Raw genomic sequence first — 72089 nt, 5'->3', positions numbered from 1 at the left:
GCGCACCAACACATGGTGACCTCTCAGGTCTGGGAGGAAATGTTTCAATGCTCGATAGACTGCTAGCATATCTAGGCAATTGATGTGCCATGTCAGATGGCGACCACTCCACAGACCGCGGGCAGGGTGGCCACTCATGACCGCACCCCAACCGGTGAGGGACGCGTCGTGCCTGCATCGTGGTCAAATTCCACACTACGCCTAGATAGGTGGTTCTCTGAACTGGAGAAAGTACACTCTTCTTGGCATTTAGTCTCAAACCCAGCTCCCCCATATGTGCGAGAACGACATCTTGATGTTGAACCGCCATCTACTCTGATTAAGCTAGAATCAACCAATCGTTGATATAATTTAGAATGCGGATGTCCTGCATACGGAGGGATACCAGAGCCGCATCTACACATTTCGTGAACGTGCGGGGTGAGAGTGCAAGGCCAAAGGGAAGTACTCGATATTGATAAGCTGTGCCCCCGAAAGCGAACCTCAGAAACGTCCTGTGTTGTGGAAGGATGGATATGTGGAAGTATGCATCTTTGGGATCTATTGTGACAAACCAGTCCTCGGATCTGATTTGAGCTACAACCTGCTTGACAGTGAGCATTTTGAACTTCAGTGGCATAACTGAGCGGTTCGAACGCAACCCCCCATCCTTCTTTGGAACTATGAAATACCGTCTGTAAAACCCGGATTCCCTGTCTAGAGGAGGGACCACCTCGATGGCCTCCTTCCTTAATAGGGTATTCACTTCTTGTTCCATAACCATAGCCTTCCGGGGGCGGACTACTGTCGGTGTAACCCCGTTGAACTTCGGTGGTGGATGACCGAACTGAATGCAGTAGCCTTTTTCTATTGTACGCAGGACCCAATGAGATACATTTGGCAGTAGTTTCCACGCTGCTAAATAATCTACTAAGGGAATCAGTCTCTCGAGACTTACCTCTGGTATAAGAGGCCCCCAAAGGGGCGGCGAGCATCCCAGCTCCACTACGCTCGCGGGTGGAAATAACTGGCAGCAGCGCTCGCTGGAGGCCGCCGCGCCCTGAAACTCTGGCAGGATTGGCAGACTGACCTCCTGAGGGTACTGAGGTGAGGCGGGCACCGTATAATGAGGTGGACCGCGCTCTACCCCAGTAGGGGCTATTCTCTGGATCCTGGCGTCAGGATCTTTTCGTCGAGGACTTCCGGGCTTCGATAACAGATCTTAAATAGGGCTTAGCCCTGGAAGCCCCCGACTCAGAGCGTCGCTGAGGCCCTCGGTCCCATCGTGGGGGAGCACTCTGTCTCTGCGCTTCCCGGTATGAGGAGCCGGTATGTGGCGTGGTCATCTCCCGCCCAGATGCACCACGAGAGCGACGAGGGAGGAAATTCTGGAACGCCGCCGCCTGTTTACGTGCCTCCTGGAACCTGTCGACGACAGTATTGACTGTGGCGCCAAACAGGCCAGAAGGCTGAAGCGGGGCGTCCAGGAGGCAGACCCTGTCTCGTTCTTTTATCTCTGAAAAGGTCAGCCACAAATGCCTCTCCGCGGCCACTAAGGCTGCCATAGACCGCCCAATTGTGCGAGCGGTCTCTTTAGTGGCGTGGAAGGAGAGATCAGCGGTCTTTCTAAGTTCTTCGACATCTTCAGACTTAATCCCCTCTCCCTCATCGATATCTCCCAGCAGGTCAGATTAATAAGCTTGAAGGACTGCCATAGTATGAAGGCAAGCCCCAGCCTGACCTGCTGCCACATAACCTTTGCCCACCAGCGATGATGTAACTCTAAGAGACTTGGTGGGCAATGACGGAGCCTTTAGAGACGATGCCGATCCGGGTGACAGATAGCCCGCGAGCGTCTGTTCAACCCGTGGCATCTCTCTATAACCCCGCTCTCCCAGCCCCATCACGTTGCCATAATATAGTGAATCAGGGCCAAAGAGGCGGGTCGAATATAGGTGATTCCACGATCTCGATATCTCATCGTGGAGATCGGGAAAATAAGGTAGGCTCCGACATGGAGGTGGTTGCCTCGGCCGCAGAAAGCGTTCATCTAGTTTGCTTCTCTGCGGCTCAGAATGTTTTTCAGCAGGCTATTCGATTTTTAATTTATCTACTGCACGTGTAACCACCTCCAAAAGCTCCTCATACTGGCGCGACAGGGGTGGTGAATCCCCAGCAATGTCTCCACATCGACCTCCTCAGAGGAAGAGAGGTGAAGAGTTGATCCCTCACCCTGGGGGGAAGAAACCGACGAGCGTGCTTCCGAACCCAGGGTTTGGGCGCCGGATCTGGCAGATGAGGAAGGAGATAAGGACTGGCCCGTCTCCATTCCCTCTGACAGAACCACCTGCGAACCCCACGAGTGCAGCAGCCGTTCTGCCTCGGCAGAAGCGGGGCCAGCACCTCCGGGAACGCTGGTGAAGGCTCCCCCCTCGAAGAGATCCCTGCGGGTTCGAGGCGTCCGCATTGGCAATCGTTCACAATGCGGGCAGTCGGCCCCCTCGAGAGCCGACTCAGCGTGCTTCGATCCCAGGCAAGCCACGCATAAACTGTGTTTATCCCCACTCGTAATGTAGCGAGGGCAGGGAGGAACACACAATCTATAACGTGGCTTGGAATCGCCCTTAATATGTTTGGTCTTTGCTTTTTATTTTGGCATATTGAGCTGTTTTAGCTATCTTTTCATGGCCAAGGGACAGACAACAATAAATAGGACCAACGTGACAGACTTTTGACATGCACACACAGAGCGCTTGCTGACAGACGCGAAGCTGAAGCCAGCTGCACGGCACGTGCTTTTATAGCTTCCTGGTCGCTACGTCACCCCGCCCATGACGTCACGCCCTTCCGATGGACAGATTGCACACGATATTCAGAGTCGGTCTCATCAGGGACGTTCCCCAAAGCGCTTGACGCAGCTCGAGTTCCTGAAAAGGAACCAATGTTAAATTTATGCAACAGACTTTCCTACAATAAAAATATTTTTGAGTAGACGATTTATGTTGATTATGAGTTTTCAGTTATGTAACCTTATAAGTTGTCTTAACTTGGAGAAACAAGTTGAAACAACATTTGACAATGTAAAAGCAAGTTGTTTAAACTCAGAGAATCAAGTTGAAACAACGAATGTTCATTAGCTAGATAACTTGTAAAACACAACGTTTTGAGTTAAAACAAAGAGTATATTTAAGTTGAGTTAACTCGTGTTTTTAATGGCAGCAGGTGAACTTTCGTTTCTAAGTTTAACCGACTTGAAATGTATTACAGTGCACAAAAAAAGTAAACATTGATCTTCATATGAATATTTATCTGCATTGCATTCTGGAAGTTTGAGTCCAGTGTGTGCACCAACATCTCAATGTTGAATTTCTAAAAGATGGCGAGTGAGAAGAGAAGCACTTTTGTTTTTGGAGCTGACAGCCAAAAATCTGTTGGATTGAATTGGATTTTATAATTTAAAATGTGTCAAAGCCTTTTTAACTGTGCTATAGATGTCCTCTATGAGACCAGGGGCCCATTCTTCGTACGTAGCTAACTCAGTTAGCTGGATTTGATTGTTGACGATTTGGCATGATCTTTCGAAGCTCATCCAAGACTTGCTGTCATAGCAACAGAACGGTAAACTCAAACCTGCTTGGGAGCAGGCTTATTTCATGTAAACAGGATTAGATTGAGGCTTTATAAGCGGAGGGGATAGGGAAGTCTGTTGCAGCCATGTCTTGTCCGTTTTTACGCGAGCAACCTGTTGCGGAAGGTGCGAGAATAATTCGCAGAGCTTTTCAAATTAATCGGGTATTGCGGGATAGACAGGATCCTTTAGCCCCGCGCGAAAGTGTAATTGTTGAGAGATACTGTTTTTCTCGTGAGGGTGCCATTTACATCATTAATTTGTTGGAACCACACATTAAGTGTTCAACACGGAGGAGTCGGGCTTTGACAACTGCACAGACTGTGTGCATTGCCCTGAGATTCTTTGCGAGTGGCACTTTCCTTTATACTATTGGAGACGCAGAGAACTTAGTGAAAAGTGCTGTCTGTCGTGCCATTCGCAAAGTTTACCTGGCACTCCAGCAGTTTTTAGGGGTTTTTGTGGCAGTCCCAAGCCACTTAAGACCCCAGGTTGTAAAGCAGAATTTTTTTGCTATTGCAGGTACATTTTATAATTGTTAATGACATGCAATCATGACCATGCCAAAAAGTATGACTAACAGTATGTGTCATTCAGGCTTCCCTAACGTGATTGGTGCCATAGACTGCACACACATCCCCATCAAGGCCCCACCTGGCCCAAATGAAGGAGATTTTGTGAACCGAAACGGGGTTCACAGTGTAAATGTGCAGGTAAATTATGATTACAATTTATTATATTCCAGATTAGTAATTTATTACATTAAAAAAAAGGAATGAAATCAAAAAGTATGCAGTTGACTGACTAAAATCTCACAGATGGTGTGTGACTCTATGTTCCATATTACAAATGTGGAAGCAAAATGGCCAGGATCAGTGCATAACTAAAGAATTTTCAGAGTCACATTTATGCACATTATTTGAACGTGGTAAGGGAACATAAATGTCAAGCTCTCAGTATTACACACACACTTATGCTGAGCCTAACAAAACTGTATTTTTCCATTATACAGGGGATTTTGATGGGATCCTGCTTGGAGACAGGGGCTATGCCTGCAGGCAGTATTTTATGATGCCTTTTCCCTGACCCAAACCCTGGACTACAAACCCGTTACAATGCAGCTCTAGCCAGGACAAGGGCACGCATTGAAATGGCCTTTGGGCAACTAAAGGAAAGATTTCAGTGTCTGAAAAGTCTGAGGGTTGCACCTCACAGGGCCTGTGACATAATTGTTGCATGTGACATATTGCATAACACCTCCACTATCAGAAAGGAGAGGATCCGCAATTATCTCAGATAACTCAATCCAGCGATACTAATCATACACAACAGGTGTGTTCGAAGAACCCAATTAGCCAGATCATGATTAGCACGATGATATCATCTTGGATGTGTCATTTGATCTCGGATGTAATAAGCGACGTACGAAGAACGGGCCCCAGAGCAGCACAAAGCAACAAAAAAACAAACAAACAAACGAAAAAAAAAAAAAACAGAGGTTAAAGGAGTCATGCAGGCACACTGCGCCCCCTGGAGACTCACCCTGGAACTTTCACAATTGTTATGAATTAATTGTTAGATGCTAGTCTTTAAAAGATAATGTATTTTGACAGAAATAAATTGTGATCTCTTGAGGAGTATTGTCAATAGATAGATTGCTGCAAAAAAAAATTGAAATGGAAATTTTGATCCTTGAGAGCTTTAGCCACAATTAATACTACATTAAAATATTTCGTAACTCCCATTATTCACTAGGAAAAACACCTACTAGTAATTTCTACTCAGGACTGGTTCCTCAACCCTGAGTGCAGCAAGCTACATCAAATCAACACAAAAACATAGTATTTCTCATTTTAGTAAAACGTTATTCCTCTCATTCTACAGCAATTTGCCAACAATTATAATTAATTTTTTTTATTAAAGATCACATCCTTTTTTTATCCCTTTACAGTTACATTTAATGTTGTAGAACATCCACAAACCCAAGTTCAGATTCTGATCAGACTCAACCTTTTTTCAACACTACTGCACAAACAGTTGTTGCATTGCAGCATATTTTTATCATAAACTCTTGATTGAATGTCCTCACTGCATTTTGTTAATTCTCTGTCCAAAAAAGGCTTTCTTGTTCTCTTCATGCACTGATGATCAACCATATGCAAATCAGATCTCATGTGACAAGAAAACTGAAAACTGAAAATGAAACTTTTATTTAAAATTAGAAAAAAAGGGAACAAACGCTACAGAACATTTAGACTCTATAGTTTTCATTTGAAACATTTAAATGCTTTATTTACTAGAGTAAGCAACAAAGTAGAGCTCCACGAGACTCTTTTCACAATAACAGAAGAACTTGTTTAAATGGACAACACACTCATTATTAAAGACAAGTTGTGTTCACTGAGATGCATTATATATATTTCTCTCTTTATGTAACTCAGCTGTGTGTGATCGGTCTACACACACTGGTTGAGGCTGGTGCTCTGGCTCAGCGGTGTGGAAAGCGCCGGGTGACTCAGGCTGCACATGTAGGTTCTCCCAGAGCTCCAGCGCTGCTTACTGAGCTTCAGGACACTGGTCTGGGAGAAGGTGCCATCGGCCTGACGCTGATACGGAGCCGTCTGCACCTCGTCCCCCGTCACACCGCTGCTGTCCTCAGACCAGGACACGGTGACACCGTCAGGGTAAAAGCCCTGAGCCACACACACCACACTGACGTCTCCCTCAGAGAGCAGAGGAGCAGCAGGAGCCAGCAGGAGCAGGGACGGAGGAGACGACGGACGAGCTGATATCACTGCAGGGACAACACTTTGATTAAACGAGGCACCATCGTCAAGGAACACTGTTGCTATTCTTCACACACTTCTAAGTTTATTCAGTATTAAACACTACTAAGGCTTATGTCTGTTAAGGATAACATTGGTTAGGATCAAACTTGGATTAAAAAGTAGATTCAGTGGATTTTATTTTTCTATTAATTAGTATGCCAAATTATTACTTACAATTTATTAAAGTGCTTTATTATTTACTTGCTCGTTATTTTACAAAGATTCATTTTAAATGTTTTTTTATTGTTTCTAATCCTTCGGTTTGCTTTTTTTTTTGTCATGTTATTTTTTTTTAATATATTTAGGTACATTCAACAGATTTTGGGCATCAACCTGATATCCACTTCTTTGCAAAAAGGCACAGACTTCATTTTTTTTATATATATATATTCATTAATTTTTCTGTTTAATAATAATAAATAATTGCATATATTAAAATGTATATTACCAATAGTGTTTAAAATGCCATGAAGGCTTTTTGTAAAAACAAACAAACAACAACAACAAAAAAACTAACAAAACATGGTATTGTAAATATTGGAGTGTATTTTAAAAATTAATATATTATTATTAATAATACTGCTATAGATATTGTACCTCAAAGCGATGATGTTACAGACCATTTCCTTGTATCGTGCATGCTGCATATCACTGATATTAACTATATGTCTCAGCGTTACCGTCTGGGCAGAACTATTGTTCCAGCCACCAAAGACAGATTCTCAAATAACCTGCCTGATCTATCTCAACTGCTATTTGTACCCAAAAATACACATGAATTAGATGAAATTACTGGCAACATGGGCACTATTTTCTCTAATACATAAGAAGCTGTTGCCCCCATCAAATTGAAAAAGGTTAGAGAAAAATGTACTGTGCCAACAGTAATACTCACTCTCTCAAGAAAAAAGTAACTCGTAGTCTTGAACGCAAATGGAGAAAAACTAACTTGGAAGTTTTTAGAATTGCATGGAAAAACAGTTTGTCCAGCTATAGACAGGCTCTAAAAACTGCTAGGGCAGAGCATATACACAAACTCATAGAAAATAACCAAAACAATCCAAGGTTTTTGTTTAGCACAGTGGCTAAATTAACAAATTACCAGACGCCACCTGATTCAAATATTCCACCAACGTTAAATAGTAATGACTTTATGAATTTCTCCACTGATAAAATAGATAACATTAGAAATACAATAGCGAATGTAGATTCTACAGCGTCTAACACTTCAGTTTCATCCATCGCACCCAAAGATAAACTGCAGTGCTTTACAACTATAGGACAGGAAGAGCTAAATAAACTTATCACTGTATCTAAACCAACAACATGTTTATTAGATCCTGTACCCACTAAATTACTAAAAGAGCTGTTACCTGTAGCCGAAGAACCGCTTCTCAATATCATTAACTCGTCGTTATCTTTAGGTCACGTCCCAAAACCATTCAAGCTGGCGGTTATCAAGCCTCTTATTAAGAAACCAAAACTAGATCCTAGTGTACTGGCAAATTATAGGCCTATTTCAAATCTTCCATTTATGTCTAAAATTTTAGAAAAAGTTGTGTCTGCTCAATTGAGCACCTTCCTGCATAAAAATGATCTGTATGAAGAATTTCAGTCAGGTTTTAGGCCCCACCATAGCACAGAAGCTGCACTTGTTAAAATTACAAATGCTTCTTGCGTCAGAACAAGGCTGCATCTCATTTCTAGTCTTACTTGATCTTAGTGCTGCGTTCGACACCATAGATCATGACATACTCATAGATCGATTACAAAACTATACAGGTATTCAAGGGCAGGCTCTAAGATGGTTTAGATCCTACCTGTCCGATCGCTACCATTTTGTTTACTTAAATGGGGTGTCATCTCATTTATCATCAGTAAAATATGGAGTGCCACAAGGATCCGTCCTAGGTCCCCTTCTACTTTCAATATACATGTTGCCCCTTGGTAATATTATTAGAAAATACGGAGTTAGCTTCCACTGTTATGCTGATGATACTCAGCTATATATCTCAACGAGACCAGATGAAACTTCCCAATTATCTAAGCTAACAGAGTGTGTTAAAAATGTAAAAGATTGGATGACAAATAATTTTCTCCAATTAAATTTGGATAAGACAGAGATATTAATTTTTGGACCAAAAAACACTACACAGAATCTTGTAGATTACAATCTGCAACTAGACGGATGTACTGTTACTTCCTCTACAGTCAGAAATCTGGGTGTTATATTGGACAGCAATTTGTCTTTTGAAAATCATATTTCCAATGTTACAAAAACTGCATTCTTCCATCTTAGAAACATTGCCAAGCTACGAAACATGTTATCTGTTTCTGATGCAGAAAAGCTAGTTCATGCTTTCATGACCTCTAGACTGGACTATTGTAATGGACTTCTAGGTGGTTGTCCTGCTTCGTCAATAAACAAGTTACAGGTAGTCCAAAATGCAGCAGCTAGAGTCCTTACCAGGTCAAGAAAATATGATCATATTACCCCAATTTTACAGTCTCTGCACTGGCTACCTATTAAGTTCCGTATCAGTTACTAATTATCATTACTTACCTATAAGGCCCTAAATGGTTTAGCTCCTGCGTACCTGACTAGCCTTCTACCACGCTACAATCCATCACGCTCCCTAAGGTCACAAAACGCTGGACTTTTGGTAGTTCCTAGGATAGCAAAGTCCACTAAAGGAGGTAGAGCTTTCTAACATTTGGCTCCCAAACTCTGGAATAGCCTTCCTGAAAATGTTCAGGGTTCAGACACACTCTCTCTGTTTAAATCTAGATTAAAAACGCATCTCTTTCGCCAAGCATACGAATAATGCATCTTTTAAATTGTGAGTGTAGTTGCATCTGCATTTTTATTCTTTAGCTTGGGTTAAACTAATTTTACTTTGTTGGATCAGCAGCTTTGCTAATGATGTCTCTATTTTGTTTCTATGTTTTTCCACGGGATTTACACAAGCTCCAGTCTGGATCCAGAACACCTGAGAAGAGATGATGCCGACCCTCAGAGGACCCCAGATGATGCTAACCTTGAATCAACAAACAGAACTAACAATTATTGCTACATGTGTGACTGCATCATATAATTACTATTAATTAATAATATTGCTAGTTCATCGTCTAGCTGACAACGTCTTGTATTATTATTATTTTTTTTTTTTTTCTAAAATCCTGTCAAACGTGCACAAACTACTAGCTACTTCTAAATATTGTAGAAAAATAATTTTCTGTAAAGTTGCTTTGTAACGATTTGTATTGTAAAAAGCGCTATACAAATAAACTTGAATTGAATTGAATTGAATTATAAAACATAATTAAAATTGTATATTTTTGCCAGCTGTAAAATTATAAAAACAGATTAACTTCTGTCAATAATGTTCTTATTCACCCATATTGACCTAAACATTGAAATAAGGATTGAATCAATAAAACAAATGTTTTCTTACCAAGGTTGGTGCCTTGAGCAAACACAGAGGCTCACGGTGTTCAAGCTCAGCACAGAAACCTCAGCGCTGTAATCTGAACACTTCACCACCTCTGAACATGGACGAAAGAGCAGAAACATTAGTGGATTTAGTACAGAGCCCACTTCCAAGGCTTGATAACACTCTCTATAAAGCCTGTAGTCATCATCTCTGATCAGTGTGATCTAATGAATCATGTGTAAAATTCAGTGTGAGAAATGATTTGTGTGAAAATGAATGGATCACATGAATCAAATATATTAATCATACACGACTCAATGTGTGTTAATGTGTTAATAATGTGTAGCATTCCACTCACTTTACATTCATGGAGATTTCTGAGCATACGCTTTAGAGGAGGTCATGCAGGAGGTTTTTGTACGATGGCTCTGTTGGACTGAAGCACTGTGCCTCCGTCACAGTTAATACAAGCACAGTAATAAACTGCTTCATCTTCAGCTCTCACTCCATCAATGGTCAGATAATCCTGATTGCCCGAGTCAGTGTAAGTGAACCTGGCTGGTAAACCGCTTGCTCTTATGTCATTACGAAGCACAAACTGAGGAGCAGCACCAGCTTTTTGTTGGTACCATGAAATGACATACGAATCATCTTCTGCAGTGCAGAGTATCGACACCTTGTCACCCAGTTTCACTGACTTGGACTTCTCCTGACTCAAATTATATGCCACTAAACCTAAAAGATACAAGAAGGACATGAACGCTAAATAACTGCACTGATTTGGACATGTATACTAAAAAAGACATATCAGCTTCATCTCATCATTGCATCGTTTATTACTCTGCTCTGACCGAATGTCCACAAGTGGTTTACTACTCTGCACACCTGCACAGATCAACCCCAAAACACACACACACAAGTAACCATGCATGAGAGCTGCCTTGCATATTTATTTTGCATAATTACCTGAATCTTACCATTACAAATTTATATTATCATTTATATGTTGCTATGAATTAAATATATTATGAGTTATATTATTTGACCGTGATGCTGTGGCTATTAGAGGACCACGAACACACACTGTGCATTGAAAAAAAATGAGCGTTTGTGCTCACCTACAAGGTTACAGAGAAGGAGTGTGTGTTGCAAGTATTCACCTCCTCTTGAACTTCTACACTTTGCTCTTTGTTTTCCAAGATGCTTGTGGTTCAGGTATGTTCTCTAACAAAATCTGGGTTCTTCCAGGAGCAGGTTACACTTTAAACAGCAGATGTGAATACTTATGCAATCATTTATAATGATTATGATGATGATGATGATAAAACAGCTTTTCATGTTACAAAGAACCACACACTCATGTCCTAAAGAGCTTTTAAGAAAACTTAAAATATTCTGCTTTTCCTGCTTTGACAGCCACAAAGACTCATTACAAATGTTTCAAACCAAAGGATAAATAATATAAAGTCATTTTGGCTTTGTTTAGCATTAATATATTAAATTAATAGGTTTTATAATCAATGCATTGCCATGTACAAGTCATGTATACATGTATATAAAACATTTGTCAATATCAGTGGTCGCCAACCAGTGTTGCCAAGTCTGTGGTTTTCCCTACTTTAACACTGTTGCTGCGGGTTGTTCTTCATGTCCACGGGTTTAAGCGACCCCAATAACGTGATATTTTGCTCCAAAAAGCGATTTTTACCTGGGGAAGCCCCTTTAAAAACGTGATTGGGGTAGTTTTGTTTTGAATACCTGGCAACCCTGTCGCCAACCCACTGATCGTTATCGACTGGTAGATCTTTATAACTGTACCAGTAAATCCTGAAAATAAGTAATAGTAAAATAAGTACAAAAATGCATTACATTTCTCCATTCTTTGCACTTAATTTCTTGTACTTGTTTTTCTGTTAATTTTGTGGAGCTACTAGGACAATGAACAGAGGACAGAGACGCTGAAGACGAACGCAAAGAGGAGAAAATACTGTAGCAGGCAGAGAAAAACAGCTTACAGTGTTCACGATGGTCAAAATATATGAAGAAAATATTGAATTGGGGGTATGCGGTTATTTTAATATAACACTGAATGTGAGAAACGTTTTGATGGCAATATTCTTCTTTTCGTATAAAGCACAGCTCTGCTTTGTTTACAGCAGTAACCAAGGAAATGCTATATTACAGCTGGTTCATAAGTGCCACCTGCTGTCAGAGAGTGAATTTGCATCTCATTCAGAGATGCTGTTTTGGTTTCATGCAAATGTGTTTCATGTAGCAAATAATAATAAAAATAATAATTGTTTTTTGTCAGGGTTTGGGTAGAGGGATGAGGCGAGGACTCGATGCAGAGAGAAGGGTTCTTTAATAGTTGTAATAATAAAATAAACCAACAAAAACTACCCCGTAGGGGAAAACAGACTAAACTTGACTGGCAAGGCAAGGCAAGGCAAGGCAAGACACGACACGATGTACACAGACAAATGTTTGACGACGAACTAGCAACCAGACTGCAAACACAAGGACAATAAATGGGGAGCTAATGAGGAGGATAACGAGGGAACACATGTGGGGAAACTTACATCAATAATCAGGTAACAAGATGGGTGGGGTCAAGACAATTGACGAGAGCACATGGCACATAGGAACTAAGACAAAAGCCATGTGCTCACACAAAACAAAAAAAACACAAGCACATGGCCAGCAAACCAATCACTAGCCATGTGCTTAAATAGACACAAACACGCAGCTAATGAGCAAGCTCATAAATCGCGTGTTCACACGAGACGGCACGCAGCCAGTAAAAACTAAGCCGCGCACTCACATGAAAACAATGACATGAGGGGAGTATCAGGGCTCTGTCACAAAACCATGAATAACACTAGACTGGAGTGACAGAACCCTGACACTAGCCCCCCTCAAAAGGGACGCCACCTGGCGTCCCTAACGAGGAACACCCAAAAACAAAACAGGAACATGACAGCGCAGGCATGGCAACTCAAGCACGGTACAAAACAGAACACAAGACATGGAAATCAAAAAACAGACAAAATAGGGGAGGGAGGGAGGGAAGGGAGCCCAGTCATCTAGCAGGAAAACCCAACCAGCTGTTAAAAGGGACCAGGGAGGGGCGGGATGGTTGAGCCAAGGAGGCTCAGGCAGTCCAGGAGTCCCAGCAGTGGGCCAGGGTGGAGCCGGAGGGATGAGCCAGTGAGGATCTGGCCTAACAGGAACCCCGACGGACCACCAGGGCGGTGCCGGAGGGACAGACCACTGAGGCTCCGGCCTAACAGGAACCCCAGCAGACCACCAGGGTGGAGCCAGAGGGACGAACCAGCGAGGATCCAGCCTAACAGGAACCCCGGCAGATAGGAAGGGCAAACCCGGCAAGGCACTCATCAAGGGCAGAGCCGGCATCAGGGCAGGGGGCTTGGGCGGCGCCGGCAGGGCGAGGAGCTTGGGGCGGCGCCGGCAGGGCGAGGCGCTTGGGCGGCGCCGGCAGGACGAGGCGCTTGGGCGGCGCCGGCAGGGCGAGGGGCTTGGGCATGACTGGATTGGCCTCCAGGCCAGCAGTGGGCTCCTGAATGGCCACCGGGCCATGAGGGATGGAGGAAGCCGTTCTCCTCCTCCTCCTCCGTCTCCGAGACTGGGGCAGTGCAATGTCGTCGGCCACTACTGGGGGCGCTGCAGCCTCATCCGGCACCTCTGGGGGCGCTGCAGCCTCATCCGGCACCTCTGGGGGCGCTGCAGCCTCATCCGGCACCTCTGGCATTGGCGGGGCAGAGCCATTCCTCTTCTTTCCCCTCGTCCGCCTACGAGAGTGAGGTGCTGCGGTCTCTCCGGCCACCTCTAGGGGTTCTGCAATGTCACAAGTCACCTCTGGGGGTACTGCAGCTCCTTTATCCACCATAGGGGGAACGGCAGCTTTGAAGGGCACCACAGGCAGTACTGCAGCCTCCTTAGCTGGGGAACGTGCCACGAACTCCACAAATTCCCCAAACGACAGGTGGTCCAGCCCCCTCATTCTCCACCAGCTGAGAGGCTCATCAAGGGCATCATTGAAGAGGTCCTTGAGGGCCGCATCATTAAACTCCAATCCCTCTGCAGTACCACTGAACTCCAGGGCAAAATCCCTCACACCAGTCCCTTGTTGATGGAGAGAGATCAAGGTCTTAAACTGGAGCATGCACTGGTAGTGGGGGCTGGAGAGAGTGGAGGCTGGTGGACGGTGCAAACCCTTCTTCCGCTGAGTCCTCATACTGGCTTGTTCGTACTGTCAGGGTTTGGGTAGAGGGATGAGGCGAGGACTCAATGATGCAGAGAGAAGGGTTCTTTAATAGTTGTAATAATAAAATAAACAAAAACTACCCCGTAGGGGAAAACAGACTAAACTTGACTGGCAAGGCAAGGCAAGGCACGACACGACACGACACGACACGACACGACACGACACGACACGACACGACACGACACGACGTACACAGACAAATGTTTGACGACGAACTAGCAACCAGACTGCAAACACAAGGACAATAAATGGGGAGCTAATGAGGAGGATAACGAGGGAACACATGTGGGGAAACTTACATCAATAATCAGGTAACAAGATGGGTGGGGTCAAGACAATTGACGAGAGCACATGGCACATAGGAACTAAGACAAAAGCCATGTGCTCACACAAAACAAAAAAAACACAAGCACATGGCCAGCAAACCAATCACTAGCCATGTGCTTAAATAGACACAAACACGCAGCTAATGAGCAAGCTCATAAACCGCGTGTTCACACGAGACGGCACGCAGCCAGTAAAAACTAAGCCGCGCACTCACATGAAAACAATGACATGAGGAGAGTATCAGGGCTCTGTCACAAAACCATGAATAACACTAGACTGGAGTGACAGAACCCTGACATTTTTGTTTTAAATTCTGAAGTTGTACAATCTAGGCCTATTTCAAACCAAAAACAACTGCTAGTGCAACACAAGAGTGAATTTTTATCTCATTCAGACCTTCTGCTGTTTTTGTTTCATGCAGATGTTTTATGTAGCAAACAGAAAAAAGGGAAGGCTCAAGTCAGATCATTGTTTTGCTCTAAATCCTGAAATTATACAATCTAATTAAATAAATAACATTCCTTATGCCAAATGCAACGTGTGTAGCATCTTTGTTTGGATCATGATTAAGAAGCAGTGCTGCCTATAATTTCAAATGCTTACAGTTATGTTTGTTTAATACCAGTTTGCTTGTTATTTAAAGCAAATAGCCAATAAATACATTTGCTTAAAATTAATCTGCAACCAGTATCAGAATCAACCAAATTATATATATATATATATATTAGGGGTGGCACGGTTTGCTGAAAAGAATCCGAACCGTTCAGTTCACCCCACACGGTTCGGCACGCGCTGGGACCGCGGTTCAACTTAAATCTGATAAAGCATCTGTAATATGGTTGGCACGTAAAACAAACTGGGTTCAACTAATATATGTTTCTGTTGATGGATGCGCATTCTGGATTCCCAGACATTACAACAATAGCGGTGAGAAAAACTTGGGCAAACCATTCACTCTTGTCCAATGTGATTGCAGTAATATGAGCTGTCATTTATTCCATCATCACCCGGGTGCTGATAGCGCGCGCGCACAGATGAGACCTAAATAGCACAGGTTGATATCTGTGTTTAAACTAAACTAATTTAAGCTTTGTCAGTTTAAACATTTAAGAGTCAGAGGACGCGAGCTCGCGCGCGTAGTGAGAAGATTTGTGCATGCGCTCATCTGAAGCGCGCAAACCCGCGCCTCAGAACACGCGCAAATATAAGCTCTCTCTGAAGTATTGTGTTTAAATGGACAAATTCTCTTAAAGTGACAGTCTTTATATTAATCGAACAGCAACAACAAAGAAATCACTCACTGCTCTTGATTAAAAAGCTTTTATAACTTTAATAAAGAATTATCTTTAATTTATACAGTCCAATATGCAATGCTGTTTTACATTTGATTACTTTATTCAATTTCTGTACCTAAAAACTTATGCTAGACCTGCCTAAAAAAAGAAAAAAACAGAAAATCACTGTTTATTGTTTGTATCTTTACTCTATTATATTTATTTGTGCTGTTGCTTGTAGTTGGATAGCATATTCTTCTTCTTTTTCTATTAGAAAGTATATTTTTTCCATAAACATAGCACATACCGAATTGTACCGAAAACCGTGACTCTAAAACCGTGAAACAAACCGAACCATGAAAAAGTTGAACCGTGCCACCCCTAAAATATATATATACATGTGATTCTAAATCAGCCATTATCTGTGCATCACCACTTAAAATACTCTTTATTAAAGGCCTCTTTTCCTATTGATCTCATCTTTCATAAAGGCCAAGGTCAGGGATCTTTGAGCTGATAAGGTTGGTGAGCATAACACTAGATCATACAAAATATAACCATTTCAAAATCCACACGCACAACAGTCTAGATGATTCAGTCTTTTCCATGTGTCCTGGGTCTCCATTAGCACATTCACAGGCATGCAGGGAAGCATTAAAAAAAGCCTCTCTTATACATTTGATGGAAAAATTGTATCATCTTTAACTCAGCTATAACACTTACGGTCCATGGTTCCTAGTACTGCCTGTTGTGGGCATTTATTATACAGTATATCATTTCCAGTTCACTGATATTTATGATCTCTTTCTTTGCCCAGATAATTCCAGTTTGATCAGCTACGCTGAGGCCACCAACGACAACTTCAAAGGCTGAAACTCATCTGACTAGATGTTGCCGATTTCGACAGCCATGACACATTTGTTTCATACTTTCATAGGCAAATTAAGAACGTGTTCTTGAGCTAATTATGAATGCTTAACACAAATCTCAACTAATTAAACTAATCCCCCATTAGTCAAATGATGAAGAGAGGGAGGATGTGATGACTATATGAAAGTCTCGCAAAAAGTATTTAGAGACACATACACCCTCTTTTATCTATTTTATTTTTGCTGTGGTTTGGTTTGGACTTACTATTAAGCTCTAGTCTAAAGTACACATTGGAAATCAGTTTCAAAAGCATTTCACTGTTTTAACTTTCTTGTCAATCACATAGCTAAATGCTTGGCCTACAATTACTTATATGATTATAGCAATGATAGTTTTGTCTAAATATTTACTAAAGTATATCCACATCATTGTGGACAAGAAATTCAAGCAGTACTGACACACTAATGTGTCAAAATCTTGAAGTGTTCAGATACCATTTGCATGTAAGCATTATCAGGCCAAATTTCAATCTTAAAATCCATTATAACTTCTTCGGCACATTTAGTCTCAGACAAAGCTAACCGAAATAAGAACATTTACCTTTTCATCCCATAAATGTATATGACTGTATGTCTATTCCTTCAGAGCTCAATATATAATATATGTTCGGCAGAGCTGGTTGCCAAGGCTGTAGATACAAATTTAACCTGATTAAGTTAACTTCTCAAAAACTGATTTAAGTGATACTACTTTGTGTTGTCAATTCAAATTTATTCACTCACTGAATGCAAAATGCCCCATTTAGCCAATAAATTCAGACTTCAGCACTTGACACAAACCTCAAGAAAGGTGAGACAATCAGCAAATGTAGAAAGATGAGCGTTTAACATCACAACAGAAAACAAGAAACATAAAGTTAGCAAAAAGCAACACAATATTCCTGTAACAATAACCACACAATTCATAAGGCTGCCCATAGTCCAATATAATGTTTGAATGCCCTTGACCCCAAAAATATTTCATAATTTTTAAGATGCAATCATTTTTGGCTCTAATTATAAGTTGTTTGTTTTCATTTTTCACTTGTTGTGATTCCAGGAAAACATTAGTAAGAAATGGCAGGGTGCACCCTTGAATTCTGCTTTTGGTCTGATGAAGAACCACTGTTCTAGGATGTCCTGGGTGTTATGAACTACAATAATAGTTATACGTGCTTTAGCAAACACCAAAACTTGTTGTATCTTTATATATTAAACGATCACTTAAAACAACATGTCCCACTCTTCTTGCGACACATCAGCACACCCTGCTCTCTCAGATCTGTGACACCAGAAGAGCACAACACGTGTGTGTCTGAACATTCATCTGTGTTCAACTCTCTAAACTCAGCACATACGCTTGAGCAGCCGAAGTGAAGTGAAGAACGCCATCAGGTGGATCAACACTGAACCGTCTGAACCACTCTGACAATCCTGTGGTTTTGACATTGTGCCATTATTTTCATGAAAGTTAAAGATATTACACAAAATATTTTTCATAATGTAAGAAGAAACAAAAACAAAAAACTTAATTGCACTTAATTTAACAACAGAAAATCCTCTTGTTTGGAGAATTATAATTTTTTTGCTTTACAGTAGACTACTACGACAATATGTGTATAATGTGCTCATTGTCTTGAAAATAATGCCCTTTGTCACCCACTTTAACATTTTTACATTTCATTAATCTGAAATGTGCATATACAAGCATAAATAAATAAATAAATACATAAAGTGTCTGAAAAGCATACATCAAACTTTACGCTAAAATTGTTCATGTGTAAAAACAGAAGCTCCATATCTGTAATGCTTGTTTTAGACAACCTACAATGTATAACTTAACGTTACTTCATCACCTGGTTAATTTTCATACTCAGTAGGAATGCTTTATTTTAATTTAAAGATATGCATCTGCAGTCTAGCGATCCAGAGTGTTCTTGACATCTGTAACAAAACATCATTTAGCAAGTATTCCATTATTAATGCAATGAAATGTTCATAATGTAGTAACTTTACCTTAACAAAACAGGGTTCCTTAAAAAAACAACGTATATATTTATAAACCTAGTCTTAAGTGATAAAGAAGACCTAAATATACAATTTAAGCCATTTCTTATAAATATGTGACTAATTTTAGAGAAAACATGATTAAATAAATCATTGGGACATAAAATTCCCATGTATGCCTAAAACAAATTAAAAAAAATATCCACCTAACTATTAAAACAGTCACATGTTCAAATATAAGTGAGGAATTCATGTAATGTCAGATGACTAAACACATCATGTACAAATCTGAGCCTGAACATTATATAACGGCCAGATCATTAGATATATATTCAGGTTAACATGGCTCCGAGCAGCCAAAAATCAGGTGGACACAAACCTCTTTGTTCATCAGTCTCTTCATGTTTCGTTGCGCACTCATCTGGGCAACTCATTTCTTCACTCTGTTCTTTAATAAACATCTTGTCACACAGATGTCAGTGGTCTTCAGCTGGAGTTGCTCGGTCGGATTGCTCAAATAATAATAATACAATTAAAAATCAAGTATAAATAACAAGTCTAAAATCCTGTTGCTTTTACATAATTTAACAGCTCATAATTTACATTACAGGAATTCCTCACTTCTATTGGATCATGGGACTGTTTTAATAATGATATGCTATATAATATGTTAGATATGTTTTATTTCTTTCGTCATAGCAACACGAATAGTCTTAATTAATCTTAGCTAATGCATGAAAATTAGAAGCTGCATCAGGGGCACGACTAGACTGAACTTAGGCCTGTGATTTGTGTCATCTATCCATGTTAGAAGAGAGGAAATAGATGAATGAAGTTGTTATTTTGGTTTTCTTTGCGCACAAAAAGTATTCTTGTAGCTTCATAAAAGTATGGCTGAACACTGATATCACGTGGACTATTTTACCGATGTCCTTACTATGTTTCTGGGCCTTGACCGTGGTAGTGCCGTTGCTGTCTACGCAAGGTCAGAAAGCTCTCAGATTTCATCAAAAATATCTTAATTTGTGTTCTGAAGATGAACTAAGGTCTTACAGGTTTGGAATGACTCGAGAGTGAGTAATTAATGACAGCATCTTCATTATTGGTGAACTAGTTCCTTTAAGGCTTTCATTTTTTCACTTGAATCAGAGGTCACTCCATCACAAGGATTTGCTTCACCTAAAATGAAAAATATTGACTTTATTGAAGGAGGAAAAACAACAACAACAACAAAAAACAAACAAAAAAACAATGCAATACAGTATATTAAAGGTTTTATGCACTCATGCACCAGTGTCCCATACACATCCTCTGAGTGACAGCATCATTATGTGTTGAAGAGGAGGAGGCCTGTCGGTCTGAGACTGAGCAGCAGAAGAGGTGCGGCAGAAGAGAGAGAGAGAGAGAGAGAGAGAGAGAGAGAGAGAGAGAGAGAGAGAGAGAGAGAGTCTGGGGCTCTTCCGTCGTTCACACACTGCATGGGTTGGGCAGAAGAGAGCAGCCGCTCTGAGACACACCTTCAGCTGTTCCTGCGTCAGTGTCAGCTCGCTGGAGATGGATGAGGAGAGCCACGGTAGGACGCAGTCTCTGCTTCATGTGTACAGTGCTAACAATGGCATTGCGCGTGCAGGGCATGGAGGAAATACTGTACATGCGTGTGTTTCTGGAGCCGTTTCGCAGTGGCGCGATGTTGATTACTCATGCATTGTTTGTATGGGAAACACGTTTGATATCTCTGAGGATTCGGATGTGTTAAGTTTTTGGCATGCCTCAAACAGGTCCTTTAGGCTTACCGCGGATTCTGAACTATTGAAGAGCTTCTAGCTTTAAGTTAGAAATTTAAAGGTAACTGATGTACGTTAAGGGCAGGGTAAAGCGAGCTAGCGTTATACTTTATACTAATTGTTATTTTAAATACGTGTTATGTATATAAGTAGGCTATATTTTAGCCTAATTTCTTTTTATTACACATTTATATAAGGTTGCAATTTAACATGCTACATTTAAAATATATTAACTTTAAAATGTCATATCAAATCACACTCTGTAGTTAAATTTCTAAACAGGTACTTTACATGTGCTTTAGTATGTTAGTCAACACATCAAAAGTGTAGGCCTACTTTAAACTACAACAAAAGATGATTCAGACATAATGATTTAAAGTATGCTTTAAAGTAAAGCTTTTAATTTGACATTATTATAATTTAATTTTAAGTGTACTTAAGTGTGTAAAGAAACAGTCATGCCAGTGTGTTCTCTTAAGTGAAGTGTGCACTTACCGTAAGTGGCTTTTTATTTCAGTAATATTATCTGTATTCAAAGTTATTTTAAAAAATATGAGAAAATAAAGGGAAATACTTTTAAGATTTTAAGTATACTATGCACTAACATTCAGTTAAATTAAGCACACTTATTTTACACTGTGCACTTACATACAGTTTAAATAAGCACAGAACTTTACTAAGTCCTTATAGCTACAATCCCACTTGTAAAAGAGCAAACAGTGTACCAAGCTCACAGCAACTTTGTTGAGGAAAGCATGATGCCTATCATACAATTCACTTGGAGTTCTGTAACTGATGAATAAAAAAATATGCAATTCAATGATAAAGATATTAAACCCCTTTGTGTAATTGTGGAATGTTCTGATCATGATAAAACTGACCAGTTACAAAATGCTCTGCTTCAGGATAGTGTGTGCTGTTTTTATGATGTTCATTGCAATGGAAAGACTCTTCTCAATTATTCATTGTTCAGTTTGCTGAGAGCAGAATGCATCCCAAAATAGAAAAGATGGTGAGTGTTACAGGATGCAATTTGTTGCAGCCTCTTCAAAGAAATCGCATGGTTAATTGCAGTTAGTTTGATGGAAAGTTCACTGGGAAATTTTGCTAGTATGATAAAACTACAGAAAACTCCAGGCTGAAGGAGACTAGTAAGCAAAATCCAAGCAGTCATTAACCGAGAGCATTGTCTATTTGTAACAGGGTGAGCGAGACATGAGGCTTGCGGGTCCATTTGCAAAGCTTTATTTGAAGACATGCTCAGAAACAGGCAGGGATGAACACCAGCAAACAGACAGGGCACAGGCAAGACACAAGAGTAATCCGTTTAACAGGCATGGGTCGATCGATGGAGGACATAATCCAAAGGGTTTGATAAAAGGGGTAATCCGAGGAACACAAGCAATAGTCCAGGCAAGGTGCATAAATATTCCAAAGAGAATACGGAGCAGAAGAAGCCAGACAGAAGACCATTATAGCGGGACAGAAGACCACAACAGCGACTGGAAATTAGGTGTGTTAACTGAAACTGGACTGGTAGACATATCAGTGACTGAAACTGCACAGACAGATAGTTCAATCAGACATATTATTTGAAATTAGTGGACAGACAGATCATTCACAGACGGGCTCCCTAGCTGTGACAGGACAGGCAGAGAGTTCAAAGACGGCTTCCTTAGCCATGACAGGACAAGACAAGAGTTCAGAAATGGCCTTCTCGGCCAGTTCAGAGCAGGACAAAAGTTCATAAGTGGTGTCCGTAGCCATGACAGGACAGGCAGAGATTTCACAGATGGCCTCCTTGGTCGGAACAGAACAGGACAAGAGTTTATAAGTGGATACCACTGACACTTCTGGAGGCTCTACAGCCGTACCATCAGGAAAGTCTGATATACCGAAGGGGTGACCTTGATGATCTGGGTGTAACAGACAGGATGTGACGTGACTCTGGACGAACAGCTGATATGTGACCCTGGACCACAAAACCAGTCTTAAGTTCATGGGTATATTTTAAGCAATAGCCAAAAAAAAACATTGTATGCGTCAAAATTATCTATTTTTCTTTTATGCCAAAAATCGACCTCTGGTGTCAAGTGGACGGAAATACATAGACAGGATTTGTGACACTATTAATATAAAGTTTTGTCCAGTACCTTCAGTAGTATCATCTTTTGTATGACCTGAAATTGCTAGACCTAAATGTACCTCATATGTTGCTGAGTTTTGAAGTCGAGCCATTTTGTGACCTCCATTTATTGCTTGGCGTACAAAAGTTAATTGTGTGTCATTTCATAAACACTCAGAACATCAAACCTGTTGTGAACAACAAAACTATAGGCCTGTTTGTTGAGATGAATTAGTTTGAGGTTACCGGTGGAAATTGAGTAAAAGTCTGATGCAAACTGTTGAGGAATAGATGATTACATCATCATAGCACGTCACTGACCCAGTGTGTTTTGTCTGATCGGGTGTTACTTTGCAGAACTGTTTGCTGTCTTCTGTATGTATGTGTGAGGTCAGTGTTGTAACTCAATACTAGATCTCCAATCATCTCTCAGTGTTGACATTGACTGTGCATCAGCTCTTCTCATAAATGCACAGGAAACTCAGCCTGCTAAAAGATGTTTGAGCTTCAGATCCAGTTCTGATGTGAGATGTAACATCTAAACCAGCATGAGGGAGAGTTTATGAGATGTTTTTGTCCATTTTTGAACTGCTGTGGGCTGAAGTTTTGGCCGCCCAATAGCTCTCTTCATCCCACACAAACAGCACTCTCATTCAACACACCCGTATAAACTCACAAACACCTGCGGGAAGACTCCGCACCACATCCGCACCACATTTATAGTTTCATCCTGCCAGACACTTCAGATGCTTACAATACCAACTGAAACATACATTTCCATAACAAATACATTTCCATGCCCATTTACTCACCTTCATGTTGCTCTAAATCAGTATTCTGCGTCTGTGCATTGATGTTTTTGAACTTACATCAGATGAGATCAGACAGTAAAAACCCTGCAGGTGAAATACATTCTCTGTTGAAAAAAAAAAAAAACAACCCAACCATATGCTGGTTAGGAATGTTTTGAAACATGGCAGCTGGTTTAAGCCGGTTCTGAGCAGGAGCTAGTTGCTTTATTACCAGCACATGACCAGCTTAAACCAGCTCAAACCAGCTGCCATGTTTCAAAACATACCTAACAAAACATGCCTTACTGCTTATTTCTGAAAACTTTAAAAGTACGATTTGATTAATGTGAGTTTGTGTGCAGTTTGAGCTGTTCTCTGTGTTGACAGATCTGTGGGTGAGGAAGACAGGAGGCTGCGTAGGAGGTGCTTTAGCACTGCATAGCACAGTTCTTCGTTTGGAGAGAAAGACTCTGCTAACTGCTATTTTTCCTACCAGTTTTCAGAATGCTGTTGAAACGCCCATACAGCTCCTGAATTTGATGCTAAATAATGTAAATCAATTTAATGAAATAGAAAACTGAGACTTCTGTAAGAATTGTTATTATTTAATTTTTCAGCCAAAAAAGATTAGGGTAGATAATTAGAATACCTGAAATTACCACATATATAGTGGGATAGAAGACTGTAAAAATCATTGAAGGGGCCCTGTAAATGCCACCAAAACACTGTTAGGATGACAAAGGAGGAAGATGACATAATAGATTTGAAGACATATTCATTTTCAAAAAAAAACAAAACAAATGTATCCAAAAAAAAATTTAAGAAGTACATTTAACAGTATTTTTCTCCATTATTTTATCTTATTTTATTTTATTTTACAATAAACATATATTTTGGTACCAGAAAAAAATATCTAATCTAAAAATAAATAATTTTACTAATTTCCCTTACAGCCCTGTTGTCTTAGCTCAGCTCATGAAAAGGGTTTTACATACAGTATCATCTACAGAGTTGGGCATTGGGTTTGCACTAAAATGTTATTTAAATCAGAGGTCTTTAGTCCTGCTCCTGAGACCCACTGTCCTGCAAAGTTTAGTTCTAACGTGCTCTAACATGTTATAATTTCCCTGCCATTTTTCTAGTGATCTTAAGCACCTTGAGCTAAATTCAGGTCTCCAAGAGCCTGGTGGAAGACCCCTGATTTAAATAAGAAGTTACTAAAATCAAAGTTCTGTTATATCAGTATTGCATCCCTAAGAAAAGACTTCAACATCACAATGTTTTAAAGAAAAATCATTCCCTAACAAGTTAATGACTCTCATCGGTAGTTTTGACATTTAACGTGATGGCCTTTGAGGGGCGACATTGTAGCATAATTTAAGTCCCCTGTGTTGCATTTCATCAGCATTTTCACAACACCTAAAGGAAGGGGGAAAACTGACTGCATAGATATTGATGTTATGATATAGCCATGACTTTGAGATGGCATGGGATAGGAAATATACATGTGTGGTGCATGCATTTTAGAGGTATTCAGAGCTCTGCATTCTTTAACTCTATTCATACTCAATATTATATTGCATATAATATTCTAATCCAAAAAGTAGTGTGTTTTGTGTGATGGGTGAAAGTGACAAAATAGCCTGCATTGCATGTCATAAAACACAAGGAAAAACAGCTAAATACCACAGTCTTGGTGACAAGTAAATATATCAGTAATAAAAATGAGCGGCAGAATTTCAAGGGAACCTTGTTTGACCTCTAAACAGCTTCTTCGTACTGTCAGAGGGTGACGTTTCTGAGTGTTATTTTGCTTGATATTTCTTTCTCAGCAGCAGAATAAATGGCAGATCATAGGGAAGTGAACAGTCAAATGTGAGGAGAGATGCTGAGTTGACAGAAAGAGCTCTGCTGTCCTGTGGCGTGTTTGTTGTGCAGCTGCAGCATTTTTATTCCTTTACTTTGCAGCTCATGCATGAGGCGTTTGTCCCCTGGCATTTCTCTCATGCACTCTGAACTCATGATTTTCTATGTATCGTTGACTGTGACTGACAAAAATACAGTTGGCATGCTGAAAGATAATGGTTGAGGTATAATGCATTGATATGTGACCAGTGAGGGGATTCACCACTAATAATGGGCACAGTTGGTCATTAAAGCGATTGACGTTAAAAGACAACACTTGTTTCTTTCCTTACATGGTTGCATTTTAGTGCATGTTTATATGCATTGCTTTAAGAAATAAAGAGGGGCGGGGATAGTTCTGGCAGGCAAATGTTCAAAAACTGTTTCTGTATGTGTTTCTCAAAGTGTCTGATTATAAATAATAGATAAAACAACAAACCAGCAGGTTACTGTTTGCCACCCAGTTACCACGGTATTCCTGCCACATGTTGCCAAGCAACTGCATCGTTGATAGTATTCAGAGGTTTAACAAGGATTAAAGTTGTGAAAATGTATTTGGAGGAGTCACCTTTAATTATACAGCGCTTTTAACAATACAGATTGTATCAAAGAAACTTCACATTATTAAATAGGAAAATAGTGTCAATAATGCAAAATGACAATAATAAACACTCAGTTTTCAGTTAAAGGCATGTGGACACAGACTGGATCTGGTGGCTACGGTGACCTCAGAATAAGAGAGAAACAGACTAATATTAGCGTAGATGCCATTCTTCTAATGATGTAACAAGTACATCGGGTGTTATGGGAAGTGTTCCTGGTTCCAGATGTCCTAATTAATGCAGCCTAAAAATACTTAAACAGTTTTGAATATTAGAAATGTGTTAGTATGTTATGTGTAAACCAGGTTAAAGAGATGGGTCTTTAATCTAGATTTAAACTGCAAGAGTGTGTCTGCCTCCCGAACAATGTTAGGAAGATTATTGAAGTGAAGTGACGTGCCATTCCCTCAGTCGCGGCCGGGCTCGCTGTCACCTTACGATTGAGGTTGTCGGCTGACTGCGAAGATCATAACTGATGGACAACTTTGCCCGGGAAAAGACAACAGTAGTCCGGTGCCGAGATAAGGAAAAGAAAAAAAGCCCAAGATGAGGCCCGTGCATCACTTTTAGGTACTTTTTATAATCCCGTGAAACGTTTTGGGATTTTGATAACATTAAGTTAATAGAGTGTTTTAATGTATAATAATATCACTGCCGAATCTGCCTGAATATTTTAGAGTTTCAATGTTCCGTTTAATTCATTTAATTAAAATATCCACTTAATCTTTCATTTTTGGCCACCTTTTTGCGATAGAAATACTAGCCTCTATAATTTCTTCAACAAAAACATGTGGACATCACAACCCTTACAAAAACTAATCCTTTTTTTTATTGAAGTAAAAAAATTTTTTTGTCATTTCTGAATGCTTGAGACTATAAAATTAATCAGACAACTGTATTTGTAAAATCATAGCCATACTGTAGGTGACTGTCTAGGGAACAATTGTAATTTATAAATAATAACTGTTTTATTTTTACATGTTCATTTAATTTTCTGAGTGCTACTGCTAAATACTATTGTACCTGCAAAACACTGTTTATTTTTATTTGTGTGTTTGTAATGTGTATCTTATTTTTTTTTTTTTTTTTTTTTTTATAACAAAGACAAAATAATTGACTAATTGGCTAATTGAGCAAAGTGCTTCCATTTATTTTATTATTGTTAGTAGTTCAAAAATAAAATAAAAATATCGGATTGATATCGCAATCAGCAAATAGCCAAAGCTGCGGCATCAGTATCGGTATCGGGACATCCCTCGTTAGAGACTTGGACTTGTAACCAAAAGGTAGCAGGTTCAAGTCTTGGTGCTTGCAGGAGTTGTGGGGGGGGGGGGGGGGGGGGGTTGGCTGGATATATAGCCCTGGGCGCTGGATATAAGGCACTGAACCCCCAGTTGATCCCCGGGCGCTGGATATATAGCTGTCCACTGCTCCAGGTGTGTGTGCACGTTGTGTTCACTTCTCACTGCTGTGTGAGTGCACTTGAATGGGTTAAATTCAGAACACCAATTCCAAGTGTGGGTTACCATACTTGACAAATGGATGGAGGAAAATGTTTTAAAGAGCATGAGAGGGCTAGGCGAATTGTTAATTTTGTTGTGATAGTATGTCCATTCAGCAGTGGAAAAGGTTTGTCCACCTCCTCTGACGACTTTGCCACATTCTTCATTAATACAATTACAAACCTCAGTGCACAATTTGCCACACCACAAACTGACAAACACATCTTACCAGCAAACATACACTCTAAGGCATAAGTCTCTAAACTCGTCCTTTCCAGTAATCCTACTACTTGTCCACTTGATGCTATTCCATCTTATCTCCTTCAAGCCATTTTCCTGCCGTTGTACCTGCACTCACTCACTTCATTAACACATACTTTCACACTGGTGTTTTTCCCTCAACATTTAAACAGGCTCGCATAACCCCACTACTTAAGAAACCCACTATTAACTTAACTCTTTTAGAGAACTACAGACTGGTTTCCCTTCTACCTTTCATTGCAAAAGCACTTGAACGAATTGTGTTCAAACAAGTCTCTGCCTTTCTCTCAAAGAACAACCTCGTGGACAGCAACCAGTCTGGCTTCAGAAGTGGACATTCGATCGAGACTGCATTTTTCTCATTTGTTGGAAAATGGCATCTCAGGATCCGCATGCCAGTGGTTTGAGTTTTACCTCTCAGATAGGTCCTTCAAGGTATCTTGGAGAGGTGAGGTGTCCAAGTCACTATTGGGGTGCCTCAAGGCGCAGTTCTTGGACCACTTCTCTTGTCTGCCTACATGTAATCACTAGGTTCTGTCATTCAGAAAGTAGGCTTTTCGTATCACTGCTATGCTGATGATACTCAACTCTACCTCACATTCCTTCATCAAACGCAATGCCGACCTCAGACGTCATCTGCCCGGAACTGCTTCTATGTTCAACTGTTGGCACAAACTAGATTAAAGGGATTATTACATTTCAAATAAGGTCGTTTTTCTTACAAAAACGCATCGATTCGCTACAGGATGACTTTGATTTTCCCCCGGAGCCGTGTGAGACACACACACAGCAGTGGCAACTGTTCGTGATCTAGTTACACCTCCAGAAGAAGTATCACATGTTAGTTTTCCAAATTGCTTGTCTGTTTTAACCGATGCTGCCTTCACGTGCTATCAGGATGATCGTGAATGGGAAAGTGGGAGTTAAAATTTCATATGAAAGCAATGTGAAGTCGACCGCTGGAATTAGTCAAGCTCATAATCACAAGTGGGGCTTATAAAGTTTGTAATAGCATGTGATGGCACCATGAGTTATTTTTTTATTGCACCGTACTCCCATCTGTGTAATTTATAAAGTGCATTTTTTATGCACAGTACAATCAGATGACTGACTTTTAAACCGAGTGCGTTTTCTGTGAAGATAACATGCTTGTACTAATAGTGGAGTGTTTATTTGCAAAGACAAGGACTGGTATGGCTGGAGCTTGAGCTCTTTGAAGCTCAGGCCTCTTCCCTGGAGCATCAGCTCATTTGCATTTAAAGGGGAACACACGAAAATGATGCGTTTTGGCTCATACTCTAAAAGTGGCAATTTTAAGTGAAGTGACATTCAGCCAAGTATGGTGACCCATACTCAGAATTTGTGCTCTGCATTTAACCCATCCGAAATGCACACACACAGAGCAGTGAACACACACACACACACTGTGAGCACACACCCAGAGCAGTGGGCAGCCATTTATGCTGCAGCGCCCGGGGAGCAGTTGGGGGTTCAATGCCTTGCTCAAGGGCACCTAAGTCGTGGTATTGAAGGTGGAGAGAGAACTGCACATGCACTCCCCCCACCCACAATTCCTGCCGGCCCGGGACTTGAACTCACAACCTTTCGATTGGGAGTCTGACTCTCTAACCATTAGGCCACGACTTCCCTGTAAAAAGATGGAGCGCTTCACGGATTTGCGTGTCATCCTTTCGCAGGGCCATGCTAATCTACTCTGTATCGATCCAATTTTAGTATATGTGCCGCCGTGGCGAGCATAAAATTAAATAAGCTATAAAATTTAATAAGCTATAAAAAATATCTGTAAAGTATTTTGAGTTAAAACTACACATGCACACTCTGGGGACATCAGAGACTTATTTTACATTTGTGAAAAGGGGCATAATAGGTCCTCTTTACATTTTTTTTGACATCTTTTACAATAACGGACACATTTTTACAGTGGTGTTAATCCTTTTTTGTTTTTCTTTGTGTTTGTTTGTGCAGACTTCAGAGCGTGAGTGTGTGACTGAAAGAGGCAGATTAGGAAAGCAGAGAAGCGGAGCGAGAGATTACTAGCAGTGAGAGGGGAAGAGAATTACATTGCAGTTTTTACGGCAAGTTCTGAAAGAGGAAACAAACACGCAAATTGCATTGTGAAGTACTGAACGTGTCACAGAGAAGTTGAGAATGTCAAGCAAGGCATCAACGCACACATAAACATGACGACTTAAAGAGGAAGAGGACTGTGGACTTCATTCAGATTCAATGCTGTGACATACTGAGACATGACAGGCAGGCTGGTTTGGGTGTGTGTACTGTAGATTGACCCAAACACTGAAATTGGGGAAGGTGAAAAAACGGCAAACACAGAGCAGAAAAACATTCAATCTGAGGACATGGGGAGTGTTAGTGAATTGTGTGTGTCCAGTTTTCAAGTTTTATTATGTCCAACGTTACCAAGGAGTATTTCAGGTAAGAGCTGTCTAATCTTTTATAGCATTGTAATCATAACCAGTATGTTCTCTATTGATTCTCTGGTTAACAGAACCATTGTTATCATAATTACTGTTGCTCAGCATTGTGGTGTTACTTTAAGCAACCAGACTTAATTTGTTTTGACTGGCAGATCAACATAATCCCACTGACTTGCACTAAAGGAAATACATGAGACATGAAACAGAATATCATACAGAATTTGAGTTGTCCTCTTTTTACCTGAGCCAATAAGTAGCATTTCCAAAGCATGTTTTGCATGCTCAATCTCCACTGTACCAGTTTCTATCACTTTGGTACAAGGTACAAGTGTGCAGTACAGCATTATTGTATGCATTAGAATCAACATGTTATGGAAACGCAAATGGAAGGACTTAAAAAGAGGGAGTTTTTTTCTGCCTAATGAACCTGTATGGTCACCTTAAAGGATTTTTAGTCTCACAGGCACCAGTTGAGAACAGTGATCAGTTAATGCCATTAAGGGCTATAGGCAGATGTAATCCCTCAGACCCAATGGTCAAGAGAGTTTATGAGCATCTTCACCAAACCTTTCAAGATCACACAAACTGAGTGTAGGTGTAGGTCTTATTACTTGGTGTCCTTGGTCTCTGTCTTACAATTTTACTGGAATAGTTCATCCAAAATCAGTACATTATTCAAAATGTCATGAATCTAGGTCTTGAGGGGTCTAGTTTGGGTCTTTTATTGGTCTAGCTCTTGACTAAGAGATGGTCCTGACTTAAGCTGTCTCAGGTTCACCAATACCAATGCTAATGCCAGCCAACAAGATAAACTCACGACAAGCTAAAAAACTGAAAACCAATGCTTTATGCTCCTGCAGAAGCCACAAGTCAGTGTGATTGTTTAAAACTGCCATAGCCAGTTCACTTCATACTGTAAGTGGCCTTGATTCTGGGAGAATTCTCCCCATTGCATTACTATGTTGGGCATTTCAGAAAAGAATAATAATAATAGCAAGATGTAAGCCAAACCAACAAGCTCCAAGATGAATCGCAGCATTACAAATTTGAAAGTGTATGATGATGACGAGAATGCAAGTGTGTACTTATGAAGACTGAACTACTTAATACACATATAATGATGCCAACAAATCGGACTGTATTTTTGTGTCTCCCTAATGTATTTGCTTCTCAGCAAATACCAATACTGGCTCTTCTGCTTTTATGTTAACTGATAATGTTAGCCTTGCGGTTCCCTTTTCTATGTCTCGAATTAGTTGAGGTGGAACGCACTTCAGGATTCTGGGTTCTGTTGTAGTACCTAACCAGGAATGTGGCAATTAATTACAGAAGGACTCACAGTGGTAAAGAAAACAGCATTCTTCAAAAGGTGCACATTTGTTTCATGTGATGGGTATGACATTGCTCTATGAGTCACTTTCAGTTAGCATGTTCACTAGGCTGCCACACTGAGGAAGTGAATGGAGGATTTTGTAACTACGTCGAGTCAGCAGAAAGACCGTGTCCGGGCAGAGGGTGGTTATGAGACAGGAATTTCTGAACTTGAATACTCTGGTTTGTATGTTGAGTTGGTGTGATGCAAATGTACAGAGCACCACAGGGGATTTGTTCCTGTTGTGTTGGGAAATAGAGCTTTGCTCAGAAATGTCGTCATCTGGTGGAGTTACAGTTCATGTGAGTTCATGCTCCTAAACGGTGTGATTCCATCAGCTTCATCACGCTCCAACTTTAACAAAAGATGGTGGTGAATTTGAACTAAAGTGCGAATGCTGTCAGAGAGTCTTGCATGACTCATCTAATGATTGGATCACAATTCCATAGGCTTAGTCATAGCTACATTGTCAATGTAAATGTATAAAATAAAGTGCTGTAAATGCTGACAATTAACCAGGCCTATATTTTGCCTCTCATCCAGTCTTCCCCCAAAGCATGATAACCTCCAGCTAATTGGCACAGTGACAGCGACTATGAGTTTGTAATGAATTCCATGACAATGTTGTTTTAATTGTCCTCTGATAATTCTGAGATCGATATCATTCCAATGAAATCCCTGTGTATTTCAGTTCAGAGCAGGTGCTTTGAAATTATAGCTGCTGTGCTGTCCACTGTGTGACATGGAAATTGTTCCCTACGTTTGATTTTTGGTTGGAGACAGCTGGAGGCGGCTCTAAATGCTGGGAACAGATCGAGACAAGGGCTTATTACTCATGACTGCTGGAAAAACACAGTGGGTAGTGGAAGAGGTGGACATTCTTGATTTAAGACACAGAATGCAATACTTGTTGTATTTGTCATAGCTGCTTAAGATTTTGTAACACTGTGCTCACTAGGGTTGAGGTTCACCAGTTAACATGAGAGTTTGAGTCTGTTGTGGGGAGAGAGTAAATGTGATATATATTTAATGAGTGTTTTTTACCCACTTAAGTTGGATTTAAGTACAATATTATATGTACTGTAATTTCATCGTTAGTTTTATTATGTTTGAAACATACCTCTGAATGTACTGACAAGCATTTTTGGTAAACTAAAATCTTTGCTCTTTTTGTTGTTTTTGATTGCTTCCACTGTCCTCATCTGTAAGTCGCTTTGGATAAAAGCGTCTGCCAAATGAATAAATGTAATGTAAACTAAAACAGTATTATGTCATTCCTATCTTGTGTATTTAAATACGTCTGTAATTACACATAATAATGAAGTTGCAATTTAGTACATTTAAAATATGTTAACTTTAAACGTAATATCAAATGATATGCTACTATTAGAATTGTAATCAAGTACTTTACATGTGCCTTAGTAAATTAGTCAACACATCTAAACTTATTACAGACATGACAGAAGAATATTAAAATGGTGATTTAAAATGTATTGTTATGTGTGTATTTATAAGTGTATTTAGTCTAAGTAACATTTAATTACACTATCTGTAAGTACATTTAAGTGGCCTTTAATTTAATTTGTGACCAAGCACTGCAGGTGCAAAGGCACCTCTTGTATCCATTAGTCTTCTTCTTCTTCCTCTTCTCTTTTTCTCTTGAGTCTATGGCAGTTCATAATCACTTGCAGGAAAGTTATGAAATTTGGCACACAGATAGAGGATAGTCTCAATATTAACCATAGCAGGTTTGGAGTCTCTCAACTCAAACTCTCTAGCGCCACCAACAGCTCAAATTTGAACTCATGTTTATGTGAATATCTTTTGAAACCAAAGTTCAGAAGCAAAATAATTTTTTTCCTTTGATACTTTGGCTCACGTTGAGTCAAATGCACATCAAAATTAAAATGTTGAGTCGTATTTTTTGTTATATATAATAATAATTATGTTTTTTCGAACTCTTCCTACATATTGTCTGATTTTCACTGAAATTGGCTCAGATCATCTTCAGATCATGCTGGCCAAAAGTTATTAAAAGCTTTTTCATAAACCCTCCTCTTCTTGAATAACACACAAACCAATTTAATTAAGAGCGTCTATCTATCATCTAGCTCTATCTCTGCAATGCTGTCAAGTATTTTGACCAAACTTGAACATTTCATCATAAGATTCACCTGAGGCTACATGCAGTGTTTTGGCACAGTGTCATCTACTGGTCAGGACAAATGAAAAATGTCTCTGTTTTGATTGACTTAGCCTATTTTAATGAAACTTGTCTTGTCAGATTCCTTGGATCATCCTGAGAACATTGATACCAATTATAACATATTAGGTCGAAACTTGCAGTCCGCCATTTTGAATTTATTTTAAAAGATACTTTTTCAACCTCCTCCTATACCGTTGGTCTGATTTTCCCCAGCACAAAGTTAGCAAAAAGCTTTTTAATAGAACAAACTGTTCTCAAATAATGCATCAATGAAATTGTTGGCATGATGTCGAGCTGGTTGCATATTGTCACCAAACTTTTTATGTGTCGTCATTGTCAGCTCACAAGCCCTTTCTTTCCTATATTTTCCTAATGACAATTTTATGATTTGTGTACTACAAACACTTTTGTTTTCTTTTTTTTTATCACAGAATAAGGGACAAAGTATTTTTCTATATTTTCTAAACTGTAATAAATGCCATGTCAATTGGCACCGCATTATTCAGATACTTTATTTATTACCTGGAAATGACTTGCAAAAACTCACAAACCATATATTATCACAATCTTGCATGTAGTGACCTCACAAGAGAAAAGTGAAGCCAAAATTTGTGATTGGGTCTGCAGGAGTTTGGGGCGGGACTTTGATACCGAAGCTCCACCTCATGATCACTACTGCGCAAACTCAGGCTCCACATGAATCACTAATGCGCAGACTGCACATTCAATACAGTTTAGCTCAACTCATTTTCACAAGTGTATGATAAATAGGCACTTTTCTAGTAATTTGTTAAAGTCTTGAGCCTGGTCCCTTTAGAGTCCAGTGATAAACAGTGCTTGAAAATCTGCCATGTTGGCCGTCTGCCTCGCTGAACAACTTTGGGATGAACTGGAACAGTGAGCCAGGCCCCATCATCATCTGTTAACTTCAGAGCCTGATCTCTTGAGTCTTGATGAACATTTAATTTCAAAGTATGAGGGGGAAAAAACAGTGCTGCTGCTCCTGCATCTATCCCAAAGACCAACAGTTCAAAACAGAATCTAACCTTGTCTCATCAGGACAGAAATGCAGTAAACTCTTTTGACAGCACACATGCAACATGTGAGTGGGGATCTATGATCTAAAGTGGGACATTGTGGCTCCCCGCTGTTGTCAGGAAATGCCCACTGCTTTAATCTCTCTAGCAAGGTCAGAAACTGAGAGGAACCAGCTGGAGAGCCAAATCCAGGACTTAGTGGATTACTGAGGCTCTCATGGCCATGCAATAACCTTAATTCCAATTGATTTCCTATCAACGTCGGACATGAGTTATGAAATTTACTGTATACTAATGAAATATGGCGTAAAATATATTATTTGATACATGTTGTCCTTGAATTAGTCTTTCCCTTGAGTCTGCTTAAGATAATTTAATTCGGCCCTACAAATGCACAATATAAAATGGGCTACAAAACACATGAGCAAAACAGTTGGAATAAGCAGGAGAATTTTCTATTATTATAACAATGCCTTTTTTGCTGTTATTTTTCTGTGACTACTTCTAGTGATTTGGGAAGTTTGACAGCCGCCAGGAGGAGCCAGTAGAGAGGAAAACATCTCTATCAGTGTTTCTTGGAAAGTGACAGCATATGTGTTTGAAACATCATGAGAATAAACAATCACCCAATGACTAGCAGTACCTGTGTTTCAGTCTCTGTTTCTGTAGTTTCATGGCAAGCTCCTCCTGAAAGCCTCTCTCTTTATGTGCTGTGCTGTAAGTTCCCAGTAAGAGCCAACAGAGGTCACTCAATGCATTTCCCTTCAAGCTGATTTTGGTCTGTCAGTGCATTCTATTCAGATAATATTTAATTAAACGTTTGTATTCGCACTTGAAAACCAATGGCAATGACTTACCTGTTGGGCTTTCTGACAGTTTTCATCCTCTCCATTCCAGTCACCTGGCTTCACTGTGGCAAGTTTGTTAAGGATTTTTAAAAACATTACTGACCAGTACTGTCTTAAATACTTACATTTCTGACAAGCTTTTGCTCTTTTCAAGTGTACTGTACAGTAAGTCTATGGACAATCTTTTTAAATGCAATTTTACAAAACAAAATCAAATTCTTATGGTTGCCTGTTTATGTTTTCTAATGGGTGTCTGTTGCGCTGGCACATGCAGTAGGTTAATGCAGGGTTCGATCTGTTAAAAAAAGAAAAAAAAACAGCATATGCTGGTAAGGTATGTTTTGAAGCGTGTCATCTGGTTAGAGCTGGTTATGAGCTAATCCTAAACAACTAGCTGCCAATCAAGGACTAGCTTAAACTAGCTGGTCCTTGTTCCCACAGCGTCATTCCACTGTTCCCGACACTGCCTTGAGAAACAATACAAGGAAAAACAACATTCCACAAATGCCGCTATGATAACAAGCCAACAATCACATTTACAAAGCCATCTGAGAGCATGGATCCGGTCGAGTAGCAGAATCCTGCAGATTTCAGAACACGCAGACCTGGTTTGTTTTTAAAATAGTTTGCTATAGCATTTGCACAAACCTTTAACCTAAGAGTTGACTTAAGAGTTGGTTTGAATGATCATATGGCTTGTTGAGGAGAGGTGTGCTATACTTTGCTGAGAATGAAGATGAACGATAAAACGAGTCAAGACACATCACAGACTTTGAAGGAGGAACCTAACTCGATTTCTCTTTTCTTCAGAAAATGTGGAATTTTACCAAAGCTATCTCACGACCAATTTGTATGTATTTTACAAGGTGGCTAATCCGTATGAATTCGTACTGCACTCATACGATTCTGTATGATTTGTCTAGACCCCAGTGATGCGTAGGTTTAGGGGCGGGGTTAGGTGTAGGTCATTCGTACAAATTCATACGAATTGTGCAACTCTTAAAATACATACGATTTAGCATAAATTTGCCACCTCTTAAATATGTACCAATTGCCGTGAGATCAGGCTGAATTTTACACAGAAACTGGTATTTACAGCACATGCATTTTACACAATAGCAGTGTGCGCGGCAACCTTAGCAACAAATCCTACGTCAATTTGACTTTAGATAATATTTACATAAACATCAGATTTCCAGCCCACACATCCAGACATCTAATTTGCATGTTGAATGGACTGCATAGTTCTTTATTGCATATTAGTTTAAAAATTCACTTTTTGTAAAACTGACCTGGCATCTAAAAACAAAGATGTCTTGTTTCTGTGTAGCAGACGCACTCAGAAGGCGTTCTTCACATGCAGTACTGTTAGACTGGGACACAGCCGGGATATTTGTTTAACTGGACAGGAATGAGCTCTAGTCCTTGTGAAAAGGAAGTGTGCTTGACTGCATTAAATGTGCACATGTACTGTGCTTTAACACAGATTTTAAATGATTATATTTTAATAATCTTAAATTGACTAACATCCTAAAGCACATGTAAAACACTTGGATATTATTGAACTGCAGTATGTTATTTTATATTACATTTAAATGTAATACATTTAAAATTTACTAAATTGTAACTTCATTTAAAATGTGGAATTACAAATATATTTCATTACATTAAACACAAGTTTCAATAGAAATGACATTTAAAGCATATTTTAGTTTGCCATGAATGCCTATTGGTACATTTACAGTAACAGTAGCCTTTTATTCAATGACATTAGTCCTGCTTAAGTTGGTTAAAATAAAATTCAGATAATGGCATTTCATATAAATGTAAACTATACTACATTTTCATTTAATTTGCACTTGCGTAGGCCGAAGTTATTTAAAAGTATGCCTATTATTTCCATAATAAGTAAAGTGAATACTCACTAAAACGGAGGCTTTTCCTCTTCCTTTTTTTCTGTTCCAGAAAGCACTTCGGCTAAAGAGCTCCCCTCCGTCATTATTACGTCTTTATTTATTGTGCAACAACATACTTATCTCAACATGCATGAGTGTCTGTCTACTAAGGCTTTTGATTTTATCTCAAATAGGTAGCCGTGGCAACAAGCTTATTTAGCACACTAATGTGTGCACTCATCACAATGGCTAGAAGTATGTAACTGTATTACAATAAACAAGAAAAAACAAATCACGTTTCCAATTATAGGTTATATAATATGTGGCAACCCATGCTTAAACAAACAGCAGGTGTGGTGTGTCCTCCACAACATTGTTAAGTGTTTAACAACCGTTTTCACTATACCCAATCTTCCAGTTTAGTAGTGCACACCCTTCTTTTATTAGCATGATGAATCAAATTCATATGAACTTCATTGAATTTAGCTTATAGGGAGAAATGTGCAACTGTATGGCCATATGCACATCTGTAACGCTACATACATGTACGACAATTAAACACATACAAAAAGGGATCATTCTGCTCAATGTACCCTTGTACACTTAATTGTTTGAGTAGCTGATCATGTGGTGTCTGTCTGACATTGCTCTCGGCTCAGGGCCACACACACACACACACACATTCAGGGCTGTTCTCTGTCTGCGTTCGTCATTTAGTCTCCCTCACACACACACACACACACACACACACACACACACACACACACACACACACACACATTCAGGGCTGTTCTCTGTCTGCGTTCGTCATTTAGTCTCCCTCCCACACACACACACACACACACACACACACACACACACACACACACACACACACACACACACACACACACACACACACACACACACACACACACACACAGCCAGCACAGGGTGTGGATGGAGAAACTCTATACTGTGGCTTTGTCTCAAACCCTAGTAGGCTCCCTACCTAGACAGCTCCCAGTCTGAAGATCCCAAGTCCCTTCAAAGTATTTTTTGTGCTTAATGAAGAAAATGTTTTGTCACAATCAGGCGTGAGTTTAATTTAGTCTGTCATGAGGAGTTTATGAGAAATCATATGCTAGCTATGTACACTCATACACTGCAAAGCTGGGAGTGAATCTGCTAAATTACTGTTTTGGGTGTACAGAATACAGTAGTAACTTTAGAAATGACATAGCGACTGGTTTCTGTAAATAATGAATAAAAAAGGGATCAGTGTAAAGGTGTATTAACATTCAGCGGTTGTTAATAAACCAGAGCATTGTTTTGTGTATGTTCTGTAGACTGATGATTTTAATAAGCCATATTACAGACAGTTTTAGTACAAATTAAAACATTATCAGGCATTTTTGGTTTGAGAAAGTTGTCTGTTGCTGTAAATTAATCCATCAATGTAGTTTTGTTTCTGGGGTTTTCTAGGACAACACAAGCTGTTGGTGTCCAAGTGAGCCAAATGATGTAACATTTAGTTGTTTAAACTAGCCTTAATGTGTCATGTTTACAAATAAAAGCTTTATATCGGATGCATTCATGGTAATGTAATGAAGTCAGGTCCTGTTCACGCGCTTTATCATACACTGGGCGCCAGTAGGAGTGAGTGAGTGAGTGAGTGAGAGAGAGAGAGAGAGAGAGACACGGCCCGTGTCGGAAGCGGTTGAGTCGCTCGGGATTGGCCGGTCACGGTTAAAGACACGCCCCCGTTCACGGACGAACACTCTTGCTCAACCGCAATCCTTCCGGTCTCCACTGTTATGTAAAATACCCGATTCTGTTCTCGAAAGTTGACGTTAAAGTTGACTTGTAGTTGTAAACCGAGATATTTTGAGCTTCGTTGTTGATTTGTTTACGGTATCACGGGACTAAAGAGCGCGCGATGGTGCTGAAATCTGAAGACGGTGTCGGTGAGTGACGATCGATCGGCAGCTGTTACTCTTGCCAAACTTACTCTTCAAAATAAAATGTGCTTAAAATGTGCTTTGCGTTTATCAATGTCGAGTGTGAGTTTTGAGATACGTTCAGATCAGTTGACACGTGCTTCACTATATACAACACTTTGACTCTTTAGAAGTTGGTGTTAATGTGTGTTATTTTTTTAAGTATATGTTTTTATTTTAATTTAGTTGGAAACAAAAAAACTTTAAATAAATAAATAAATACAAATAAATATTATAGTCTCACGGTTCTCATGCGTCACGTTCTGACAAATTTTGACAAAATGGCAAATACTGAACTTTAGTTAACATGCTCATGATTAAAAACCATCATACATTTTTTGGTTTGTCTGTTTTTTTTGACGGTAGTAAAACATTTTATTTTATTTTTTATGCAGAATGAGTGTAGTGATGCTGTCAGGTTGTTACACAGGGTTTCTGTTGACAACTAGTCCTTTATGTGACCTGTCAATCATATTTACTTCATTGAGTATGTAGTTATGTTATGAATTATTCATTGTGAATGAAAAGGCCTCACTGGTTTTGACGAGGATGAATGTGTTTTATTGTTCCATGATCCTCTTGTTTAAAAATATGTGCTAATGCCTGGGTTCAAATGCTTTCTGTAACCTTTGCTAGAAATTCCTGATGAGTTAGTTTGTGTTTTCGCCTCTGTACCTGAACTAGTCCGGACTCTTCTGCCTTGTCCTGAACGTTCAGCTGTAATGTTTAATTCGTCTGTCTTCCTAGTGAGACTTGAGCAGGCAGCAACTTGTCCAGACTCTTATCTTCTGCATACCACTGAACACATGAACTGAGTTCTGAAGTCTCCTCATGTTCAACAGTATATTGTGTGATGGTGAGGAATGTGCCTCAGCTGTCTGGGGTCAGCGAGGGGGTTGGGATGTTTTCAAGGAGAAAGCTGATAGCTGACATAGCCAGGATTTTGACTATCGAGTATCGATGTAAAATATTCTTCACTTTGCAAGTATTATGGCCAAGAACTATCCACAGAGGTAGAAACCATCTCAAACAGAATACATTTGGCTCCTGCACAAAGCACAACATACAGCTCTGCTCAAGAGGTTCTTGTAGGGATGCATCGAATATTCGGCAACTGAAGTTATTCGTCCAAAAATAGCAAAACAATCTCTTTCGGTGTTCATCCGAATAAGTGAAAAGGGCGAATAATATGTACTGAACAATGACTAAAGCGATCAAATAGAGGCACACACTCATGGTATTGATGTGCAAAAATGGACTTTGGTGTGCATATAATAAGCAGTTTTCATATAATACAGAACCTGTTAATGTGCATATGGTATGTGGTACGAGTACACATGATACGCATCTACCCCACAACCCTAATCCTGCCCTTCATGTAGCATAAACACGCCAAAGTCTATTTTTGGGTATAAAACCCACAAGTTTTAATTTTAATTTGGCGTACTATTTATAGGCACTGTCGTGAGATGAATTTTTAAAGGCACGTGACAATGTGATGCATGCGACAAACAGACTTCCCTAATTCGTAATGAGAATTAGATTTATAAATTTGCATGCTGTTGTCAACAAAAAGAAGCACTGATATATTTCTGCGGGTTTCTTTATGTGGACAGTAAAAATACATGCCTGATTCACGGCTCAAAAATGGACAAAAATATAATTTTACTTATTATAAATTTTAAGTTTAATTGAGTTTTGTTGGTATAATGTCTGTTAGAATGTAAAACGAAAATGTTCAGTGTTAAGTAAAGATTATTAAATTGTTGTTTTGTAATTGATTTTTTTTATTTGAAAAGCAGGACAAAATGGTAAAAAGCACATTTTGGGGAATTTAATTAATGCAATGGTGAAAAATAAGGCAAAATAAGCCTACAAGGGGGAAAATGTTAACAGCCGTGTTCGGTATTTGGCCCAGTGTTTAATTTTGTTCAATTTTGGCCAAGAATTTTCATTTCGGTGCATCCCTAGTTTACTTTTACATTGTTTACTTGCTACAAAGTGTCTCACATTTCAAAGATTTCAACAGAATTGAGCCTTCAAAACGATATCAAATCCATATAAGTTTGTAAACTTATAAACATGGAAGTTTTCAGTTTTTAAAGCTTCCATGAAATTACCTTTGATTCCAAAGCACGTGGGGTAATTACTAATATATCATTGCAAGAAATGATTACTGTTATATAATTATAATTACTGCTAAATGAATAAATATACATGTAACTCAACTTCATGCCAGGACTCACTGTATCTACTTTCCAAATTAATAAACAAATGTACATGAAATATTGATTGGTGATCATATTGGAAATATATTGGTTAACAGATCATAAATTATTGTATATCCAGATTTATATATCAGATTCCAAGAGTGAATAACATATTTCCATGAATTTGTATACTTGTAATTACATATTGCTATTGGCTGGTTGTTGAAAATAAGTTTTGTTAGTGCTCTTTCCCATAGTAAGGGTGTGTGCTGTCTAAACCGCCACCTGAGAAAGAGACTTGACAGGAAATGACACCTTAAACTGAAGCCTTCATCTCGCTACCCTTTAAAACTTGGTGCATGAGATCATGGGAAAGTGCAGTGCAGATTAATATTATTAGCATTTGGCTTCAGTTAGTTGAGCTGCAGTGTAAAATGCAAACATAATGATTTGTTTCCCTTCTCTCTGCTCCGTTTCCTGTGTGTGCACTGTTGATCATCTATGTGACCGCTGTGGTCACGTGACTTCCTTTCATCTGGGATGTTGACTGTGTGTCTGTGTTGTCTCCATCAATATATAGATGTTTTTATTGGCACATTTAAGCTATGGACAGCAACTGTGATATGCTGCTGACTATCACAGGAAGTCATTTCAACCATTCATCCCTCAGTTCAGAAATTCCAGCAAATATTGTGTTTGCAGTTTCAGTAGAAGTCTGAGGGCAAGCATTGCAAAACTAAAACAAAACATCTCTTTTACATTGATCTAACTTCACTCACAGAAAATACACTTGTAATTACAGGTGATCGATATGGCATATATATATATATATATATTATATATATACACTCACCTAACGGATTATTAGGAACACCATACTAATACTGTGTGTGACCCCCTTTCGCCTTCAGAACTGCCTTAACTCTACGTGGCATTGATTCAACAAGGTGCTGAAAGCATTCTTTAGAAATGTTGGCCCATATTGATAGGATAGCATCTTTCAGTTGATGGAGATTTGTGGGATGCACATCCAGGGCACGAAGCTCCCGTTCCACCACATCCCAAAGATGCTCTATTGGGTCGAGATCTGATGACTGTGGGGCCATTTTAGTACAGTGAACTCATTGTCATGTTCAAGAAACCAATCTGAAATGATTCGAGCTTTGTGACATGGTGTATTATCCTGCTGGAAGTAGCCATCAGAGGATGGGTACATGGTGGTCATGGTCAGAAACAATGCTCAGGTAGGCCATGGCATTTAAACGATGCCCAATTGGCACTAAGGGGCCTAAAGTGTGCCAAGAAAACATCCCCCACACCATTACACCACCACCATCAGCCTGCACAGTGGTAACAAGGCATGATGGATCCATGTTCTCATTCTGTTTACGCCAAATTCTGACTCTACCATCTGAATGTCTCAACAGAAATCGAGACTCCAAGTCTTCAACTGTCCAATTTTGGTGAGCTCGTGCAAATTGTAGCCTCTTTTTCCTGTTTGTAGTGGAGATGAGTTGTACCCGGTGGGGTCTTCTGCTGTTGTAGTCCATCCGCCTCATACCTCGGTTGTAACGAGTGGTTATTTCAGTCAAAGTTGCTCTTCTATCAGCTTGAATCAGTCGGCCCATTCTCCTCTGACCTCTAGCATCAACAAGGCATTTTCGCCCGCAGGACTGCCGCATACTGGATGTTTTCCCTTTTCACACCATTCTTTGTAAACCCTAGAAATGGTTGTGCGTGAAAATCCCAGTAACTGAGCAGAGTTTTTTTTTTTTTTTTTCATGATTCTTTGTCATGTTGGTTTTACTAGTTTGCAAGGTGTCTGACCAGCACAGCATAACTAATTTCCCTATTTAAAAAAACACTTAAAAGGTAACAAAATATTAAATAAAAAAGAATTGTAGACATTTAGGCCAAAATCTTAAAAATGGGTGAAGATACAAATCTATGTCATTGTTTTATATTTGTTATTAAAATATAAGAACAAAGATACGTATAACAAATGCATCTAATATACAAATAAAACAATCACTGCTTTAATTTTAAGGTATGGTAGGTGTTTTTGGCGTTCAAGAAATTGAATGACTTCAGATAAAAATAAAACAATATGTAGCTACACTTCACTGTATAAATTATAGATGGATTCTTATTAAAGCAGCTGTATTAAAGTTCTTCAGTCAAGAGCAGTGAGGGATTTTTCTCTTTGTGTTTTGTTGATTTTTTTTTACATTAAAGGAATAACCTAGTTCAAGTTCAAGTTGTTTAAAACCTGAATGAGTGTCTTTCTTCTGTTGAAAATAAAAGTTATTTTGAAGGATGTGGGTAACCAAATAGTTGCTGGTCACCAGTGACTTCCATTGTATTTTTTTCCCGGTTATCAAAGTCATTGGGGATTAGCAACTGTTTGGTTACCCACATTCTTCAAAATATCATCTTTTGTGTTTTTTTTTGTTTTTTTATAAAAGTTTGCCATTGTCTGTGATTATAATGCATGTAATAGCACTTTTAAACTTTCAGATTGTGTTTTTTGTTAAAAGGCATTTGTTTGGGTACAGAAAGAGATTTGGTATTCTGTCAGACAATGGTTTAACTGTTTTGTTCAGTGGGGCAGGTGCTCCATTACCAGTTTAACCGGCCTGCACAAAAACCATACCTGAATCGCACTGGTTCACTTTGGCCTGAATGTTCGTTCTGCTTTTCTCCACGCAGTGAAAGTGGTTGTGGACCAGGAAGCCACTGCTAACTCCCAGCGTTGACATGTTTGACATACTTTTCATTTATGGGTGAACTATCCCTTTAAATTTAAATGAAATGATTTAATATTAAGAAAAGTTTGCCACTATTAGAAACTTGGTCAGTGAGAATGGCTGTGTCATGCACGGTCTATATTCATATATATGTGGTGATTGCTCATGAGATTTCTCCTGTATGCTTTCATTTGTCCTCATGAACGGCAGGATGTTTACTCTGCAGAGCTTCAGGATGTTTGCTCAGCACAGAGGCCCGTCTGCTCTGGGCTCCTCCTCACAGATCACACATCAGATCTGCAGCTAAATCCACCGGTGCCTCATGATTGTTTAACTAGGCCAATGATTAAAATAAATCAGTCTGCGTTCCTCATACAGAGCTCCAAACAGCCTGTTATTATTGTTCGTGTTATTTTTGGCTTATGCCTGCTGCATTGATTTCCTGGCTTTCCCTCGTGCTTGTGAGTTGTGATGGATTGAAGGAGTGTGTATGACACAGAAACGTGTCATCTCTTCCCTCCACTGATTTAAGACCATCTCGGGACACACCGATGCTGGTGGATTCAAGGAAAACACATTTAAAAGATGATCTTATTGCTGCCATGAGCTGTCATGTTGATCATACTGTTATTACAGGATTAGTTCTCTTCTAGAATAAAAATTTCCTGATAATTTACTCACGCCCTTCTCATCCGAAATGTTCACGACTTTCTTTCTTCAGTCGCAAAGAAATTAATTTTTTTCAGGAGCTTCTTGAGCTTCAAAGGGTTTGAAACGATTCCAGCTGTGGAATAAGGTTATTATCTAGTGAAAGTCATTTTCTTTAAATAAAAAATAAAATAAATATTTTGATACTTTTCAACCACAAATGCTCGTCTTACACTGGCTCAACTTTACCCCTGTAGGTAGTCACGTCAGAAAGGATGTAGTTAGAAGTACCCACCTAGTGTTTATAAAGTGAATGTGCAAAGAAAGTTAAATGCCCATAAAATAAAATAAAAATTATATATATTTTATTGTTTATTGTTTTGATGAAGTTGGGGGAAAAATGAGAGTTTTTTTGCCTTATACCCTACATTTCTGAACCTGGAGTACACAGATGAAGAGATAACCACGCGTGTCCTTTCCAAACGGGATTATGTAATGCGGGAATTTGCAGACATGCATCGCGAAGCTAGTGCAAGATATGCATTTTTGTGGTTAAAAGTATAGAAATAAGACCCTTATTCCTCGGCTGGGATCACTTGGAGCTCTTTTAATTAAAATATTAATTAAATTAATGTTTTATGCCTTTATCTGATAACCAGAAAAAATTAAATACACAAGCCAGAATTTCTGTTGTAATTATCTTTTATGTGTATCTTCATATGTTTTTATGCATTCATATAATTATACAGAAATAAAACCGAAGGTGAGGAGAAAAAAAAAAAAAAGTTCATAGGGCCCTAAACATGTAGGCTAATTTTGGCATTTTTGTTAAACTTTTAATACATTGATTTTAAATGGGATAAGTTTCATGATTTTAATTAATTAGACATGCTTTATGATTAATAAAAGTTTAACCATTTGAAAAGGAATCCAGAAAAAGTACATTTTTATAAAGTACATATTTTTTTTACTGATTTCATGGGGCCATATAACCTTATTGTGCAAAACTAATACGAGAAAAGATATTGTAAAATGACCAGTTATTTTTTTATTTGCAAAAATTGTAAAATTACCAGTATTTTACTGTAAAAGTATTGTTCCATTAAGATCTGTTATAGTTTTTCACAGTGTAGAGTAAGGGAACTTACTATTAACTTGTTTGAGCTACAGCAATATTACATTTATGCTACAAATAGGCTGTGTGCGAGTGCAGAAGTGACGTAAATGTGACTCATTGGCCTGAGTGAGACTGATGACATTTCCTCCTCTGTTTGCTGTAGTCATATGAACACAAGTACCACACACCAAGATAACGTGTCTCTAAATTAATGCGGCTTTGCAAAATATTAGAGTATTCAAGGGACTTTAATAGCAAGTGCATGATACACATAAATCAAGCAAACTGTGGTTGGTCAGTTTGTATTTCTCAGAGTTTCTTTTACAGAATAATGTGTAATGGGGATCAGGCTGAGTATTTGTGATTATAGACCAAAAAATAAAATAAAAATAGTTCTCTCTCCTTTTGGCTGATACTAATATAACTTGAGCCAAGTAACGGGATCCCTGCTGTGGGCAGGGATCTAAAAAAATTGGGTGAACGAATTAGGATTAAGAAAGAGCCGAGAATGACCGCTAGATGGGGCTTCCTTGTTTGTGATGGCATGATGTCTGAGGGAGGAGGCAGGAGAGCGAGACAGACAGAGTGTGGGATGGAGAGGACCGGCTCCACTTCAGCAGTATGTGAAACGTGTCTTCCTGTTTCTCGGTTTGATGTTGCCAACGTCTGCCATACTGAACACTCAGCTGCCACTTCTTACAAGGATATGTAATCTGGTTTGAAGTGATCTGTAGTTTGGCTGCTATTTTGGAAAATGAAGAAGAAGAGAGAGTTTTGATGAGTGAACAGAAGTGGACGGATATCAGAAAAACTGATTGATTTCACTAAACATCGCAGATTCAGGTCAGTTGGCTTTAAAACTTGAAGTGTTTAGGTTTTTGCACTTCTGATGCTTCAAGTATGCCATGTAAGTGTCTGTAAAATGTACTGACTTACAAATTGAGCATTTTGATTGCATGCAGAAGGATCATTTGTGGACTCATTAGTTTCTGTTGAGCATGTGAGGTTAATGGCACATGGCTTCTAATCACAGTAATCTGTTCCATTCCTGCTGCATCTAGCAGTCACTGGCTGACCAAGTGTTATTGCATGTCTGCGATGAGTTGTATGAGCACTAATTTAACTTGTTCTTGTTCAGATGAATGTAAGGACAGAAAATAGGAGGTTGTCTGGAGCCTGGGATGATACTATGATACGCTGTTAAGCTGTATTTGATTGCAGGCTTTATGAGAATGTTTATTATTGCAGGTGAGTTTTTCAAGTAACTTCTGAAACAACCTCAGTTGTTACCAAAATCGGGCAGAAAAGCCCTATGAAGTAAGGCATTGTCTCTAATCCAGAGGATAGTTGTACTAATGGCTTTATGGAGTTCAGTGATCGATGATCTGCCCACTGCTTCTGTGTTCTTCTGCCAAGCAGTCCCACACGGCGCTTGGAAATGCTGTACTCTGTATTTTTCAGTCCAGTGGCTTGAACAATGACCCTATACATGCATTGATTGTGTTTTTCAGTACTTCAGTCTCTTAGGATCACCTTACCAGAGATCAGGAATGTGTCAGTACCTTTGCCAGTGCCATGTTTCACAGTTTGGACTCAATAGTAAATTTTTAAAGGGACCTAGATTGGAAAGAAATTCTTATTCAGACAAACCTAATACACCATATTTGCAAATAAAAATAAGGAAACAGAGATGTTTCTTTGGCTGATGAACAGGTTTTATAAGTAAATATTTACAGGCTGGCAGGACAACGGCCTCTTTACAGAGACTTAGAAAACCAGGCAGATAGAGGGTCTACTCACCTTCATCTATTCATATAGTGCTTTATACAATACAGATTGTTTCAAAGCAGCTTTAGAGTGTAAAACCGGAAAAACGTGTGCTGATATTGCAAGAAGACAATAGAAAACAGTCAGTTTATCAGTTAAAGTCAGTTCATTGTTGATTAATTGATTTCATCGTGCAGCTCAGTTCTCTTCCAATAGTGTCTGTGCGTGCAGTCAAGTCAACAATGTTGCCAAAAATTAAGCATCCCCAACTAAGCAAGCTAAAGGCGACACAAAAGGACACAAAACTCCATCGGTGACAGAACAAAAAACAAAACAAAAAACGTGGGAGAAACCAGGTTCAGTTGAGGGGCCAGTTCTCCTTTGGCCAGACAAAACCAGCATGGTGTGGTTTTATTCCAGGCTGCAATGCACGTCAGATTGACTCATCTGGTTCTTAATGTCTTGAGCCAATGGCCAACAAGGTCTTCACAGGGAATCTCCCTCGGGGGCTCATCGAGTTGTCCTGGTCTCCGCTGATATTCAAGGCTGTAGCGGTCCTCTCTAGATGCTGATCCACCATCTGGTCTGGATACGTACTGCAGTGACCATCTGATCTGGATACGGAAGATCTTCTACTGAAGACGCTATGCAGGGAATCAGCTGTATTTGAGAGATAAGATTGTTTCGAGAGAAGAAAGTAATGATGGATGAATACAGAGACTATGGAAAGGTCTGTTTAACAACAATGTAGCAAGTTGAGGTGTGGCGGTGAAGGTTGAGCCCTGGTAGAGTTCTGGTGCCCACAAGGAGTGAGCAATGAGCCAACACTTCAGTATTCCACTTAGTCAGTAAATATAAGTAGTCAATTACCATTTATTCCATCCATTCATTTTCCAAACCACTTGTACTATATTGCAGGGATGCTCTCAGGCTTTAGACAGGGAAGCACCTTGTCCATCACAAGGTTATAATATCTTTGAGGAAATCCAAGGGCACCAGGAGAAAACCCAAGCAAACTCCACACAGAAAGAAGTCCTGGTTCAGCAGGGATTCGAACCAGAGACCTTCTTGTTGTAAATTTACAATTCTACCAACTGAGCCATCATCCTGTCCTTCACCACATTCTTTCACAGTGATTTACTTCCCACTTGTAGGAATGGTCTGCCTTGTGTTATCAAAAGTAGTGCTGAGGGAGTGAGAGCTTGTGTCCTGTTCGTTGTTGACTTCTGTACCTTCTACTTTCTGGAACTGAGCTTTAGTCACCATTCTACACCACTTCCAGGTTGGATCCATGTGTATTGGACATGGATCCCATGCCCAGTTGCTGAAACAAATTTCACTGTCCTTGCTCCAGACCCTGAGACAAATGTCTGTCAGCATCTACTTTCATTTATCCTGCTGTATGTTGCCTTAGCAATATAATTATGGTACTGCAGGTCATGTATTCCTGCAATGATCAGGAATAAAGACAGAGCTCAGAATCACTTTGTGAGGATGTATGTTTTTGCAATTTCTTTGCATCTCATTTATTACATATAACGTTCAAATCTCATGAGCTCTTGATGGGAGAGATGGTATATGCATTTTTGTTCTCCAAGTGGTGCCTGGGGCTCCCATAGGCACACACTAAACTGGGTTAGATCCAAGAAAGGAGATCCTCCAGGATTTATTTCCTGACTTTGAGAGGAGAGTTCTCCAGTGGTTCTGAATGGAAAATAAATGTGTGCCAATTCTGACAACATGGAAATTGGACTGGGTCTTCAAGGGCTTGTTTATGTCAAGAGGCTCTTGGTAATTGTGGCTTTTCTTTGCTGGGTTATGGTGCCTCTGCTCCACCCTTCCATTCACTCTGAACTACTGCCGAGCAGCTTTAGCGACTAATCGGAGCAAAACACTCTTCACACTTCATGCCTTAAATAAGGACTACAGAAACGGGTCAATAAAAGCTCATGCTGCTCTCAGCAACAGGACTCAGAGGAGGGATGTGATCATGCTCACTAAGTATGTCAGCAAAGGCCCATGATAAATGAGGTCAGTGAATAAGCAGAAGAGCATGTTCTAGCGAATACCCTGATCAAATCAACTGAACGGTTTCAAAAATCCAGAACGTAGGCTTGTGAGACATGAGTTGAGAGATGCTGGTTTTGTCTCTTTGAATCTGTACGTTCTGTTATCAGTTGGAGACAATTTGGTTTTGTTTGAATATGAACCTTTTATTTATTTTCATACCTAATCACTGTTTAGAGCACATCTGAGAATATACAGTGTGTTCCTATAAGGTTCGTTTTATGACATAATGTGCTTTTCATTATATTTTCCTAAAACAGACCAATATTTATCTGGCATTTAATAAAATTGGTTATATATTAAACATTGGCTACAAAAAAGCAATGATACCAAATACACCAATGTTCAATAAATATGTACATTTATGAAATATTATAATTGGTAGGGCTGTCACTTTTGTGAAAAAAGCATTTTTGATTTTTAAGACATAAGTGTTCATTGAATCGATTGTAAAATCAATTTTCCATGTCTAAAAAAAAAGACGTTTCCTTTTTCAACGCCAAATAAGTCAGCAATATTTCTTATTTATTGGCATTAGAGTTGTAATCGGGCCTTAAAAGTTAGGCCTGACAGGACCCTACAGTGGATTCAATAATTTTCCTCCACAAAAATCCTGTTCATTCCACGAATCGATTCTGCATCGATTTATCACCCCAGCCCTAGAATAATCGCCCTTTTATGGCCTTCAACATGCAGTTTTTATTAATATAGACACAGGGAAGAGCATAACTATTCACAGGTGTAGCAGTTAGTACCCGAGATTGTGGTGTCAAGTTATTTTATCTGTACAATATCTGCTTTATATTGCATACTGGTTTTTCTTTTCATGTTATGTTTGATTAATTATCCTAATCATAAACACATTTAATTGAAGCCCCAATAATTCTACCATTTACTGCCGTTTATTATTCATCTGACTAAACAATTTAAATCTTTTACAGAAAATGTCTCACTTCTGCACTGAAAAATGAGGTGGATAGGGTTAGAAAGAGAGCGATGACTGGTTTGTGTGTGACTCTTGTGTGGGTTCATGTGTGTGGGATGTTGAAGCATGTGTGGGTGATTCTGGTGAACAGCCTAACTGTTGCACTGAAATTACTCCATTTGAGACCTGATCTGATCCTGCTGCCCTAAAAATGTAGAGATTTGACTCATTTATCAGTTTTGAGCGGCAGCTTGATAGGCTGTGCTATGTCGCTCTTAATGTCATTTGTATTTAAATAGCGCTTTATACAAAACATTATTTTTTTTGGGAGAAATCATTACAGGAAATCATGCATTTATATCTTACAGCCCTTATTGAGCAAGTCCGAGGCGACTGTACCAAGGAAAAAACTCCATGAACAAGATGTTTAGGCAGTGAGGGGAAAGAAGAAAGAACCTGTGGGAGAACTCATTACAGAGAATGTATGCTCCTCATGTGGGTTTTTTGAGAAAAGCAAACACTGAGCTCTCTCTTCACCTCATTTCATTGTTCATTGTTGAAGAAAGCTGAACTTTGATGTCACTGTGTTTGTAACTTGCATGTTTTTTAAGGGGTTTTCCATCATCAAACAGCATCAGACTCAGTACAGGAGCCAGTCTACAGCAGGATGTGTGTGAAGTGGTTCAACATATCTCTCCCTCAGATTCAGAGAACTTAAAAGGGGTTTTACACTGTTAAATTAAGAGTTTCTTTATAAATCAGCTTTCATTGATTTATTGCACTAGTTGTCATTTTTTTCTACATAATTATATTATCATATACACTTTCCTTCTGATCCAATGTGGTTTTTAGAGAGCGTTGACCCAGTCTGAGCAGATTTCTGTTTTTTTTTAAACAGAAATAAATAATTCCCATAAATCTATATGTTTTAAGCACCATATTATACACGTAGCATTTTATTATAAAAAAGTTGAGTTTTATTAAATAGCCTAATCTTAGTGGACTGTGATGGAAGCTTTGAGGTTTGTGTTAAAGTAAGAAAACTCAACTTAAATGTATGATCCCTTTAATTTCAAGTGTAACGGAGTATTTAAGAAGGTTATGAGCTGTGAAGGGTATCAGCACCCTCACAGATCTTGAAATGGTGATGGGTTGCCATGGCGACAGGAGGATGCTGTGATTGGTGAATGAAAGTTTGTAAAAGGACTGTGGCGTCTGGATAGAGAGTAATTTACTGTGTCGATTCTGTCTACGGTCCTTTTTACACCTAATCTTTTATCATGTCACCCCTGTTAGTTTGTAAAATTGGCACTATGACATTTTTTTAGAACATTTCAAGTTGTTTGGCCGACAAAAAAAAAACAACTACAACAAAAGAAGTGTTTTTGTCTTGTCCTCAGTGCCTGACGACCTCACGCCTGAGGAGCAGAAAGAGCTGGAAAACATCCGCCGGCGAAAGCAGGAGCTGCTGGATGACATTCAGGTAATGAAGAACTGGGGTCCAAATGTTTTAGCTGCAAGTGCTTTTTGTTTTCAAAGTAATGTTTGTTTTTCCTTCTTACTGAAGCATTGAATGTTTCAGAGACTGTAAGTTGCCTCTGCATCTGTCCTCCGCTCAGTTTAGCTCAATATCTTTTGATCTTTGTTTAAAGGTTTATTTACACATCACAGATTTGCTGAAGCAAGCAATGCCCTGTTAGCTACTAAATGGATAACAGAATGGCATTGAAAGACATTAAATAAATACCAATATTACGGTATTTTGGAATTCAAAATTCTTCAAAAAATGACACTTTTATGTCAAGTTAGAGAAAAGAAAAACAAATCGGTGTCCCATGTTTTACTCCGTTTTATCTTTGAAAGCGTTCTTTTAAAATTCACATATTGCATTAAAGTTGCTTAAATAAAAAAAAAAAGTTATATTATTATTTCATCTTATATCATAGATGGCATTAAAGGACTTAGGGAATCTAAAAATAGATGTGGTATAAAAGTAGTGGTGATGTAGAATCTGACCAGTAAGTCACTAATTATGAACACAGTTTGTCCAAAGAGGAAATGACTCAAGCTGACAGGAACAGGGTGGAAATGTTTAGGAAAGGACACTCATACATGGGCTAAACGCTGATCACTTTCAGCTCTACTGCTATGACACAATCAAATAGATTCAGTCTGTTCTGACACTGACCTCCAGTATATACTACATACTCACTTAAAATTCCTTCAGTTTTCCATGGGATTGTATAATTTTCGGCAGGCCAACCCGTTCACTTTGGAAGCCCGTTTCCGCCACTGAAAAAAAAAGGTTATTACGACTTTTTATCTTACAATTCTGACTTTTTTCACAGAATTGTGATATATAAACTCGCAATTGTGAGTTATAAAGTCAGAATTGCGTCTTTGTGTCAAAATTGAGTATATATCTCACAATTATGAGAAAAGAAGTCAGAATTGTTAACACCAAGCTAAAAAATTACGAAAACCTTCCTGCCCTTTCTGAACCAAATTTCTACATGTTAAAGGGATACTCCACCCCAAAATGACAATTTTGTCGTTAATCACATACCCCCATGGCGTTCCAAACCCGTAAAAGCTTCATTCATCTTCGGAACCCAATTTAAGATATTTTGGCTGAAAACCAAGAGGCTTGTGACTGTCCCATTGACTGCCAAGTAAATTACACTGCCAAGGTTCAACAACTATGAAAGACATCATCAGAATAGTCCATCTGCCATAAAAACAGCTTTTTCCTTACTAGTGATTTTTTTTAGACATACTGTATAAACAGACAACATCAAACACTTGAGCGAATTTCACCATGCAGTTGGCTGTTAAACAGGAAAAATTAATATAGGGAGGGAAAACTCTTCACTGTGTGACCTCAGGACCAGTCTGGCTCCAGACCGTCACTAAACTCTTGGCCCTGAATCCTAACTCTATTAATCTATGGTTAAATAATCCAATTCTGATGCCTCTAGTCTTTACTCTGGGGCCATTCTCCAATTGTCCTCCTTTAATGGCATTTATGTCAAACCGAGCAGTCTAGAGCAAACGATTCATCCGCTGGAATGAGATTTGAGCTGTTAATGTCAGGCCTCATTGAGATGGGACAGGACACATGCAGAGACTGCCACAGTACTCTCCTCTAGAAGATCATCCGCAATGAAATGTGCTCCAGATAAGTGTATTGTTTAAACAATAAGGTAGGAGAAGCCTACTTTGATTGGCTGATTGTGTTGCTCTATGCTGAATTTAACTTTCGATGAAGACAGAAAGATTTCCTTTTTAGGACACTGTGTTTCAGGATTACTGTAATTTGGGTTGTTTCACTCACGACACAACTCCTAACACAGTCTGTTTGTTTCATTTCTCATATTTATTGACGTCTGTAGTGGTGTGTCATTTATCTCATGTCCTCTCACCACAGCGTCTGAAAGATGAGATAGCCGAAGTGACCAGTGAGATCGAGAACCTGGGTTCCACAGAGGAGAGGTGAGTGAGTGTCTCCTGACAGACTTCCTGTACGCACTTCATTTCCACTGACTAGCATCTTAGCATCTAACTACACGATCTACTATTGTATAAAATGAGGCACTGTAGAGAATTTCCAGAGAACTGATTGAAGTGGAACTGATTCAAAATAAGAACCCAATTTCAATTCTAAATCCCATTTTGATTCCACAAGACTTCTCCATTCTCTGCAGTACTGGTTTGACTTTTGGGTCCATTACGGACAATGTCGGCATTTAATTCACATATAATCATTAAGCAGACACTTTTATCCAAATGAGGGCTATGGAAGCATTAAAACCAACTAAAGAGCAACACGTGTTGTGACAAGTCCTGGATATTCTAACACTGTACACATAGCAAGTGTCAGAGGGTCAAGTTTAGATGGGAGTGTATATCAAATAAACCTTGGGACATATTTCGTAAAAGGGCATAACAAAAGCATTAACCTCAGGAATTTCTACATAAAAATCATTATTGTCCCTGCAGGAAAAATATGCAGAGGAACAAACAGGTGGCAATGGGCCGCAAGAAATTCAACATGGACCCCAAAAAGGTGATTTAAGCAGACTATTAAAGCATATTCACTGCATGAATTCTGTCTTATTTTAGAGGCTAAACACCTTGAATATATGTGTGTTTGTAGGGGATCCAGTTCCTCATTGAAAATGACCTTCTGAAGAACACCAGTGAAGACATCGCACGCTTCCTTTACAAGGGTGAAGGTCTTAACAAGACCGCAATAGGAGACTACCTGGGAGAGAGGTGAGTGTGTGGTTATTAGTGCATGGCCATTGGGTCAGATAAAGCACGGTTCACACTGAGGCCTTCTAAATAGAAAATACAAAGACAGAAACCAGTAGTTAAAGTGATAATATTATTAGTGTATTATACCAACAAGTGCAATTAGGAATAATGTTGCATATTTTGTTTCACTGAAATGCACGTTTGACCAATGCAAGTAATTAGGCTTCTAAGAAGTACAAGTAGCTGCAATCTATCCATCTTTGTTTCTTTAAGATCTTTAAGATTAGTGAAATTTCACTGGCTAAAATGTCTATTGTGTCCGCTGTCAGTAGTGTAGTGATGCACACAAAGCACTGTTCAGACACAAGTCAGCTTCATCCCAAACAGCATTCTGTGCTCAGTGCGAGGAGTTCATGATGAAAAATCTGTGTGGGGAAATGTTTTCTTCCTACGCAAAATTACTAGACAGATTCCTATTGAAAATCCAATGCAAAATTTAGCTGTTCAGTGGTAAGTGTCTCAGAAGAGATGGGTTGGTGTTGCGTGTTTGCATTCTGTCATTAAATGCTAGCTAAATAAAATTTGAATCAATAAAATTGAGATTACTCATTGTTAGGGCTGGGCTATATGGCCAAAAAAATATCACAATAACATTTTTCATATCAGTCGATATCGATAATTATTGTGATACATTATCTACAAATCAACGCAACTTTTTAATCTCACAATTCTGAGTTTATTTTCTCAGAATCGCAGTTCTGACTATATTACACGCAGCTGTGTTATAAAGTCAGAATTGCGAGATATAAACTCACAATTTACGAGAAAAAAAAAAATCATAATTGCGACTTTATATCTCTCAATTTTGATTTATATAACTCGCAATTTGCAATCACCTCGTTTTATTTTTATTTTTTATTTAGTAGCGGAAACGGGCTTCCATAGATTTCTTCTGAATGAGAGATGTAGAAACCAGTTAGTTGTGTTTTTAACATATCTCAAAAGAGAAACAGGTTTGTATTCCCTGGCTTTGATGGGGCAATGTCAATTTCCAATCATTAACAAAAAAAGTTACATCTGTAAAAAATGTTATCTGCTCTACTTTCATTCAAATTAACCATTGGTCATCTATAGCATCACACAATTAGATCATGAGAACCAAAGGTAAAACCATACACAGCACCTCACTACCATAGTAAAGTGTAACTATTATGGTTTCTGGTAATTGTATATATATATATATATATATATATATATATATATATATACAAATGCTATAGCTTTATAACAACCATTACTCCTTTAATAAATTTAATACATGTCTACATTAATCAAATTCCAAATGGTTATTCCGTATTTTTGCCACAGTACCATGGTGCAGTTAGTTTTACTACAGTAAATCCATGGAAAAGCCTTCTAATGGGATTGTTCAGGCACAGTGTTTCTTGTGTTTGTTAGTGCTGTTGAGATCGTCAACACCCATTCATCTGGCTTTAACTAAATCACCAAGACATTTGCGTTTCTCGCCGGAGTAAACGCATCTGCTGTTAATTGAAAAATATATTGTGATAAGTATCTTTATCGGTTTATGGCACTGTTGTGTTAGAAACAGTAAAATGCATATTGCAGAATCATTTTGACTTTCAAACTTGTAAGTAGAATTTGATTGGTTCTACACCTTTAAATGCACCATCAGTGGAATAATGAGTTTAGCCTAATATCTGCCAACCGGTCTTTGTGCTAAATTCTCTGCTCTGCTCTGTAAATCCCATCTGCATCTGTCTTTGATTGCCCTTTTATCCTGACTCTCATTACTCTCTTCATTTTTAAGGGATGTTGACTCAAACTGGACTAAATGTATTATTCTAGTTCACTGGGCAGCACCTAGTCACTTTGGTTACATCTGTGAAATAACCCTTTTTTTCTTTCTCTCTCTCTCTCTCATCTTGGATTTCATTCCCTCCACTTCCTTGTTTTCTCTTCTGCTTCAGTCAGGAAACCAAGAGCACTGCTCTGTAAGACAGCAGATGAGATTGTGTCTCTGCTTTGGTAGAGAGGGGGTCTGCAGTGCTTTGTTTCATGAGTGCACTGTCACCTGATCACTGGGAAAGGGTGTAGAGAGGACAAGATCGCCATCAGCCCCTTGAGGGATATCATATCCTCCACTTGTAGAGGTTAAATGGCAAGGTTTTGAAAAATGGTGCAGTGCTGAATGATCTCACATCCACTTAGTCTCGAATAACTCTTGTGCAAGAGACTGAACTATGAATTTGGATCCACAGATCTTTTCATTTTAAAGCATAAGACCAATTTGCCTAGCCTTATAGCATGTGAAAGAGTAATAAAAATATCTCCTTTTAAATAACCTCCTCATGGCGGTTTTGAACTGTTCTTTAAAGGGATAGTTCACCCAAAGATGAAAATGCTGTCATTTATTTGTCCTCATTACAAACCCATAAGACCTCTGTTTATTTCTGAAAAACAAATTAAAACCTGAGAGATTTCTATCGCTTCACTGGAAGTCAGTCACACTAAAAAGCTTCAAAAAGTTCATAAGGACATTTTTAAAAGTAATCCATATGAATCAAGCAGTTTAATGCAAATATCTTGAAAAGAGACTATATTTTTAATAATAATACTCTAAGTTTTCAATCATTTAGAAATATTTAGTCACATTGTATTTTAAGGTCCGATCCTTGCCATTAACAATCCATTGACTATGACTTTTGCCTCAAAAGACTCATAATTTGCTGCTTATTTATAGTTAGCAAGGTAGTTGTTAAGTTTAGGTGTGATGTGGGATTAGGGATGTAGACTGTGATCATGCAGAATGTTCTTTATAATTTCTAATAAACAGACAATATGTGAACAATATTGATGATGATAAGCAGCTAGTTAATAGTGAGAATTGTTCTCTATAGAGAAGTGTTACCGTATTTATCAATGCACATAAATATATGGTAAACATAAAGTATGGGTCTGAAACGACATGAGTTTGGGCTTTTTTTCCAGCTTCAGTAAGTGTGATAAATAAGTTGCTCTGTAAGTTGCTTTGGATGAAAGCTAAATGTTATCTGCTACTTGCTCTCATATTCGAATTGTTCAACAGGGATGACTTCAATATCCAAGTCCTTCATGCTTTTGTGGAGCTGCATGAGTTCACAGATCTGAACCTGGTTCAGGCTCTCAGGTAAAACGGACTGTAGAAGAAACTGCTGTTTGAAATATTTCATATATCTGGGAAAAAATGCTAGTATATGATTTCTGTAATTACTGTGATTCTTATGTAGTTTAACCTCATTGGTCAGTGGATTGATCACTTTGAATAGAGCATGTTTTAAACATCATTGTGATGTTTGGCTCCACACAGGCAGTTTCTCTGGAGTTTCAGGCTTCCTGGTGAGGCCCAGAAGATCGACAGAATGATGGAGGCGTTTGCGTCCCGGTACTGCCAGTGCAACCCCGGCGTCTTTCAGTCCACAGGTCAGGCCGTTTCCATTTAGTTCAAACATGCATTCTAGCATTTCTAACAGTAATGCTCACAAATTGAGGGCTTGAGGTATTGAATTGGACATATGCCCTCTTCTCGAAAGAAATGCCATTTACCAGTAGTCTATATTTCCAACATAAAGGAAACTCAGGCAAATGGCATCAGAAATGTTTATTGTGTGTAAATGCTAGTAATATTTTAAAATCCCTCACACATATATTTACAGCCAAGTTCTCTCTTTGCTCTCTTTGCAGTAAATGTATAGAGATGTTTATGTCTTGATCGTCCTAAGGTTTCAATTGTACTACTCATTAGCATTCATGCAAGTTACAGTATAAGTGTGGAATAGTTAAATAGCTTCATATTCAGTGCTGGAAAATGCTATGATCAGATGCTGAATGTTTCTTTTTTCGCAGACACATGCTACATTTTGTCCTTCGCCATCATCATGTTAAACACCAGTCTTCACAACCCAAACGTAAAGGACAAGCCCTCAGTGGAGCGTTTCATCTCCATGAACAGAGGCATTAATGATGGAGGAGACCTGCCTGAAGATCTACTCAGGGTTGGTCTCCACATTATTATATTGTTGTTTTTATTATCGTTGCAGGCTTTTCTCCGAGTGACGTTCATTTCATATTTTGCTTTGACTCCGGCAGAATCTATATGATAGCATCAAGAACGAGCCCTTCAAAATCCCTGAGGATGACGGCAATGACTTGACGCACACTTTCTTCAACCCGGACCGAGAGGGCTGGCTGCTCAAACTGGGTGAGTGGGTCTAGACTCAAAATATGTATTGATTTTTGTGATCCTAGTGCAACTCTACTCTCAGATATATTTAGCTTTGAATAAGAGATGTCCTGCTCAAACACATGGACTGAGTTTGAGATGTACACACACATCCTGAAAGCCCATATTACCGTATGATCTCCACAACACATCCATGCATCAGATTTTGACATACTTTTAAAATTAGACATAATTGAGTTGGATGTTAGAAAACCGAGTCCTGTCTTGAAAGGTGCAAGAGAAACTGCTCCTTCAGATGGGCAGCCTGCATGTGTAATGTTTTAGAAAACTATTCATAATCTAATAACCTGATTTAATCATAAATGTAAATGAGTTACCCTTCGGTAATCTGCAGTCTTTCCATAAACAGCGTTTTCATTAATACCGTTAAACACACCTATGAGTGCACCTTATATATTTATGCATTACTAGAAAAATGTTATTCATGATATGTATATTATATATAATTTCTGTGACTTTTCCAAGTCTAGAAATCACACACTTATAATTATTTAAAGCCTCCTGGCTGAGAAGCACAGTTTTAGAGCATTATAAAGACTTCATTGGGTCTTAAAGTGACAGCAGCCTAACACACCTGTGTTAAATTGTGTGAATTATTATTTGTACTTGTATCCCCTGTTTTATTTTGGAATGGTCCTCCGTAATTTACATCAGCAAGAAATACACAAGTTCTTCCTTTTGATCAGAGAGGCAGCGTGTGGGGAGTCTGATTTCCTATTTAATTTAATGTTTTTGTTTCCTTTTCTTCCTCGTTTGTTTGTTTGTTCCCATGATTTTGGCTGTTGTCTTTCCCTCAGGAGGTATGTACACCTGTTCTTCCCAAACAATCGCTCATCTCTCCGCTCTCAGGTGCTTTTGGTGATCAGCCTTGCTTCCTGTCCCCTCTTTCTGTTATTAGCCACCATAGGTTTATTTTTGTTCCCATGGGGTTTGTCTTTCTATGAGTTTACTCTAGTTTTTACATGTTCCTTCATTTGTTTGTTTGTCTGATCGCTCGTTTTATTCATTGAATCAGCGATTTCTGTCCACGTGTGCCTGCGTGGTGGCGGGTGCTTGGTTTTTGATTTTGTGACCACCGTATTGAAGAGCACCTCTCTCTGTTTGCTGTGGAGTTCGAAATGTTCTCTCTGTGTCATTTCCACTTTGGGAGCTGCAGTATTTTCTGCTTCCTCTCAGTCTGAACAGAGCCCAACAAACACTGATGAAAACAGCAACAAAAGCAGATTAAAGGCTTAGTGAAAAATGAAAATTCAGTCATCGTTTCCTCGCCCTCGTGTTTTACATGAGGAGTATAGCATCTGTCCCCATTCAGATTCATGTATAATTTAGTAGGCAATCTAATTTATCAACATTAGAGGTTTTGGCTCATCGTCTCTTTTGTGGCCAGGCCAACAGTTTAACCTTTGAAATCAATTCAAGTTTTAACATTTGCCTGATATTTTGAGTCATCCCAGTTTAAGCATTCAAGTGGTTTTAAACCGTCCAACTATGAAACCGAATCCTGTGTATCAGTTTAGTGTCTTAAAGTGACAGCAGCCTAACGCACCTGCTACCGTCTGAGTAATGATAATTAAACCACAAAAGACAAGGAGAAATTCACTCACTGCTCTTGACTGAATAATATTTATAGATTTAATAAGAATCAGTGTATATTTAAGTAATGTAGAAAAGACTATGCTTTAAAAACAGACATTTGATTACTTTATTCCCTTTCTTATTTTTGATAGATGCACCTGAAAAGGGTAGACTAGACTAGAATTAGTTCTCTTTGTTCATGTTTCCTTACTGACAGTAATGTCTTCAGTAAGACTTTACTTAGACTATTATTAGTTTTTGCAGTGAGTTGTCGAGTATTGTGAAATTCGATTGGTTTATTGTCATAACCTTATTTAGGCGAAAATGACTATTTTTGGGATATATATTGTTATCATGAAATGAAGTGGTTCATATCGTGATGTAAGAATCTGGTCATGCCGCCCACTTCTATTCATATGGAACAGAGCAGCTTGGACATTCTTCTAAACATCCTCTTCACGTTCTATTGAAGAAGAACTCGTGTGGGTTTGAAACAAAACGATGACAGAATTTTTAATTTCTCTCTGAACTGTTCCTTCTTAAATGATATTCAGTCATATCCCTGTTACTGACTGAATGTCTGGAGTTTACAGGTCTGATCAGACTGAGTCAGAAAACTGCATCTGGACCAAAGACTGCTGTTCTTCATGCTGTATGTAAAGTATAGGTGTGTGTGTGTGTGCTGCTGGACTGCAGCGCTGAGGAAATTGTGTGTGTGTGTGTATTTGGTCAGCTCGGACTCACCACTAAGGATGCTGGGTGAGGGTGGGTTTCATGAATCAGACATAAAACCCTATCTGAAGTGTTCTGGTTCTGATTAGCGCATACGTATAATACATATTTCTAAAAGAAATTGACAGATTGAGCCTTTTGTTGTCACATCCGAGCTCTGAACGCCCATCCATCACCCAGCACAGCCTCCTCTGCAGCCCAGCACGGCCTCTTCACGCCCCCCTCCACAAATCTCTGAGAGACATTTCTGGACGGGCGCAACCGGTGATCATTAATCACAGCCGATAACTCAATCAGCCAATCAGCTTGCTCAGAGACTTCTCACCTGCTGTGTGTTTGGTTTGTCGCTCACTCCAGGATTCAAATACAAGAGCAGTCTGAAGTGCAGGAGGATCTTTTCCTGTTTAGCAGAAATGCTTGAAATGCTTTCGGGTGATTGACATGTCCTGCTGTGTTACATAGAAAACTCGTTTAAATAAGATTAGGCCTGTCACCATCTTGCTTTATTTAACATTGTTTATGTTTCCAGTCTGCTCCAGTCTTCAGTGTCCCATGATCCTTCAGAAAAACAGCACTATATGCTGATTTGTTGCTCCGTTATTATTGATTATTATTGCTGATAATATTAAATTGTAATATTTCACAATGATACTGTGTTTTTATTTATTTTTCAAGTCAAATAAATGCAGTCTTGTTGAGCATGAGACTTCTTTTAAAACCTTTAAAAAAACTTAATTAGGTTTTGACTTATAACACAATATAATAATTTAAACCTACAAGCCTTCATTTTGTTTGAAGAACTTAAGAAATGTCTTTGTACTTTTATAGCAGAGTTTTATTTTCATAAATGAAATGAATAAAGAAAACTCTTAGGACAGTATTTGTAGCATGATGTCAACTTCCCTGATACTCCGTGAAAGTGGTTTTGGTTTATTCAGTTTGATGGCATCAGTGATCAGGTTTCCCTGCAGAGGAAACAAGGGTGGCACAGGGGTCAGAGGTCATCCTCGGATCACTGAGCGCGGTCCCAAGATTGTGAGCTGAACCGGTGCTGCACTGACCTGCCGTCAGAGTTTGTCACAGCAGTTTATTAACACAGTCTGTTAGTTAACTGGGAGGTTAATGGTATTATATATTCATCAGCTAGAGTGCTGCAGTGTTGATGTATTTTTGTAGGCCAGCCCGGTGGTTTGGATCATCCTGGTTGACTTGAAAAAAAACCTTATTATGGCTTTTGGGTTATTGCAGAAAATAAGCTCTGTGACCAGCAAAAGTTTATGATTCTTATACTTTTTCCTCATTGATCATAATCTTCACAAATTAACAACATTTCAAAGCTTAAATACAACTGACATAAGCCAAAAAGCCTAGCATGGGCTATAGGCACAAAAAAAAAAAAAAAATATTCATGGGTCCATTACTGAAATATTTTATGACTTCAAATAAAATGTACAAATATCTTGAGCTTGTGTAAATCACAGATCTTATTTGATAAACCGGATTTTGATATCATTACTGGGTTTTTGTTCTACAAAAATGTCATTCCCGCTGCAATCTTGACTCTTATTCTTGTCTTTATTCTTTTTTTCTTTTCTTTTTCTTTTCTTTTTTTTTACTCCGAATTATGACTTTTTTCCCTCAGAATTACGAGTTCATATATTGCAAAACTCACTTTATATCTTACAATTCTGAGGAGAAAAAGTCAGAATTGCGAGATATGAACTCGCAATTGTGAGGAAAAAAAAGAAAGTCAGAATATTTATATCTCGCAATTCTTTCTCACAACTTTGACTAACGCAATTGCAAGTTATAAAGTCAGAATAACATGTTATAAACTCAGAAATTGCGAGTCATAAAGTAAAAATTGCACATTATAAATTGAGAATTGCAAGATATAAACTTGGAAAAAGTCAGAATTGTGAGATAAAAGATGCAATTTCCTTGTATTTATTCAGCGGCAGAAACGGGCTTCCATAGGGAACAGTATTTTTGTTTTGGGTTCAGAGGAACGGCAGCTACCAGGTGATGTCTGATAGCTGTGAAGGTGGAGTGATGCAGTGTGTTGGAGCATGGTGTGGTGCTGTGCTTGGGTCTTATTGGACATGGAGTCACTGTAGAAGAGCTCTCATCGTCTGTTCATCTGTCTGTCTGCTCTTCTGCTGCTCAAGTCTTCAGCTGCACGGATCTGTGACATCTGCCAGCTCATGCACTGAAACTAACGTTCCTCTTCTGTTCCTCAGGAGGACGTGTCAAAACCTGGAAAAGACGCTGGTTCATTCTCACAGATAACTGCCTTTACTACTTTGAGTACACTACTGTAAGTACTGAAGAAACATCATGGCATGCTGCATTGCGGGACCTAGGTCTTTTTCTTTGTTTGTTTGTTGACACTTTCCATTACCAGCTTGATTTTCAGTAAAATAAGATTATAAGTCGTAAACATTTGTTGATTTGAATGGATTTTTCATTTGTATGTGGCCTTGTATAGATTGTAACATTAAAAGCATTTTTAACAGTTTTTTCAACTAGTTGTGTCTGTTAAAAATAATGCTTCTCCGTCATGTAAAGTGTATGGCCTCATTTGAAGCTTCGAGAAGTTCGAGGATGGCAATAGTTGCTAATTGAACGTTTTTAAGATGGGGCTTATAAAAGAGTCCGTTGAGATATAATTCACACTTTCTTTATAATGGTGAATTATGATACATGGAAACTCGTTTGACTCTTTTCATGTAGGATAAAGAACCAAGAGGCATCATCCCCCTGGAAAACCTCAGCATCCGTGAAGTGGAGGACAAGAAGCCGGTAAAACAACCTTCTCGCAATTTTGAAACTGCAGAGACAGGATTTTCCTGATTATCTGGGCACAGTTAACACGGTGTCTCCTCCAGTGGTCAGATGTGTGATTGTGTGCTCCTCAGAACTGCTTTGAGCTCTTCATCCCTGACAATAAGGACCAGGTGATCAAGGCCTGCAAGACGGAGGCGGACGGACGGGTGGTTGAAGGAAACCACACGTTCTACCGCATCTCTGCTCCCACCACCGAGGAGAAGGACGAATGGATGAACAGCATTAAGTGAGTGTTACTCCTCTAAATACAGATTTGATTAAAGGGATATTCTGGATATTCTATGACTTTATTTTAAGTGTTTTTTAACCCTAGCTGAACAAGCTTTAGCTTTAAGAGAGGCAGTTCTCATAATGTTCCTCCTCCTGGTCTCCAGGGCGGCCATCAGTAGAGATCCCTTCTACGAGATGCTGGCGGCGAGGAAGAAGAAGGTCTCCTCTATGAAGAGACACTAGAGCTGCTCAGGACGCTGTCGTTACCGATTCAGGGCTGCTGGGACGACCCCAGCTTCAGAACGAAACCAGGCTGGAGCAGCGAGGTCAAACCTTGCTAGACTTTGCACCGCTTTTTAAAAGTCTTCTTGCTCAGCTCAAGTACTTGTGTGTGTGTGTGTGTGTGTGTGGAAGGAAGTCAGTGGGCTTTTTACTTGCTGCTGCTTCCTTGAAACCCCCAAAGAGAACGTTTTTCCTCACGCTTAACCAAAACACGCTCTTTCTCGCTCTGTCCTCTTTCTGTACCTCTCGTCTCTTGCACACACGCACACTCTTGCATCTTCTGAAATCAGCAGGTCTGACAGAACGTGGAAAACCAAACCGGACGCTCCTACACGCATCGGAAAAGGAAGATTTCCTTCGTGCTGATGATATGTACAGGATATTTTTTTCTTCTTGTTGCACAAGCATTTTAGTCCCCAGAGGTTTATTTGAGTGTATAATTGTAAAAAAAAAAACAAGAGGCTTCTATCATTTGCAAGGGAAATCCAAGTTTGTAGGGAGGGTGGGATATAAACGGCTCCACAGGGATTTCTTTATTTTTGCAGCGTGTCGTTCTGCACACATAAGCTGAAAGACTAGATGGTGGCCAGCTGAGGATTGTGGGATATCACCATTACCAGGATATCATGCATTGGTACTACCTCTCAGACAGAGAGGACGGTTATTAGAATATGGGTTTTAGTTGGCATGAGGCCATCGAGTGTTTGGACCTTCAAATAAAACACTTAATAAAATGAATAAATGTGCCTACACACAAACTGAGTAAAGACTGTCAGAAGTCCTCCGGATGCTCCAGTGCCTGCTCGCGGTTCTCCTTCCTTTCCTGGGTTTCCATCGCTCTAGCAGTTATTCTTCAAGCAACATGTTAAATCTAAGCAGTATTGGTTTAATTTATCAGAGATGTACATACTTTAGTGTATAGAGAATATTGGTTTCCATTTGATAAATGTGTGTACTGTATGTAGCAGTATTGTTCTAGTCGAGTGCCATTTTCTTCCTTTTTTATGTTCTGGAGGTCGATACCAATGTAGTGGTAGCCAGATCAAGCTGAAATAAAGACATTATAGCAGCTGTGGTTGTGTTTTGTGTTTTGACTTGAGAACGGCTGTTTTTATCTCACCAGAATGAGTGGTGAAAGCTAAAAACACACAAGAAAAGAAAAAGAGGAATACATATAACCAGGGCTGTAGCAAGTGGGGTGAAAGGTGGTGATGATTATAGGGGCCCACGGATGAGTGGGGGGCCCCGGCGATCTCAACGCTCTGGCTGAGGCCAGCCTAAAAAGACGTTTAGGACGGTTGACAGGCCACTGCTGCGTGTCGTCACCAAAGATGATCATTTTCATGTGTTTTTAAGCCTGGCCATTTTCCAATTTAAACATTAAAGGAGCTATCTGGAGGTTTTTACTTAAAAAAAAATCTTTAAGATAGAGTTTTTATTTGTACATGTATGTATGAGCCAACCATGATGTAAAAAAAAGAATTACACCTCGACTGTCCACCACGGTTGCCGCTATCAGCCTGTAGGCTCAATTGTGTGTGGAGGAGTCGGCCCGAATTGGCGCGAAAATTCACAAAATGTGACGTCATGCGCGTTCTCGTCTACTTGGGCTTACAACCGTACGGCACGCCAGCCATTATAGTAAGCAGCGGCAATAGTGTTTTCAAATGGACTGCGGATGGAAAGAAGCGACCAGCCTCCAGCACAATTCAGACACCCACGGACACCCCACGTAAGTTAAAAAAAAAAAGAGCGTGCGCACTGAAAACGAGCATGAGACTGGCTGCAGTTCCTCTAACGGCCACTGGTGTCAGTAACGGTTAGAAATTTCAGAACCTACGCAATGCTCCTTTATAAAGAGTTTAAAAAAGCTGAACTCGCGCGCTGTGTTCGGTGCGCACGTGGAGAGAGAGCCTTCCTTTGCGAAGTTCCCCTCGAACTTCCTCCTGCACCTGAACGAACAAATACAAATCGCAGTTTAAACAAACAGAAAAGGATGTGAAAAAGCCCAATTCAGCACCGCGGTGTCCTGGTGTTTAGGACTCGGAGAAAGGCGTTTCAAAACTCTTGAACACAGAATTGGCCTCTTTTTGCTCTTGTTGAAAAAAAAAAAAGTTTTCATAGTAGGTGCAGGAAATTATAATTAATTTAGGTAAGTGAGTATAGCAAAATAAAGCGAGCTGTGACATATTATACCCAAAAATTATTTGTACAGTGGACTACTAGTGAAATTGATGAAAAAAAATGGGACTAAAAAGTATTCAGACACCATGTTTTGCTTGCGTGTTTCTTTCTTTAATTGCTAATGCAACCTTTTCACACCACAGACTGAACAAAATTAAGCATTGCTTGGTAATTGTTCAACAAAGTATTGATAGTTGTGTAAATATTGTTATCCATATCTTTCTATCAAAGTTATCTGATATTTTCAAGATTAATTTGTTTCGACAGTTTAACTCTTGAGTTCTTGTCATATTTTATTACCATTTTATAAACTAGAGCAAATAAACTGTGATAATGTAAGAAATGTTGAAGGTGTCTGAATACATTAATTGAATTTTTACAGTGAAGACTATGCAGTGCTATTTTATATTTAATTATTTGTTTTCTGTACCTGGACACCTACAAACATGAAACAACTTAAACATTGTGCAATTAGCACAGATAAATAAATAGAATGAACATATAAATTAAACTATTTCAGACAGGGCCCACTGGTACAACTGCACCGGGGCCCCTCTAACCCCAGCTACGGCTCTGCATACAACCCATATACAACGTGTGATGATACCAGTATATACCAGCAGATGGCAGCATGACGACATTTTTGCTACATTTCCTGCTAATTCCGAGTTAAAGAGCGAGGCTCTGTGTAAACACAACCTTTGATTAGTTGAAATGGAATTCAGAAATATAGTCTGCAATACTGCACTGTATGGAAGTCCATTGGGCAATGTACCAGGTTAAATAATAAAATACACACACACACGTACATTTTATATATATACAGTACAGACCAAAAGTTTGGAAACATTACTATTTTTAATGTTTCTGAAAGAAGTTATCTTCTGCTCATCAAGCCTGCATTTATTTGATCAAAAATACAGAAATGTATTGTAATATTGTGATATATTATTACAATTTAAAATAATTGTTTTTAAATTTATTATACTTTAAATTATCATTTATTTCTGTGATGCAAAGCTGAATTTTTAGGATCATTATCACATGATCCTTTAGAAATCATTCTAATATGATGATTCATTATCAAAGTTGGAAACAGTTCTGCTGCTTAATATTTTTTCAGAACATGTGATACTTTTTTAGGATACTTTGATGAATAAAAAGTAAAAAAAAAAAAAAAAAAGAAGCTATGTTTTTAAAATATAAATATTTTGTAATAACAATATACACTACTGGTCAGTAATTTGGGGTCAGTAATTTTTTTTCTTTCTTTTTTTTTTAAATAAAATCAATACTTTTATTCAGCAAGGATGTGTTAAATTGATAAAAAAGTGATAGTAAAGAAAATATATTATTAGAATATATCTTATTATAATTTTATTTTAATTTGAATAAATGCAGTTCTTTTTAACATTTTATTGATCAAATATATTAGACAGCAGAACTGTTTCCAACACTCATAATAAATCAGAATATTAGAATGATTTCTAAAGGATCATGTGATCGACTGGATGTTACATGTGACACTAAAGAATGGAGGAATGATGCTGGAAATTCAGCTTTGCATTACAGGAATACATTATTTTTTTTTTTTAAAGTATATTCAAATAGAAAACTATTATTTTGAGTTGTAATAATATATTACAATATTACATTTTTTCTGTATTTTTGATCAAATAAATGCAGGCTTGATGAGCAGAAGAAACTTCTTTCAAAAACATTAAAAATAGTAATGTTTCCAAACTTTTGGTCTGTACTTTATATATATATATATATATATATATATATATATATATATATATATATATATATATATATGTGTGTGTGTGTGTGTGTGTGTGTTTATGTATGTATGCTTTAAACACTAGTCTTATACATTAGAGGTGTTAATTAAAGTTAAAGTTCACCAGCATACCAGAAAATCATGTGTAAAGAACTGAAATCTCCACCTGTATTTATGATGTGTGACACATAACTGAAACATTATAGTCATCTCACCAATTAAAGGAACCACTTATATCTCAAACAACACGTTTTGTATGGATGAGCAGGTCTCAATTCTGCTTTTAAACCCTCCATATGTCCTGCAGAACTGTTTGATGCAGATGATGGATTATTTTCATTGGTAAATCATGTCAAAGATGTGTTTACGGAGAATAAATACAATCACACCGCTGCATGAGGAATAACAGCAAACGCTGGGTAGTGATACATTAACCAAAAAATATGAAACTTCATATGAAAAGATAAATAAAAAAAGATCTTGGGGAAGGGTTGCTGTAACACATTTCTTTGTCCTCTATTCCTTTCTTACCACTAAACAATTGCAACTCACTTTACAGAAAACTGTCCTATATATATTTAAAGACTTTTATAGACTCCTTATCAATACTCCAATGACACCCTTTTATTGTAAATCTGCACACTCTTGTCTCCGGAGGAACAGAGGGGTGTTTGATGTGCTTTATAGAAATTTGACATTTTTCAGAAACAGAAAGAATACAGAACAGCTCTGTGTGTGTGTGTGTGTGTGTGTGTGTGTGTGTGTGTGTGTTAGAGAGAGAGAGTGTGTGTGCTATTTTGTTTTGGTAAATGTAATCTTTGTTGTCAACAGAGCACAGTGTGTCTTCAGTAAAAGGCTTTTTATTTGATATAAACCCAACAATAGATGTGCTAGAACAGTTTGGTTGTGTAACTGTATCTGCCGTTCAGTATTCAGTGTTGTATTGTCAGGAAGCATCTGTGCAGCACACTGACCTCCGGATAAATACAGAGACAAGAACTGTTTAACTGCAACAAAACTGTGATTCTCCTGCAGTGAACATGCCATGATTACTGTGAAGGAAATGTGTAGCAGGTGTTTCCTCCGAGAAGCCAAGGAAAGCTGTGCTGTCAAAAAAGAAATGAATCATATGAAATATTGAGAAGTTGAAATAATGTGTACAGTACAATGTCTTTATTTAAATTGTGCTGTTATTGGCGGCTCGCTCCGGTTTATCTTATTTATTGGTTTAACTAACCAGCAGTTCACTTCCAGACTGCAGCAAAGTCAGATTGTGCAGAGGACTCATCCGGTTCCTGTGGTCAAACTCAACCCCACTGGTGGGGACCAGCTCAGTGTGAGGGTTCCCTTGTTCAGCAATGGGAAACTGAACAGCAGCCAACACATCTTATTTTATGCCAGCATACTGGAAATGCCGAGCGGTCAATGCCTGCTTGGCAGCCGCTGCTGTGAAACTAGCATGAGGTTCATCTCTCATGCTGGAGTGGGGACAGATCAAGTCAGCTTGTGGGATTTCTTGTCCCCTCTCCTAAATAGATCCATGTGTGAACTCACAGGATGCCAATTTACGACAGCCTGTTTCCCAGAAGAGAGGAGCTCCTCCCGCTCCCGCTCTCACACACTCTGCATCACACACATACCAACACTGACTGCATGCTGTAGAGGTATTATTGTAGGTTGAACTCACAAGAGAGCAGTGTTTCATTCAACACTGGAGGCTTTGTGGGAATAACAATGAGAGTTTCTTGGAATCCCATGCTGGACATTGCAAATCCAAGAGTGAGTTCACACCAAGGGAGAGCTAGCCGTTAGCATTCCCATACAACATATAAAAATATATGCCATGTCTACCTTTCAGTAGCTTAAAATAAGACACAATACATTTTAATATTTTTGGGGGTTAACCAGGCAAACCTTGCCCACCCGGCTTCACAGAAGGAAAATGTTTAATGTTAAAGTTCTTCAACATCTTTCTTCCTTATTGCAGTCCCAGGTTATTTTAAACACACCTGTACTTTGTTTTTATTTTAATGATAAAAATGACTCGACGGCAAAAATGATTGACCTACATTAACTATTGCTTAAATACACTTAACCTACAAACCTACATATAACCGCAAGTTAAAGGAGAACTGTAAAAACCAATAAATCCAAAATATAATATTTCACTATGTGACCGTAGACAACTGAGCAAAATGTTTGATGACGTTTGGAAAGTCAATAAAACATACAACACTGTAAAAATAAAAAAAGCAACGAAGAAGTCTTTTTTTTTAAACAAAGGTCAAAACTCCTGTTATAATGTCTATTTTTGAGGGTGCAATCTTGTCATTAATTAATCTATTACTTTTCCTACATCATTGCTAACAAAAAACATTGGTAAACTAAACATTTGGGAGTCTTAGACCTTTCCAACGACATATAGTTTGTCAAGATTAGATTAGATTTAATTGTAATATAGTGACGTAAATGTAGGCGCCCCGTATACGGGACAGGGTGACAGTTAAAGGGTTAAAATTCAACATTAGAATTAGTAACGTGAATAAAATAAAATAAAAAAGTGTTCATGCTTGACTTAAAAATTCGTGATAACTTAAAGATCCAACTTAAAGTTGTTAAAAAACTGAAATATTTAAACTGAACTCCTACTGTGATGTAGCACACATGTGCTAATACAAAGAACCACACTCCACATGGTTTTGTAAGATCTTTATTTTGTTTGTTTTACTGTAGTGGCAGTCACATGAAAGGTGCACATTCCATGGTGACTGTCATCAAAGTGGAGCATGCAGGTGAAGTTGTACAAAATCTGTTTGTATATTAATGTTTGTTTCTTTGTCTTACCGGTTCCTGGAAATGCCTAGTAGGAGGGGCCCGCGAACAGGAAACAGATTATATGACATCCTGAAGGGGAGGAGTTGGTCTATTAAGAATATTTAGACCTAAATGTCATGACGGTGTATGTGTTTGAAAGTTTCTAAATATTAATGTAACTTGTTAAA

General features: G+C 38.9%; 1 protein-coding gene and 1 non-coding gene across 5 annotated transcripts; one reads left to right on the top strand and one right to left on the bottom strand.

Annotated features, from left to right (window-relative positions):
- The first annotated feature begins 20115 nt into the window (after window positions 1-20115).
- On the top strand, window positions 20116-65625 carry cyth1a (cytohesin 1a). 4 transcript variants are annotated; one of them, XM_059557501.1, is made up of 13 exons: window positions 20116-20243; window positions 52315-52397; window positions 54342-54406; window positions 54914-54980; window positions 55071-55189; window positions 58281-58361; window positions 58542-58654; window positions 59078-59226; window positions 59321-59433; window positions 64020-64098; window positions 64515-64583; window positions 64700-64854; window positions 65003-65625. In XM_059557501.1, exons 1-13 carry the CDS (start codon window positions 20225-20227, stop codon window positions 65079-65081), a joined length of 1191 nt encoding a protein of 396 aa, XP_059413484.1. In that variant the 5' UTR covers window positions 20116-20224; the 3' UTR covers window positions 65082-65625. The 4 variants fall into 4 exon arrangements, with proteins under 4 accessions (XP_059413484.1, XP_059413482.1, XP_059413483.1 ...); XM_059557499.1 differs by lacking the exon at window positions 20116-20243 and adding an exon at window positions 29780-30094 and having other exon boundaries at window positions 59321-59432; window positions 64022-64098; XM_059557500.1 differs by lacking the exon at window positions 20116-20243 and adding an exon at window positions 39182-39400.
- Window positions 29293-29398, bottom strand: LOC132150841 (U6 spliceosomal RNA). The gene has a single exon (XR_009436020.1). It is a non-coding gene; the product is annotated as a U6 spliceosomal RNA (small nuclear RNA).
- Window positions 65626-72089: the final 6464 nt, after the last annotated feature.

Source organism: Carassius carassius, chromosome 9 (genome assembly GCF_963082965.1).
Source record: "Carassius carassius chromosome 9, fCarCar2.1, whole genome shotgun sequence".
In the NCBI taxonomy this organism is placed as follows: Eukaryota; Metazoa; Chordata; class Actinopteri; order Cypriniformes; family Cyprinidae; genus Carassius; species Carassius carassius.
This window is presented reverse-complemented; position numbering and strand designations above follow the sequence as displayed.

Bases quoted from the DNA above. Each gene is read 5' to 3' on its own strand.
- cyth1a (XM_059557499.1), top strand. From the start codon at position 30,019: ATGGGGAGTGTTAGTGAATTGTGTGTGTCCAGTTTTCAAGTTTTATTA. The intron at 58,655-59,077 runs GTCAGGCCGTTT...CTTTTTTCGCAG, and splicing joins CGGCGTCTTTCAGTCCACAG to ACACATGCTACATTTTGTCC. The intron at 64,584-64,699 runs GTAAAACAACCT...TGTGCTCCTCAG, and splicing joins AAGTGGAGGACAAGAAGCCG to AACTGCTTTGAGCTCTTCAT.